This window comes from Pempheris klunzingeri, chromosome 24 (assembly GCF_042242105.1).
Source record: "Pempheris klunzingeri isolate RE-2024b chromosome 24, fPemKlu1.hap1, whole genome shotgun sequence".
In the NCBI taxonomy this organism is placed as follows: Eukaryota; Metazoa; Chordata; class Actinopteri; order Acropomatiformes; family Pempheridae; genus Pempheris; species Pempheris klunzingeri.
The window spans coordinates 6,677,845-6,747,286 of record NC_092035.1 but is presented as its reverse complement, the minus strand read 5'-3'; the positions used below and the strand labels follow the sequence as shown (position 1 = coordinate 6,747,286).

Below are 69,442 nucleotides of genomic sequence, written 5' to 3'. Positions count from 1 at the left end.
GAATAATGCTATTTTTATTCGTAGGATCTGAAATCAATCACCATGATGACTTTTGTCACACTTTCTCAAACACAGTGAGCAGAAACCCATTCTCTATCTGATCCTTATGGTCTATTCCCAAACTCAGTGAGGGTAAAAATGTCTTAGTCTTCCTGTGCAAGCCCTAGTTCATCAAACTGTGACATGAGAGCAGCTTCTTTATATGTGACTAAAGCTGTTATTACTAGTCTTATTTTATTTTTCTTAAAGCTGATGCATTATGATGCTGAATTGATGCCTGGCTCAAGACGCTGGTTATGTAGACATGCTTTCTGTTTCAACGATGGAGAGGATCTCAGGGTCTCGACCCGTTAGTTCATGAATGTGAGTTTTTACTGATGTTTTTCTTGCAGGTCTGTAAGCGCTCTGTAAGTAGTTAAGTGTCAAACTAAAACTCGGCACACGTCTTCACATGACTGCTTAAGTAACTTACAGGGTGGCTGCACATACACTCTGCAAATATTAAAGCCAGCATTCAGAAAATGGTTATCAACACCTCCACAGGTTAAATAGTCAAATGAGCCATTACTAATAGGAGAGTGGTCTACAGTGTTGTTGTTCATTGTTGACTGAAATTGAATCGAATTATAGATAATCTAAACCTGCCTCTTAAAAAGCCAAGCAAGTCTGGAGATTTCAGCATCAGCCTTGGAGCTGGTCGTTTGATAAAGTTCCCTCACTTCCTCCAGAGGCTTGTTGTTGTTTGATTTAAAACCATGTGATGGGATTTCAAGTCGTGGAACTGACTAATCTGTTGATCCTGCGTTCAAAGGATTTGGTCAAAAAAGGAAAACAATGAAGGCATAGAAAACCTGCTTGTAAAAAGATCCATCTCACTGTGATGCTCCTCGTGCACACTCCCACTGAGAGATAGCGGTCTGAGCAGGTCAAGCGTTTAAAGCCATAAACCAAAGAAAACCTCTTGTTAATGCCTGCGACTGTGCACGGGGAAATCACTAATGCGTTATGCTTTGAGACAAAGAGCTGACTGTGTCTGTGTCCAAACACTCTCAAAATCTGTCAAAGAATGCAGGCTATTGAACAGATGGTGGGTGGGAAACTCCTGCTATTTAAAGTACATGGGATATTCCACACCATGACAAAGAGACAGCCTGACTGCTTTATTTGGGGGGTTTGAAACCGAACTTGTTTTGCAGCCTGGGTCCTTGTCTTTTGTAGTTTGGGACAAAATTTATATTAAGTTAGTAAGGTGTGAAATTATGGTATTTACTGTGTTTTTTTTCTGCGTCTGGATGGATGATAGACTTTGTCAAATCACCTCATAATAAATGAACAGTCAAACGGTTTGGGGAAATGTGCCTTTTTGCTCTCTGGTCGAGAGTGAGATGAGAAGACTGTAACCGCTCATATCTGTGCATTTGATATGAAGCTACAGCCAGCAGCTGTTAAGCTTAGCTCAGCGCAAAAACTGAAAGCAAAGGAAAACATCTAGCCTGGCTGTGTCCAAAGCAACTTGATCTCACAGAAATGTGGTATGGCCATGACTTCTTAAAACCATATTCTGTAGTGGTGGCACATAATTTGTTAAAATGATATAATTTGTTAAAATTACGTGCCACCACAGAAACAGTGTCAATGGTTTAGTCAGAGGTTTGAGAGACTTATACATTTTTAACCCATAGAGGCCAGAGCAGCAATGTTTTCTACCTTTCAAAATCTTAATATTAAGGACTTTTGGCATGTTTTTATGGAAACCATGCAGCCAACAGAAGATAACTTGTACTTTAACTTACTTATTGACTTTACTTTGTACAGTAATCGGGTTTCATGTGTAAATGTCAACATTGGTGAAAGATTTCAAAATCCCATCTCAATTTATCTTCACAAATGGCTATAATGTTTTCATCAACATCCTCAAATGTTTATTTCATTATTCTTGTTAGGTACTCAATAGGTGAAGGCATCCAAGTGGATTGCTTACTGAAGGCACCAATGGAGGGTAAAAGTTCAGGACCATCATGCTCTGGCCTCAATCTGGTCGCACACCCACGGGCAAAAAGCAAAGTCTGGAAATACTTTGGCTTTGACACAGATGCTGATGGCTGCATATTGCATTGGAAACGTATATACTGTCGAGTGTGTATGAGTCAAATTGCTTACTCTGGAAACACCTCCAATTTGTCATACCACCTTGAAAAGAATCACCCTGTAGAGTTCAGTGAGTTTGTGAAGAGCAACACAGACCAGATGCGTGAGGCATTCGCCACAGCGTTCTCCAGGATAAAGACTGAGCCCTCGGGTATACATGTTCAGCAGCCATCCCAGGACACAAACTTAAGGCAGAGCTTAGACTATGAAAATAGGCGACACAGTGATCTGACTGCTGCAGTGATCAACTTCATCTGTGAGGGGTTGTACCCTGTATCTGTCGTTGAAGAACCAACTTTCAAGACCTTACTGAGTACTGTTAATCCTGGATACTCTCCACCAAGCAAAAGCGAACTGGCAGTTAAAATGCTTCCTCAGATGTATTGTCGTACCCGAGACATGGTCTTCAGTGAGCTTGCTGGGGTTGTGAACTGTGGCGTTACTACAGACCTTTGGCAAAGCCAAACCCAGAATAGAACATACATTTCACTCTCTATGCATTCAGTTAATTACAACAGTACAACTGGCTTCTCTATGACCAACAAGTGCCTTAAAACCTTTGAAGTGCAAGAGGATAACACAGCCGAGAACATCACCAGAGCCATGTATGAAACATTTGTTGAATGGGGGATAACTCACAAAGTCAGCGGTGCCACCACAAATGGTTCAGTCGACATTGTCAAAGCGTGCTCACTCCTTGAACTATCAGTGGGAATGCCTTGCTTAGGGCATACTTTCAATCGTGCAATGGATGAAGCTTTCCAGTTGCCACAAGTTGACAACTTTTTGGGATGTTGCCGCAAAATTGTCGATCATTTCAGAGAAACAGCAATGTATCTCCTGAGGGAAAAACAGAAGCAGCATGGCCTTGCTCAGTGTGCACTCGTCACAGACAGGGGTAGGTCTTGGTTGGCCACACTGGCAATGTTACAAAGACTGAAAGAGCAGCAGGTTGCTGTAACTGCAACACTTGGGGAGGGCTCCAGCAGTCATCATTTCACCTTTGATGACCCTGACTGGGCTTTGTTGGGGGGCTTGATTGAAGTCCTCCAGCCTTTTAAAGTTGTGGCTAACATGATAACATCTTGCAGGTACCCAACCATTAGCATGGTTAGACCTGTGCTACATATGCTGTTGAACTCCACCCTCAAAGTCAAGGAAAGGGACCTCAAAGAGATCAGCATGACTAAAGAGGTCATCTTAAAGGTCCTATCAAGCACTTATTCACAGAATTCACAAATATCACAAGAAATTTCATCATTCCTCAACATTGCTACCTTCCTGGATCCTCGATACAAGAAGTTGCCTTTCCTGTCCACTCAAGAACGCTCCAAAGTTGAGAATAACATCATTGAGGAGGCAAAAGCAATTCTTGAGAAGCAGATTGCGGAGCGACCATGCCTAGATGATTTTTCTTTGGTATCTGATGAGCCACCCAGTAAAAAGCAGACACCTCTAAGAGTCTCTTCAGCCAGCAGTGTAGCCCAAGACAACCCTTTGGCTGCCATATTTTGCCAGTCTGATGCAGACCAGAGTCAGGAGGAGCTGCAGGCACAGGTGGTAGAGGAGCTGAGCAATTACAAATCTCAGAGAGTCCTAGGACTGAATGAAGACCCTTTACTGTGGTGGTCGAGTCATGCACCCCTGTTCCCCACCCTCCCCAAGGTGCTCCAGAAGTACTGGTGTGTTCCTGCCATGAGTGTTCCCTGTCACAGGCTGTTCAGCTCCTCAGGGACTGTTCTGTGTGGGAAAAGGAACCGTATAGCTCCAGCTTTAGTAGATCAGCAGGTGTTTTTGTACGAGAACTCACGAAGCTACTATGAGCCCGAACCCTGTGATGATGATTTGGACAACGCTTGGGAAGGAAACTGTAGTCTGGGTCAACCCCTGGAATGATTGTGTGGAACTGCAAGTCCATTAGTCGGTCAAAGTTTATGCTCACTGAGGAAGTAATGCATTGCTAACACATCAAGGTAATGAATATGATTTACCTGCCAACATCATCACTGTGTGACTTAGGTGTTTTTAGACTGTTTCCAGTCTTAATGCTAGGCTAACCACAACCTGGCTCTATGCTTAATGCGCACAAATTAGATTGTAATTAGTCGTCTTATTTCAGTCACAGAAAGAAACAACTGTTTTAGCTTAATGATTTTCTCACATTTGTGTAGGATAAAAAAGTTGTAAAAAAAAGTAGTAAATAATTTTACAGAAACTGAAGTAAAAAGCAGAGCCAACCCTATTATTTTTTTACTGGATCAAACCAATCAGTCATCCAAAATGAAAGAGCTGTAGTGATTAAAGAGTAGTAATACTGTGTATAGTGAAACATCTGCTAAGATCTTTTCCACCTCCTGGTTTGTTTTTGTCAGGCTCTGTGATATGACTTCCTCCGTCTTGTTTAGGCTGTATTGTGTAAATGCCTGTTGTATACAGATAATGCAGCATTTGCTCTGCAGAACACTGACACAGTTGGTGTAAATTGTGATGTACAAGAACTCTATGAAAGTAAAGATATTGTTTCCAACATTTGCCTTAGTGCTTGATGTTCAAACGTTCTGTTTTTATTGTGACATTGATGCACATTTAGAAATACAATCGCAGTTACGCGCCTTTCACAGAGGGAAGAGATTCAGTACCATCAATAGATTCTAGTCTAACTGCCCTAATGTCGTCCACATAGTTGATCCTCCTGTCAGTCAGGTGACAGTCCACATTTGTTTGACTATTCTGTGGCTTTATGGCAGCAGGAAAGGTAACTCTGTAAGGTCAGGACCTGGACCAGCCCGACTCAGTGACCCGGCTGTGATGTAACTACTACTTTAACTGCTGCTACCTGTTGTTTACAGAGAAAAATCCAATCACATCGATGCTGATTCCAAAAAAGCTGGAAATGAAGGATTGCATGATGTTCTCATTGGTCCCCTCTCTCCTCCTGCACAGTCTTACCCAAGCAAAATGGAAGGGTGGCCATTGTGACTGGGGGTACCAGAGGAATGGGTTTTGAGACAGCAAGACACCTGGCAAGCCTGGGAATGCATGTTATCATAGGTAGGCTACTGTCCAATTTATGCACCTTTTAGCCAGATTATATATTTGTGTTTGTCTGTACTATGAATAAATGAAGCAAATGCTGACCAAAGAAGACACGACTGTGCACCTTAACAGTGTAAAATCCAGGTATTATCGAAAGACTCCTGAACAGCATACAGTAGAGAATGGCCCTTTGTTGCATAGAAAAATCCAGAATAAACTGAAATGACTGACTGAGCTAATGATCTCACATTGAATGACACCACAGGCCAGTGGGCACAGTAGGCAGAGGCCTTGTGATGACAGGTCTGATTTCAGAGTTTTGTTCAGGAGTCCAAACGATGACCAAAATGAAGCTTGGATTGGCTGTTTATTTCACGATAGAGGAATGATTAGGGCTGTAAACAGGAGAGACATGAGCTGTAGCCAGTCTTGTAGAGTCAGTGGGATTGAGTTGACTGAGTTGAAGTGGATATCTGCTGGACACCTGCCCACCAAGCTTCTCTGATCTCCATCACCTCCAGCTGGGAACGAGAGAGAAGAGGGCGCCACGGCTGCCAGGAGGATTCGTGAAGAAGGCGGCAAGGGGAAAGGTATGTCTGTCTGATCGGTCATATCGGACCGTTTAGCTAAAACAAAAGCTTTTCTAAGTTCTCTGGTTTAAACTATGAAGTGGTGCTCAAAGTAGAAACCAAAGAAACAACATCTGAAATGATCACTCCCGTCAGTAACAGTATGGCAATGTGCCTTTATTTTGTAATTGGCACTTGTGGCCTAAGAGATAATACCACAAAGTAGAAAAGCTCCAACACATCACTTTCTAATTTAATGGAAATTTACTACATTATCTAAATGTGAAGTTAATTTTCAATATATTTGACATTTTGTCCCACTGAAAACATTAGAGGTGAATGTGGTCTGTAGGCAGCAGAGCGGCCTGTCACTGTACTGTCATGTCCTGCTGGGTCCTCATGTATTCACATGGAAGCATCGAGGTGAAGCTTCTTTTCATACCGACTGCTGTAATCTAGAGAACAGACATTGGTGTAGAAAGTGACATGTTCTGTAAATACTCTGACAGTCACCAGTAGCTGTGGGAGCTGTCACTATAAATGTAGTGGAGTGTAAAGTGCAGCTCCTCCACACGACTCCCAGCCTTCAAGCTCAAATATGATATTTCCACCCCAATGCAGACGAGGGACGTGCCATAAAACAGAAATACTTCGTGAAGGTTCTTCTCTTCAGGGGGAGAATACCTGATACATCCCACAGAGAGCCCTCCTGAGGGGGGGCAACTAATTACACCAGTGGGTTAGTCAGCTCTAAGGAGGCATATTGATTCACTTCCTTTCATGGGCATTGTGAGGAATGTCAGTCCGTGTACCGCATGGAGAGCTGCACTGGGGGGCTTATTGGTGAAGGAGCTGTGTGAGCAGTGCTCAGTCTCAGGAACAACAGGCCTCTGAGGGCTTCCAGAGAACAGTCAGCTGTAATCAGAGGCCACACTCACTGCAAACTAACATTCTCCCTCAGTAGCCTTAAAGCTGCACTTATCAGTGTTTTTATCCTAACAATGGATAATAGAAACCTCCTACTATAGCAGCCCAAAGCCAGTCTGCCTCTACCGTGTCAACTTAGGATGAGTAACGAAAACGCCACACAGTCTCTTTCATTTTCCTGATCCTCACTTTTATCATTATTATTGTTAGAAATCGTGAAATGTGTGTGTCCGCGGTCAGTTAGTGAAGCTGTTGCTGCTCACTGATTGGGTGTGTTGTTGTATCATATTCAAATAATGTTATTTCAGTGCCTTTTTTTTAATCTGACAGGTTTTACATAACCTGAGTGAGAATTATTAATGTGATGGATGCTAATGCTAAGAGCTCAGACCTCCGCTGTAGTTTGGAATGATTGAAAAGCCACATGGTTACTTGTTTTTCTGCACCAGTACTTGTTTTAGTAATTAATATTGGTGTATTCTAATAATTGTAATATACATTACAGTATTTATTACATATATTTACAATTAGTTTTCTAATATGCATTAGGCTTGCATTATTTTCATAAACTTTGTGATCTATCCTCTGGCCAGCACAGGCCAATAATACCTGCATGACAGGCCTGAGGAGAGGTCCAAGCATGCCACTCTCCAAAAACAGCTAAACCTGAAGCAGACTGCAAAATAAATCCACTAAACAGTTTCATACTGCATGCTACTAGCTAAACGCAGTCTGCACAGACAGTTACTGTGATGTGTGAGTGAAGTGGGCTCTCTGTTCTCTTCTGTTCTGTCTGGCTCTCTGTTAACAGCTGAGTTTGTCTTCGTGGACCTGACGTCACTGAAATCAGTGCGACACTTTGCAGAGACCTTCAGAGACAGAGGTCTGCCCCTGCACGTCCTCATCAACAACGGTAGGCTGCTTTGATTTCCTCTGAAGCCGCCAAAAGCGGTAGCAGCATTACATTGTGAAAAGGCACGTTACAAACCTCTCTTGTCGCCAGCTGGAACCATGCTGGTTCCTGAGAGACAGACGGAGGACGGCTTCGAGTTCCACTTTGCTCTCAACTACCTCGGACACTTCCTGCTCACCAACCTGCTGCTGGACACGCTCAAGAGGTCAGGAAGACGGGGCTGCTGCTCCAGAATCGTCAACATGTCCTCGGCTACGCACTACGCAGGAATCATGGACATGGACGACTTAAACCGCAGGTAAGAGGAACAGTGAGCCTCCGCCCTCTGTTCGTCTCCAGCACTCTCAGCCAATCACATCACTGGGCTCATCACACTGAAACAGCTAAGCCAATCACAGCATAGAGTGAGGACAGCTCAAGAAGCTGGATTTATTAACACAGCCAGTGCAGGGGTGCTATACAGACTGATTTATGGTAAACATAGGAGCGGGGCCAGGCTGAAAGATGCCAGCAGCTGTAGGATGGCTGGCCGTCAATAACAGTGCTCAGAATGGGAAAGAAGACTCTCGTCAGTCTGCGTGTGTCTTGGCTCACAGAAGCGATGAAGAGGCGTAGAGAGGAGGCCACCTCAGGGATCACAGCAGGGAGATCTGATCCTTGGCATGGTCTCATCTCAGGAAAGGAGTGTGTGTGTGTGTGTGTGTGGAAACAAGGGACACAGGCTGCTTTAGATGGATGGAAGCTTGAAGTGAAGAGGAGGGTGAATATGAATATGCTGTTTTAAAACACTCGTTTTCATGGCAGCATGACTGAGTCTGCACTCCCCCACCCCCTCCCCTACCTCCAGGAAGCACTACAGTTCCCACGGTGCCTACGCCCAAAGCAAACTGGCTCTGGTCCTCTTCACCTACTACCTGCAGGAGCAGCTGACAGCCGGTGGCTTCCCGGTGACCGTGAACGCCGTGGACCCCGGCATGGTGGACACGGCGCTGTACGACAACCTGTGGACCCTCGCACAGGCGATGAAGAAGCCGGTGGCCAAGATACTGTTCCGGGTAAACATCCACACATCTGACCTTACATGAGCTGTTAACACAGACTGCATGTGTTTATGTCCACAGCGTGGGGACCCCTTACTGGTTACTGTCACAACCTTTTTTCCCCAAAACACCAGAACTAGATTAAGACGTCATGTTGAGCATGTGTCATTATGCATTAGGGAGTTTAACCAGGTGCCAGCATAACTAATAATATAATAATGATGTGACCGTTTTCTTTGGAATCTTCTCAAAACTAAATTGGAGAGAGAAAATAAAAAGTTGTATCTGTATCATCTAATAGTAGCTTCATTCAGACAAAGACAGTTTTGTGTGTGCAGGTCTGCTGCATTGACACGTGAGGAAATAATGCAGGTCCTGCTTTACAAGATGAAATGAGCTGTAAATGCTGAAGGCCTGATGAAGTGACATGAATATGAAGTCCAGCAGCGTCTTTTCTCTTCTGACTGTCCTCAAGGAGCAAAGACAGAGTTAGAAGTTTAGGAGCAGAGAGCAGAAGCACCACTGACCTGACACCTTCTGTTCATCCTTGTCCCTGTCAGACTCCTGCAGAGGGGGCGTCCATAAGCGTCTATGCTGCCGCTGCCTCTGAGATGGAGGGGGTGGGGGCCTGTTACCTGTACAACGGCGAAAAGAAGCAGTCCGCCGAGCCTTCCTACGACTCTGAGCTACAAGCCAAGCTGTGGAAGAAGAGCTGCGAGCTGGTGGGCCTTTAGGAGGCCTCACTGACCCTGCTGTGACCCCCCCAAGGCCGTCAGCTGACACATTTAAGCCCTCGATCTGTGTTGCAGGTCACAGTGCCCCGTCGACCAATAGAAACAGTGAACATCAGTGAACAACAGTTGAACAACCGTTGAACATCATCTCTGGAGTTGTCCATGTGCCAAACGCACCAGTTGGTTTCTCTTGTGTAGAATAATGCCAGAGTGCCTGTTTGAGCCCCCTGAGGTCTGTTTGTGTTCATGCTTGTGATAGAATGTGAGTGGACACAATCAGTGCTTTAATCAGAATGATTTAATGAAAATGTACTCTTACATGAATTTGAATCAATTAGCACTTAATGTAATATGAGGTCACAAGGACCCCCCCCCCCCCACCACCACACTCATGGCTGTGGCTTCAGTTGATTCCAAAATGTTTGCTAAAAGCAAAGTTGGAACATTTTACACATTTTAATGAGTTCTAATCATGATTATTTTATTTACTAATCGTTTCTTGATTGTGGCTTTTAAGGAAAAGACACCACGAAGAGAACAAAACCAGCCGCTTGTTAATGAAAATGTAGTGTATACATTATTGATTATAGATTGGACAGTGCGGATCACCATGGTAACTGACTTCTGCCGCCTTCTGTGTTGACTGCTCCATCTACCTTTCAGAAAGGAAAAAACATTCACACTCAATATGCTAATCATAATAAACAAAGTGCCTTCGAATGTCCGTTTTGATTCACGTGTATTATTTAGTTTCTTCTGTTATTGGAGCTTTTGCTTATTATCCAATCTAATGTGAAAGATGAGGAGAAGCCCTCTCCTGTACCCCATCATCAGCCGTAGCTCAAACACATGGGCGACGCTCTAACCTGACTACACGAGGAGCTGCTTCAAACACACAGGCCACTTTTTCCTCTGAACTGACTGCAGGGTGGAAAAGATACTAATACCACGGCGTCCACCACAGGAAACCATGGGCTACAGAAACATGATGACAAAGTGTTAAATCAGCAGAGTCGACACAGTAATGAGGCACAGAAACAGACATCTGACTGGGAATTTCCAAATTAAATGTTCTCAACTGGAGCCATTCAGAGATATTTGTGGAGAGCAGCTCATCACGTGCCTGTTGCTGAGTGGACCGATCCAGGAAGTGTCAGCTGCCCACTGCTTGGCCTTGACATTGTTCAGCAGCATCATCCTGAGACATACCCTAGACAAATCTGTGCTCTCCTGTCTGATCTGAGCGTGACCCCGCAGGTGTTTGACCCTCCCCAGACAGGAAACCAGGCTTTGGTGCACAGGGTAATGCTGGGAGACGTCATGTGAGGACACATCTCTCTCTTCCCTTCACAGTCACTGTCACTTTGCTCCATTTCTGTGGGTTTACTGATGACATCATTCACCTTTCTCACATTTCTCACCCCAGATAAGCTGTTTGTGGTCACATGAAGGCCGGCCTACAGGGAATCAGCCCCCCTGTGGGACAGTTTGGGATCCAGCACAGGGTGTCCTGACTCTGTCTGTGATCCAGCTCCTCTGATTCATAATGTCAGACAGGGGCCCTTCAGGACGATCCCACTGCTATGGCGCCATCTAGTGGCTGAAGTCCCAACTGTCAGTGAGGGGCCACATCAGCTCTGAGCACAGTATTCTTTCACATGTTCATGTCAGTGAGCCCACCCACACATGTGGGTTCCCAGGGGTTCAACCACAGATCCACCCCGTCCACACTGAACCTGCACCAAGTGAGCCCCTGACTTTAGAATCACGGGGGGGGGGTCAGCTGTCAACATACTTTTTGGCCAGATGTTCATGTCAGGAACAGCAGTTTGGCTGAAGAGTCCTTTCTGGAGCACTTGGAGCAGGAGGCAGGCTCCATGTCACTGGAAGTGCCCCACAGACCCCCCTAGAGAGGACTATGATAACTGTAGTAAGTTATAAAAATGGGATCTAACAGCGTATTATGTCTGTGGGAGCAGCTGTGATGACTTGCTTGCAACCTTTAGACTGAAACAGTTCAAGTATTGGTTTGTTTGCTCTGGACAAGAGATCTAAAATCTTAAAATCACCACAAACAAAGATGGGATGATGACCCATGACTTCCAGTGAATCTAAGGCAGGGGGGTCAAACTCAATCAAAGAAGGGGCCAAAATTTAAAGCCAAACAGGTTCAACATTTATTGAAGAGTCTAAAAGTGACTATTTTATTATAGTATATAATTTAATAATCTATATTTTATTCAGAAATATGAATTTAAACAGACAAACTTCAACAACTTTTCCTCAATAAAATAAATAGAATTTAAAATTCTTTTGTTCTTCTTTTGTTCTTCTCATGTTTGGTCCCTTAGTGCCTTTAATTACGGCCACATCAGCTCCACACACTAGACACACAGGTTCTCCTCCCATAGACAAACAGGTGGAGCTCTGCCCCCCCACCTGCTGAGAAAACCCCTGTTTTCAAAGTCCATTTATCTTAAGTGTCACTAGAAAAGCGCTGACGATGCATTGATCCGCTGATCGGTGTGTCAGCGGATCGATCACCTGCCGCACGGGTCCTGATTAGCGCGGCAGCTGTGCAGTGCATTGTGGGATTTGTCGTATGAGAGGTGGGAGTGCTGTTTGTAAACAGTCACATGAGTTTGGCCTGAAGGATGAGCGCTAAGCTAAACCCTGCAGGCATCCTGTAGTGCCTCCCTCTGGCCTGGATGTGGGTCCTTGCTCCTCCACCATGTGCTGGCCATGTCAGGGTGTTTGTGTATGACACTACAACATGCTGTAGCCACCTAAACCATCGGTCCACTGAGGTGAGTCTCTGTTACATGCAGTTCATGGTGACTTCTGACATCCACAATATGACTTGGCATCCCTCTGTGTTGTGATGGACGCCAGTGAGAACATGAGTGACATGTTCTAGTGAAGCCTCTGTCATGTCAGTGATGTCAGCGTTGGCCTGTATTTTATCTTCATCCACTGAGGGAGGTTACTCTGCCCAGAGCCATGTTCACAGACCTGTTTCAGTGATACTGATGCTGAGGAAGTATTTTTTACAATTTTGGCAAAAGTTCCGTAGCACAGACCTGACTGCACAAGAGTGTTTCTGGTAACCGTGGCACGAGCACCAGTTCACAACAGCGTTATCTCAAGACTCTTTCCATGAAGAGCAGGTCTAGACCAAACTCTTTAATAAGAGAGAGACCCAACGATTCAGGAACTCAACATTAAGGATTCAAGAATCCCCACATGAGCAGCATCAGGTATTAGATTTGGACACAGTGGCAGGAAGAACTCTTTCAGACTGTTTTGTGCATTCGTAGCAGTTCTAAGCGAGGCCCCTTTAACTTTCTAAAGTCCTCTCTTCCACTACAAAGTCAGATCTAAATGAGCATCATGCTGTTCTTATGGTTTTTGCATTTGCATTTCACTCTGCAGCTTTTTATGCAGACAGAAAACAAAAGACAGAATGAATCCCAGCAGGACAAGGCAGTAGCTCTATGAAGAAGTCAACAATATGAAGAGACACCTACAGTATAATAACCCCACTGCTGACACCAGCACTGGTCCTCTTTTTGGTTAAAACTTTGTATGTGCTGTCTTCCCTGTGGAGCCTGAATGCATCACCAGTGAGTGTCCCTGTGGATTCACATGGGGTGGACCCCCACCGACCACAGCAAGGGCCTTGTGCTGCCTCATATTTCAGAAAACTGATCTGATCCACAGACATATGACACATCAGCTCTGTGACTCTTGGGCTGTGTCTATGGACAGTATACATGCTGTATACATACAGGATATATATACAGCATATATCCTGTGTGTGTGTGTGTGTTTTGATTCAGCCCCAAAATGTTCATATCTGATAAAGAGACATTATGTTTTCTGTGAGCTGTATGAAAAGGCCGTCACTCCACTCTTTAAACCACCTTTCTCCAAAAGTACACTCCAGATGCTTCTTATCAGCTTTGAATTCCCCAGTATGGACAAGCAGGAATTCTTCCTCGTGCCTCCCGGTATTCAGTTCCTGGGTGTAGGATGCCAGCTAAGCACAATGTGGACGTCTCATTTGCTCCAAGTTTAGCAGTGCAGGAAATATGTTAAAGAGAACCTGTGGAAAACCAAACAAAAACCAGGTTCATGCATCTTTATATAAGAAAACCAGTGCCACACTCACAGACCTTCTGACAAACAAACAGGAGAGGGTCACTTGAGGGCTCCTGGGTCAACCACTTTAACCATCCACACAATAAACACGAGTCTCAATAGATTTTATATCTCTTTTGCATAACAATAAAAGTAATACTGTGTGTGCCCTACCGCAATTACTCATTATCCGCCATTTACTGTTAACTTTAATTATTATTATTTGCAACCATTTTTGAGTTATTTGCCATGTAATGTGTATGTGTCCCACAGACCATGAAGGCAGCACAGATTTAAAGTGTGTGTGAAAGGAGAGAGGAGACAGCAGGCTGGAGCGCCTGTGGTATTTAGAGCACACACAGGCAGCTGGGCATCACACCTCTCTGTAACCTGCTCCACACTGTTCGGTAAGACCGCTTTCTTTGGTTTGGTTTGTTTTTAGGAAGTGCTTAAGTAAGTGTTCCTAAGGTCCACGGAGCTCCGCTCAAATATTCAACAGTTTAATGTTCGTCCTCTAAGCTGTGAAAGCTAATGTCACAGCTCTGGTAGATGGCTGTGACAGATTTATACCTGCTACACTTGGGTTATTCCCAGCAAACAGTCACAAGTGGACCAGTTAGAAGAATATTTGTCTAAATGAGATACTAAAGTAATGAATCAATGATTGAATAAATCGTATTTTTCCTTGCTGAATGAAATCCATGTTTGAAAGCTTTGGTAAAACTTCATAAAGGGAAGCTCAGGTGCCAAATGTGGTTTTATCACTCATGTTTAGAAGGGAGTCCGACACATATTAAGGCTGTCATAGTTTCTACTCACCTATGTGTTTGTTACTAAAATGGACCACTGATGGATATCAGCATAAATCAGGATTCCTGATAAAAAATAAATGAAATAGTTGCAGCCTGCAGCAGGTTAACTGGATCCTGAAGGAGGCTTTTCTTTTTCAGCACCAAGAGGAGGACGGGGGACAAGATGTCTCCTCTGTGTATCTTGGTGGTGTCACTGTGTCTTCAGTGTGGGGGGGTCTGCAATGGTGAGTGTGTTTGTGTCATAAAATCGCTGCCTAGGAGACGAGGATCACTCACGCTAATACAAATAGTGTGTGTGGCTCGATGAAGCTCAGATGATTTGTCGGAATAAATAAAGTCAGTTTAAATTCAGATGAGTGTGAAAGCGGCACACATGCAGAAGCTGAGAGGAGGAACATTAATGCTAATCATCAGTGGACATTCTGCTGTAACACCTCCAGCTGTGATACTGCATTGGAGCGATATTAGGAAAAGTATGCATCAAGGTTATTGTGTCTTAGCATTTTTAATCACAGGACATATTTACCTTTGACCTGATAATCTATGATGGGATATGGCATATGATGTTATTCCAATAAAACAATATGGAAAGAGCATAGTTAACATTGGGACGAGCACAAAACTATTTAATAAAAACCAGAACTGTACAGAGGCCTGACTTTGTCTTTGTCTCCTACAACCTTTCTCTCTCCGGCTCCTCTGCGTTATTTTTCCTGTCTTGAACTGATTTCATGTTTTTATGCTCCACTTCCCCCTGCCCAGCCATTCATAGAGCGCAGACAGTGAACCTTCAGGTGGAGTTTGGAGAGTCCGTCATCTTGCCTTGCAACGGCTCAGCCTACCTGGGGGACGAAGGGAGTGTTCAGTGGGAGGCCATGGGGGTGGATGTTGCAATTCTGCAGGGAGAGGACCTAAGAGAGGGAGACAAATTTAAGGTTAGTGCTGTCTTTCTATAATTTACAGCGTGGAATCGGCAGTACTTTAATCAAGTTTGCTTTGGTTCAGTCCCAGTGCAGGTTCTGTACAGTATAACATACACATGACGAGGATATGACCTGCACCCTCACTTTTTAAATCCAAAGTCTGTGGATTTAGTCTGTCTGGGCACATCCATGTTCACCTGTATGAATGATGTGGTGTGGGAGCTCTCAGCCACGCTGCCACAGAGAAGCCTGCTGATTCCTCCGTGCCTACACTGTCAAGATTAACATTCTGAGAAGGAAACATTGAGGCTTGTGACTAATAGTCCCATAATTGCTTCCAGAGCCGAGTCCAGTTGCCCTCAGAAGAGAAGCTCAGAGAAGGAGACTGGTCTGTGGTCCTTCTGAACACGATCCTCAGCGACTCTGACATGTACGAGTGCATTTGGCGAGGAAGAAAAACCATATCAACAGTGTGGCTCACAGTCAAGGGTGAGTTGGAGAAAGAAAGAGGTGGAGTTACTGCCATGGCTGTGTAAGACTAAGTCCATGTAACAGCTTCATGTGTGCTCTGATTCTGTGTGGTACGCACCCGGTTTGTGGGTGTTGTTGGATGGATTGTCCTCCCTTATACCTTCCTGTCGGCTCCCTTTTCAACAAGCTATAGAAAATGTTTAGAAAAGGTCAGAGATCTGAATTGATTGGCAATAACAATATAACATTCAATCAACTAACTTATAACGTTCAAGGAACATACATGGAAGTTAAAGACAGTCTATTGAGTCTAGTGGGAGGAATGGCATTGCTTGCTTGCAATCAGTTGCCTGAAGCTAGGCACAGAAGATGTGCTTGCCAGACGAAGACACTGATCCAAATGCTCATTGGCTAAGCTGCTATACTATGAGCTTTTCACCACAGTCATTGTGCAGAACACAGATTACCGACTAGTGTAGCCGTGGAGTGGGCAGAAGCTCATTGGCAATGTTCCCCAAAGACCCACCTCTGTCCTCCGGCCGGCTACTCAATTAATGCAATATAGGTCACAACTCTCCAAACCGAGACAGACATGGCTCAGATAGTCCATATCTATCTCTGACATATTCTTATGACTACTAGAGAAAATAAGGCACGTTCTTTATCTGTGATTTAGGAGATGATAACAAGTTCTCTGGTGCAGTGTTAATGTGTGAACTTTAGCAGCAACAGCACACGACACTCCCTCCAGCAGGTAATGTTGCCTTAACAATGATGTTGACTATAAGGAAATAAGCCACATTAAAAATACATTTGTCCAGGGACAAGATCGCTCTCCAGCTACACTGTATTTCAGTTTATTGATTGATTGATCAATATAAAATGTATTTCAGAATAGAAAACATCATAGAATCATTAGTCAGTATAATTATGCTTTATTTTGGTTGATAGGGCTGTTCAGGTTCATCCTCTTTTTATTCATTTATTACATTCTAATTGATCTCGGTTTCCACCTCACATCTGCTCTTCTGTTGCCACTTTCCTGTTTTCTCCCCCCAGTGCCTCACATTGAGAGCTCCCTTGTGGTGCCTGCTGGTGACAAGGTGAAAATGGCCTGCTACCTTCAGATCTCCAGAGGTCAGTCCCCCAGCGAGCTGCAAGCCTGGTGGACCAGGAATGGCAGCACTATAGTGTCAACACAAAGCGAGGTACTGTAACTGCTGATGGCCGGTCGTGCATAATGTAGAGGCAGTCATATGAGGATAAGGACTGTCCTTCAGCCATCCATAACTAGGGATTTTCTTGTCCTGTTATTATCAGAAAAACATGTCACACCTTCATAAACAGAAAAAACAAGGATCATGTGGCCCATCTTAAGTTAATCACTTAACATTATTCATCTTTGTGATTTGGTCGCACCGTCTCCTCCGGCGTACAGAGCTGGTAGCACAGGCTGCTGCTGTGGAGTTTGCAGTAACACTTGCACTCTTGGGCTGTTTCGATCTCCTTAACATCGTCCTCATTTATGTAATTAAATGTCCCATTTACAAGCTTCGCCATCAGAGCAGACCAGACAGTCCGAATCAGAAGTGGCTCTCCTCTCTGTCATCAGCTGCTGGGGCAGTGAAATAATCTGAAATGAGCTCAGTCCACTTGTTGCCTGAGAATCCATTTTGTCCGAGCTGCTGTACTAATCCGCCTGTCTCTGTCTATTTTCATCCCTCAGAAGATTTGGTGATGTGTAACACAAGAAAACACACTCGCTGGTGTTCTGACAGCTGACAGTGTTTCATTTGGTTTATTCTAGTTATATACTTGATATTTTACATTCATTTAGGCATTATATCAAAACTCTGAGACTCTATGTAATCAGAACAATAAGAAAACTCTAAATAGCCCAAAACGGACTGTATAACAGAAGCAGCTGTCTGTAGGCGCTGGGGTCATTGTACATCACATACTTGGATACTGTTGGTTTGTTTTCTGTCATCAAAGTGTCTCCCATCAACATCTGGTCATCTCTTTGTGCTTTTCACAGACTCTCTCCCATACTGGATCTGATTCTGAGGATATGTCTCGGGTTCATGTATTAGCTGACACTAAAGAAGAATTTCATCTTTTTATAAGTCCAACAACGATGAGTGACAATGGACAGTACCGTTGTTTGTATAAAACTAGGTGAGGTCTGTGGACTGCTTTATCTCCGAAATTAATGAGCCCTTTACTATAATACTTCATAGATCAAGCAGCTGTCAGGATCTTAATAGACTTTATGGTTTCAATATACTTTGCATAAGTAACGAGCAGTTATCTCTGGCACTTTAAATACATTGACAAATATGGTTATGGTCACAAAGCACCGCAACAGGGAGGAATGTGTCAGGACAGGGTTAATGAGTGCCACATTACAGTGACAAGATGTGGTTCAGCTATACGGAGTGAAATAAAAACAGTACATATTTATAACTTGTACTACTCAAAAAGATTCAACAAGGAATTAGAAAGGATTCCAACTGTTGCACCCGATCCCTAGTGCCAGTTCAGCCCCCGTCCTGCACTCCTCCCACAGCTTTTTTTATTATGTGAAGTTCTAAAACAATATTGTTTTGTACAAAACCTCTGTCTCTAATACTTGACAATAAAAAGATATCAAGCTAATCCAAACAGGGCAAACACTTGTGTCTTTTTACACCTGTCCTGCTGCGTTATGAGCTCAGCTGGGTGTTATAATCAATCATAGACACATTTTTTTCATTATGTCAGTGCACAAAGACAATCATTGAAAATTCTAACCATTATTAATTCTGTTTTCAGGGATTCTGACGATCCCAGGCCTGGAATACCAGAGAGCATCACACTGACTGTGCTTAACACAAGCCCTACACTTATTGGTAATCTTTATTTTATTCTCCTTTACAGATTAGTTTTGCCTTTATTTGACAGTTACAGTGAAGATGCAGAGTGGAAACAGGAGTGGAGGTATGGCGTGCACCCCCAGCTGGAATGGAACCGGCGATGGTTACGGTTATGCGGCGTGTGCTGTAACCTCTCGGCTACCAAGGCACTTTGTAATCTTCAGTCTCACTCTTCTAATTGCAGCAGCACAGTATGTTTTTATCAGTAGACTGATGATGGCGGAATATTGTAGCATGGCCGACCCTTCAGTGGGAAATCTTTTTGAGCTGAAGTTTCACAGACAACAGCTTGACCTGACAGTTCCAAATCCATAACACACGGCTGTTCTTATACCACAGTGAATGCATCATGTCAGTGGACTCATGACCTCATTAGTTGGTGTTAATACTTGTTGTGTTTGGGGCATTTTTCATGTAGCTCTTCAGTCTGATGAGACAACCACAGCAACAGCGTACTGGGTCCCAAGAGTTTGGACAGAAGAGGCGGACGGATCCACTGAATTCCCATACGATCGTATTCCTGTTCTCCTGGAAGATTCCACGCAGCCAATACAAGGTGAGCCTTGTTTTTTCTGCGTTGTGTCATGTTTTGTTTTCTTCATTTGCTTTTGTTCTGTCTGTATGTGTGTCTCATGTTGTGGTGCTTTGAGCTTTCAGGGCCACCATACCTGCAACTTCACACAACATTTTGTGCTCATTGAATGATGTTTTTATAGTAATCACAGAGTCACAGCCAATGGAAACCTTCGTGGAGACGGTATCATCATTCCCAGATCAAGGTGAGCAGCTGTAGAGTTTACAGCAGGACAACTTTGAGAAAAAATGTCAACATTTCAGGCCTGGGTCCTCCTCACTCAACTCTATAGTTCTGGTTTCGACCAGATTGATATTGAAGATTGAAAATTAGTAACCTATCTGTATTGTCATTTTCATTGGCAAAGATTATACTGTGCTTTGATGTGTGCTCTCCACCCATCTACACTCCCTCCCCCATCCCTTTGTCAAGACACCCCAGAGACATCATCTGAGTCTCTCCCATGGATTCGGATTGGACTGATCGCTGGAGTCCTGCTGGTCACAGTGGTGGTCTTGTGCATTCTGGGAGCTCTACGGAAAATTTGAAGGATAAAGCAGGGACGGATGGATATGCATTCCCACTCCTGCCAAGTCAGAGCTATGGACTTGAAAGAATTTGAGTCGGCTTCTGAAAGAAGAGCTTCCTTGTTTGAAGAAAGGGGTTACTGTGGTTGGGCTCAGCACAGGTGATCTGGGGTTGAAACGAGACCGTGAGTTGTGAATGTGGACAATAAGTAACAAGTAAGTGCATGTTTGGGACCTCAGTATTCGGTCCAGATTTATCCAACGACTCTGTAGAGGACCTGTGGTATGAGGAAACTGTACTTGTATGAAGGCCACATGTAAAGCCTTGAGAGTGTTTGTTAGTGTGAAAATATTTGTCATGTGGTTGACAGAGGAGTCAAGGTCAGAAGAACGCCACATTACTGTATCTAGCTATTTGTTTGGTCCACTTGAAATAGCTGCTGAGGGATTTGGACAGGAAAACTGCACTGCTTTGTGGACTGGGTTCAGGAACTTCCAACTGCCTGGTGTGCCCTTTGTTTGGCAGTGACAATGTGGCCATGTTGCTTGTTATATGCAACCACAAATAAAAAAAAAATTGGGATTCAAGTAGGCCTATGACAATTTTTAAGAATCATAATTTTCAATATTTTCTCAGATAAAAGCTTCCACTCAAATAATAGCCAGAGAATTGAGGGGAAGCACCTGTATTACAATGGATGAACTCATGTGTTAAATTAAGCATAATATACATTTCTACAGCATTATTATTATCATCTTTTCAACATCGTCAACTCTACTCACCTGAACCACTGGAGGTATTTTAAAGTGATGTTGGTCAGGCATTAAGAATTTTACCACTGTATATTGTTGCTAAATTAGAAAAGAATCCGTGTATGTGTATGATTGATTGTACTGCTGAACTATTTGTTCGCGTCATGTCTCATGACTTGACTGTGTCAGTATGGTCCAGGGCTAAAAGACAGGAGCTGATCCCTCCTGGTTAGGAATGAGGAACAGGTGCATACAGCTTAGAATGAAATTCAATATAGAAATGACTCTGTGCCAAACTGTGCTGTATAAGGTGGTCATGTAAGCCATATAAACCTCAGCACCGAATCAGTTCCCTATGACCCCTACGTGAGTACTCGTGTTAAGGGCTGCAGATGTTTAAATGCCTGGGATTCCCCGCCAGTCAGGAATACAAATGAAGCCTCCTGGACTTAAACCTGTACAAAACTACAGAGAATTACATTTATTATTATGTTTCTATTATAAACTCTCCTTAACAAGGAGACCTGGTCAAGACAGAAGCATTAAAAAAGTGTGCTTGGCTTCAACTTGCCATCTAATCAATGTGGACTTAATGCCTTGTATAAAATCTAACCTTTTATGAACCTCTACATGTAGCCAGGACATTAGACAGTGTATGTATATTAATAGAATGTGTTATAGAATCCAACTACACAGCTTGATGTGCTTGAGAGAGGGATAGCTGAGATGGATAAAGGCGACAGTGCTGGACGGGTCCAGACCTCCTTAAATTACTGCCTATGTATATGCATAGAAATAACTGTATATATACATGCTGCTCTCTTATCTGTCTCCAGAATGTTCTATGACAAATAATGAACTTTGACAGCTTGATATTGCTGATGATATTCCCGTGTTCTAAAACTGTCTTGTAATTTTGTCTTGTCTACTCGTCAGACACCTTGAGAACTCTCACTGGGCCCAAACGGAGCACACAGACCCTCCTACTGCCTGCCCACAACAGAGAGGTGACACTGTTGGTAGAGGAGAGCTTTTACAGCTCCGCTCAGCTGCCGTGTAGAGAAGGTCTGTCTGAGGGCTGTTACTGGGAGGTGAAGAGGGGAGGAGGAGTTGACTTACAGAGGAATGAGAAGGAGAGGAGAGGAGAGGAGAGGGTAATGGCTCTACTCTAGGCTTGAGTTTGGGTTTGTTTCTTCATGTCACATCCTGTGGAGAGAAACACTTCAGACCAGAGAAAGTTGCTGGACAGGAATGCAGGTGCAGACAGATAAGTAAGTCTGTCATGTTGTCACGTAGGCTCATACTTCTCAGTTGCCTGCTTACGTTTTGATTGGAATGCCACTGTACTTTTCCTAAGACTGAGAACATGTGAACTAGCACTAATGTAAATATTCTAGACATCCATGTCTAGGATCCATGTCACTCGTCACCTTCTTGTCTATAGCGGCAGGTAAAACCTCCAGTGAGCACATGTGGATTTAAACTAATCCCTTTGTATAAACAGCACAAACGCTATCTTTGTTGGGAACCTGCAATGAAATGCCATAATGTAGTCGGACTTACTAGGGCCTGTCAGTTTGACAGTAGGGTCTGATGGCAGGACCTCCCTGTGGGGGAGATACAAGGTCTTTATTGATACTTTCAATATAAAAGAATATGGGACAGTGACATGGTGGCATTTAATGGTAAAATGAGGTGGCTGATGTTCCATCTGTGTTCTTGCAGTGACGCTATACATCCAGCAGAGGGAGTGCTGCTATTTGAAATGGACTGACCCTCACCATGAGTGTAAATGAGGAATGGTTGGGACGATGTGTGCATTATATGATCACAGCGCTGAAGATCACTACGATCCTGTAGTGTGAAGTCACTGCTTCAGGCTGCAGCCAACAGTAACATCACACATGGCACATGGAGGCAATGGTTCGCTGCCATAATGCTGTGTTCGCTGATTCCACCGCATCAGCCTCAGTGATCTTCAAAAACTGATTTTCCACACTGGTGTGGTGACTGTGGTGGAAAATCTGTTTTTAAAAGGCACTGTTGTGGGCCTGTGCTGCACACCCGGCACTAATGACTTTATTTCAGATCAAGAGCAGGACAACTACCATCTGATGTGATATTAACGTCTCAAAGATGATTCCTTAAGGCGTTGATGAGTCACAGACCTCTCCCCTGGTCCCACCCTCAGGACGACATCGTCTGTCATCAGTCTATCACTCGACCACTTTGGTCCAGACTGAAATATCTCCACAACTCTTTGGTGGACTGCCATGAAAAGTTGTACAGCCATGCATGGTGCCCAGAGGATGTATCCTAATGACTGGTGACATTCTGACTGTTTTGTTAGCGCCATCATAAGAACTAATGACATTCCCATCATCAGTTTCACTAAGACTGCTGGCCCATTGGGGTTTTCTGTGTTAGCATTGCATTAAAGGGACATTACACTATTTTTACTTGTCATTTAGAATAAGTGATCAGGCTGAATGCATTTGTTAAGCTGTGCATTGCCAGTATTCCCACCCAACCCAACCCCTACAGACCACTACTGGTCTTTCAGACCATACATGTATTGGATACATCACTTGAAAACAGATGAAAGAAGAATGTAGACGTAAAAGTGTCCATAGCATAGTTTCAGTAAGTTGAAATAAAAATGACACTTTATCACAAATATGCTGCAGATTTCTCCATTTCCTCTTTTCCCTACTTTTCGCCCTTGTTTCCCCTATAATCTTTGCTCCATCTCTCCTCCCCTTTTTCTCCACCTCCTCCCCCCTGCTCTCTCCTTCTCTTTCTTCTCAACGAGCAGCTTCCTTTCACACTGAAGAATGGAGGAGAGGAGTGAGGAGTCATTGGCTTTCTCTGTCAGGGTCTTCACTCTGCAGGAGGAGGTGAGGGTGGAGGAGGAGCACATGGAGACACATGATGAGGTAACAGTGGCGGCTGCAGGGTGCACACTTTTCTCAACTTTGGGTTCTGGGTTTTGACTTTAAAAGATGTGTTTCAACTAAAGAAACCTGGTTTAGTGTTTGTGCTTGAACTAACCCAGCTCGACTCTCGAAACGAATCTGTTCTGCTTTAGTTCCAGATTCAAACCTGTGCTGTGAATCTTTTTACACTTTAATCACCTGTGAGCCAAGTGCATGTCCCAGGTAGAAAGTTTTGTAGTGTGTAACATTCTGATGTCTGCTCTGTAACTGTTGAGAAAACTGCTGTGAACATGGATAAAGACCAACGTGCTCTACTTTCTATCTACTATCATATCCGCTAGATGCTGGATGGACCACAGATCATTCATGATTTATCCAAATCATTTTGATCGCCCATGAGGGTCATGTTAGGAATAGCTATGCCAATGAAATCATATTAGATGCGGTGGTTTTGGTTTGATCTGAACCTCTAGTGTGCGTGTGTGCGTGTGCGTGCATGTGTGTGTTGGGAAGAAGGTGAAGGTCCAGGAGGAGGTGAGCAGCCAGCAGCAGGTCAGTGTGTGCAGACAGAGAGCAGAGCAGGAGCTCACTCTGCTCCTCAGCACAGGACTGGAGACTCAGCAGCTCACTGTGCAGGATGGTGAGCACACACACACACACACACACACACACACACTTCTACAACGTCTGCATTCAAAATAGAATGTTATTATCAAATTAGACTAATAAAAGTATTAAAACAGCATTAACAATAGTATCACCAACAACATATTGATTATGCAGAGTGGCTCCTCTCACAGTCTTACTACTAGTACTGAATATCAAACTATTGGATTATTATTAATGTTAACTGGTCAAGATGGAGCTCATTTTAACTCTAACACTGCCGGGTTAATCAGCCCATTACACCGTGACCTATTTTATGATGTGATCATACATCTCTATCTTAGTATTCATTCATTTTTCAGTTGTGACGTTTTCTTTTACAATAAGGTAAAATATATCTGACAGAGCAGTAAAGTTATTTCAACCTGTTTCTAACACGACAGTTCAAAGACAAATGTTAGTCGATTCATCTCATTTGTATTGGAGACAGACTGAAATGAAGTATAAGAGAGTTTTTGGAGTGTCAAGACAAAAGAGGATTGGAGGGCAGCAAGTGACAATAAGTGAAATCTGTATCTGCAAAACGCAGCAGCTTACATGTCTGAAGTAAAATGTAAATAGTCCACTCAAGTTTTCTGATGGAGCCAATCAGTCCCTGCTGCAGCGTCTCACCAAATCAATCTTCTCCATAAAAACATTTGTTGCAGATGATCTGAATAATTTCAAACTTGCATTGTTCACATTCATGCTTGTTAGCAGTCTTCTTCTTCTCTGCCTTCTTCATGTGTTGGCTTCCTGTGCTGTGTCCGCATTGGTTTAAACCAATATGTTTCAGCCAACAGAGTATCAGTCTTCCAGTTAACTGTTTCCAAGGAGATGGACTGCTGCCAGGTCGGAGGTCAGTCCTTCTTGGTCAGCGCCAGCACGCTCAGTCTTCTCCTGCATTTCCAAACTCCTGCTGGTTTGTATTGGATATGCTCCAGCTCACACTGCCTACCATCCAGGGTTTGGTTAGTGTGTCAGGAGTTCAAACATCAACTCTGTGGTCTCCAGATATGACCGTCTTCCAGCAATTATTGAAGCGAAGGGGTGATGAGGAGACTAGCAAAGGAAACAAGGATGCAGAGAGAGGCCAAACATCTAGCGGGAGACATCCCACCATGGCTGAAAACAGGACTGGACCTGCCCCAGTACAGGGCTACCAGGTAAGACACTCGACAGCCCTGACTCTGCAGCTGTTAGAGATAAATAGATAAAGTCCAAATGCTTCCTTGTTGTGTGTGCAGTTCCACAGCTGTATCTCCCAGCAGCAGAGCCTGCTTCAGGACCACCTGAGGATCGCCACCTACCAGAGAGCCATTTTACTCAATGAGACTGACTTCAGGGACAAGGTGACAGCTCTTGTCCACAAGCTCATTCACCTTTTTATATTATAAATGATTCTTCATTAGGGATACAAACTTCATCCACTGAACACACTTTATGCTCATCCTTAATAACAGAGGTGTACACTAACAGTGGAAACCTGTCTTGTTGGATGATGCTTGTGTTTCCTCACCTGTAACAATGCTGCCATGGTACTTTATTACTCCAGTTACTACACTCTCATCATAACTGACAGACGTGATGGCCACAACTACAAAAATAAGATTTGAGCTATAACTTTGAACCTATCCTTTAAGGCTGTCATCATATGGACATTGCCTAGAAGTAAATGTATGGGGCTCACTGAGATAAATAGTCCAAGGAGCCATCACATGCCATGCAACTAGCAGGTGGATATGTGAAATAAAGGAAAAACAACATAGACTAGTGGGCTACAGTTCATGCCGTGTAACAGCAATGTCCCCACCAGGGACCCTTTGTTGCATGTCATCCTACCTCTCTGACATCAAGTTTCCTGTATGATTGTCACCTGTACTCTTAAAAAACTCAACTGTGAGCCTTTTGGGATTGTAGACATTAGAATACAGTCCAGGAGTGCAATGTAAATGTGAATCTAAAAAGCTTCTGGTCCTGTTTCCTTTTCTCTTCTGTCTGTGTAGGTGGTTCTGGATGTGTGCTGTGGTTCTGGGCTTCTCTCTTTCTTTGCAGTCCAGGCAGGAGCCTCCAGGGTATACGCTGTTGAGTCTGGCCCCATGGCCAAGTATACTGAGGTCAGCAGATTTGAAGCCTCCATCCCAGTCTTTGTCATAGTGTTATCAGCTTTAAGATGGTGTTAATGCTGTCAGCAGAAATGAAAGCATTGTTTCAGTCTCTGTAACTAACCTACAAGATTTGAATCTGCTGACTGTGAGCTCAGATGCAGAGGTTGGACAGTAACATTATGTGTGTGTTGGCCTTGACAGAGCCTAAAGAGAAACCGCAGCAACGCACCAGATAGCACACACACACACACATAGAGTACATACATCACTTGCAGAGCGTGGCATTCTGGGGAGTTAATGGGTTGCAGCAACATCTGGCCCAGTTCAGCAGGCAGAGAGATGCTGCTGCACACAGCCTGATCCCTGCCCTTTATTAAGTATTGAATATTAACATGGTGTCAGAGTTACCTGATCTAGCCTTTTTCCAAAACCAGTGTCCCCGTTATTCATGGTAATCCACAGAACATGCCGCCCATTTTCTATGGGAAATTCTTCCTGAGGAAGAACTGTGGGCAGTGCGCCCTGTGGATTATCGGGAGCAACCACAACATTGTTTCTGGAAAGACATTTAAGGTTGAATGGAATTTCTTAGTGCTGTGAGCACCACCAATTCTATTCATTCACCTCCAGTGTATCAGAGTGGAGGCAGAAACCAAAGAGACAGATATCTCCTAACCTGGACAAATGAGGAAATATGTTTTTTCAGATACTTTGGGGATACTGACCCTCTAACATCATTTCTCCAAAAGACATATAGATATGGGACTCACAGTTGGAGCACTTCTACAGCTTGAGAAGACATGGAATTCTCCCAGTTAAATCTGTAGGACCAAAGCTTAATAACTGCATTACAAAATATCTGGTTCTTTAAAGTCAAAGCTAAAAGCTTGTGGACAACTTTGGTGCAGAATGTATCTATGACTACCAATGAAAGAAAAACACCCAATCACCAAGCCAAGATTTCTGTTCTGTATTGTACTATTGTAGCCGTCTGCCATACTGCCACAGTATAAACCTATAGAACTGCTACATTATCTGGGAGACTGTGAACCAGTGGCTCCTTCCTCAAACAGCAGAAGAGGTGCATCCTCCTAAAGGAGCATCTCAACTCAAACATACTGTGGCTGTCCCTGAAACACACAGACATCACAAAGAGCATCTACCTGACAATTGTGTCTTGTCCAAGGACACTTCGACATGTTGACCGATAGGAGCTGGGGATCAAACCCCCGACCTTCTGATTGAGGGACAGCCTAGTCTACCACTGAGCCACAGCAACGACAGCTCAGGCTTTAAAAGAAATGAATCAATCTGGATTTAAGTGCTGGGATTTAAAATGCATTCACCGAAGCTGGAAACCTGAAACGTTGTCTGTCTTCCAAAATAATGTCTTTCTCCAGTAGTTGCTGAGTACTGTAGATGTGTTATCTAATGTAGCTCATGTTTTGTGTCTTCTGTGCAGATCCTGGTCCAGAGTAACAGTCTCTCTGAGCGGATCAGGGTCCTCGAGGGGGAGGTGGAGGAGGTCCACTGTCCGGACATGGTGGATGTCATTGTGTCTGAGCCCATGGGGTACATGCTGCTCAATGACCGACTCATGGAGAGCTTCTTGCATGCTAGAAAATGGCTCAAACCCAATGGTAGGAACAGAGAAACATCAGGGAATCAGAGGAGGACAAAACCTCTGAACCTGTTGATTTATTTTTTTAATAATGCAATAAAAAAATCAATAGTATGAGAGTATCAGTGAAAATTTAATACATAGAACTGATCATTATTTTTTATTTTCAGTTTCATGTGACAATTAAGTGATAATGGATACTTATTTATCCAAAATCTTATCTGAAATAGATTTTATAGGTTAATGTTGTTCTGGTGTTTATGTTCTTTCTTGGCGGCTGAAACATCAACATGATAAAGCAGACAGCATCCCTGTATGTCCGTCCATGTCCATTTGACTGTAATAAGGGCCTTTGGTTGAGTCTTACATTAGTTCCTAATCTTGAGGACGTAATGTATGAACGGTGAATGGTTTCCACCAATCTCAAAGCAAATTACATACGAAGTCAATGCAAAGATGCAAATAAATGTGAGATGACGCCAAATGGCAACGGGCGATGCAAAGGATGCATGTCGCACAAGTTTAGAATATTCACCTCCCTGTCTATGAAGCAAGTTAGCACACACACCAGCTCCAGTTAGCACAAGCAGCGCAAGCATTAGCTCTGGCTCTGGTCATCATTTATTAACATTTCAGCAATACATTTTACAAACGAGTTAGCAACCATGAAGAAATGGACTGATGTCTGATCAGCTGTGCTGCAGACAGTGGTGGAGTCAGAGTGCACTCTGCTGGACAAACTGTATGATTTCACCATTTGTAAATCCCCCAACCACCTTTTTCTGTACTGTAAGTTTTTGTATTGGCGCATATCAGGCAACATGACAATGATCAAATCGGCCGACCGATAAATCAGTGGGGCCCTAATTTGTTTAGACTTGAACACATTGTTTATTGCCATTATTAAATGGTAAATGGATTGTTCTTGTATAGCGCCCTTTTAGTCTTTTTACCACTCAAAGCACTTTAACACTACAGCCACATTCACCTATTCATACAGGAGAGATCTAACTGACACACTCACACTGCAGAGCACAGCCTCAGGTGCAATTTGGGGTTCAGTGTCATGTTAGTTTTGTGACGTAGGATGAGCTCGTTTAGATGTGGGCCATGTTAGTTTTGACATACGACTTACCTTTCTCCATGTTCATAGAGCTGTCTGTCTTATTCAGCCTTTCTAAAGTCTCTTCATCATCCTCTTCCTCTCCAGGACTGATGTTTCCCTCCTGTGGTGATATTCATCTGGCTCCCTTCAGTGACGAACAGCTCTACTTCGAACACTACGCACGAGCTAGTTTCTGGTCTCTCACACACACACACACACACACACACACCAGCATACATAGACATAAATCCATGCATGAGGACACAAACACACTGCCTCCCTTTCATTCCACTCTCACACAGACACACACGTGTTCCCAGTGCTTCACCTCAGTCAGCCATGTTTCCTGTGAGGTGTAAAACGCTCCGGTTCAGTCCAGTCCTGACTCACACACACCAACCAAGGCTTGACTGATATGATCTTTTGTAGGCTGATACATTTAGGTTGAAGCTGATATTTTATACTAAAAGTAAATTCAGGAAATTCAGTGTTTTCTCAGAATTGTATGATGGTTGTTGGTCAAAGATGGCAGACAGGACAGATCACAATCTTCTTTGATTCTGTTTAATAAAAGAAAGTTAAGAAGGTAACCATGAGAAATCATGGCTCAGCAACTCCATCAAAGGCAAAGTGGCTATAGTGAGACAGTGAACATGAACAAGGACAATCAATGACATAGACGAACAAAATGAGTCATGCATAAGCTAAGGTTAGGAATCGTTTCCTAATTTGTTCATTTGTGTAGATCCAGTGAATACAACCAAGCTATGTACATTTATTTCTGGAAATTCATGCAAACAATACAACCTCTGTTGTGCAGTTTGTCTGTGCATGCAAGCGTACCAGCATGTGTGTGTGCTGCCATGGTCTGTGCCCCTCACTGCTCCACCACTATGTGGAGGTCAGGCTCCGTCAGCCTTGAGGAATGTAGGGTTATTGTAAGCTGAAGCCGTTTCCGAGCAGTGACACTGTAGGAAAGACTTAATTAACTTCATTCCTACAGACGGGCTCGTCACAATTGTGCCAAATATGATTGAACGGAGCACAAAGTAACTTGGTGCTTCCCCCACAAATAAATCCAACCTGCGTGCAAGAGAGTCCACAAAGAGCACAACAAGAGTAAAGTACAAACAGTAAGAAAAGACTGTGTGTGGACTCTCTGCACACTGAACTCATGAACTATCAAATGTGTGAAGCAGCACACTGTAAATGACTTCAGTGTTCACCCGTCACTTTTCTCTCCTCAGGCAGCAGAGAAACTTCTACGGAGTTAACCTGAGTGCTCTTCACACTGCTGCAGTGGACGAGTTCTTCAGGCAGCCTATAGTGGTACGTGGAGCTGGAGCCCGGTCACTGTGTGTGAGGGCGTAACGGTACACACAAGTCACAGTGCTTTACTGAACAAACTACTGCTGTCAGTACAGCTGCAACTAGATGCAACCTGCTAATGCTAAAGTAGCATTTACTCACAAGTAAATCAAATGAAAGTGAATGGAGCCTCGCATCAGGACCGATCAGTCCCAGTAGCACCGAGGCGCTTTGTCTCTTCATGTCCACGCTGTAGCAGAGCGGGACATCAGTGACGTTCACATTCAGACGATGCTGTGTGAAATGAGTGAGCAGGTTGGAAGCAGCAGTATTCCTGATTGCAGCTGAACAATACTGCCAGAGAGCCTTCATCCAAACAGCTGTCAGTGTCTGTTGTCTGAAGTGAATTGAGAAAACAGACTTTACCAAACAGGACACTTTACAGGGGGACCTTCATGCCCTGGTTTATCTGCCTTCACCATAAGTAGGAGGCTGGGCTCTGTTACATTAGCACCAACAGGTCTGACATTACTCCACCACATGTGGCTGAACGAACAACATTTGGCCCTTTGCCACAGTTATATTTTGCTTGGAGGGAAACTCAGAGTTCTAAATGAAGTTCCACAGACCAAAAGCTTCACTTTTAGTGGTTAAAACAATGCTGCATTTGTTCAGAACCAAAAGACCCACACGTGTACCGTTACACCCCTACTGACAACAGATCAGTATGCTATGACCGATGCATGTTACACAGCACAGAATCTGATTTACTAGTGGAGAACTCCAAGTTTCTGAATGTTTCTGCTGATTCCAGAAAGATGAATACAAGTGGTCAGCAGCCATAGAACACTGCTGCCTGACAGGCATTACCCAGGGTAGAACAGCAGCCTGTAATGTTAGTTAGACAGTATAGTATATAGTGTCCTGCTATTCTCCAACATACATGGCTGTTAGCTTTATCTGCTCCATCTATTGCAGCATCAGTTCTCTAGGAAATGTGTTGTTATCAACAGATTTGGATTTCATGTTTTTTCCAGGACACCTTTGATGTACAGATCCTGATGGCCAGGTCTGTGAAACACTGCATCAACTTCAGGGAGCTAAAAGAAGAAGATTTACGCAGGTTACATTCATCATCAGCATTTATACGTAGTCTGACCATTTGATAAGTGGTTTACAACACCGTAATGTAGCTGTGAGCAGATATGAGGTAAAAGTGAGGCATATTTAATGAAGCACAGATGCTCATCCAATCAGCATTGTTTGGATGTCCATCCAATCTAGCCAATCCCAGCTGACTTTGGGCGGGGCGGGGTACACCCTGGACTGGTCACCAGCCAACCACAGGGCCGACACACAGACACAGACAACCACTCACACTCACACCGGTTAGAGTCACCTGCTAATGTGCATGTCTGTGGACTGTGGGAGGAAGCTGGAGAAAATACATGAACCAACACTTAGTGTCCTGCACTAGCGTAGTTTACTATAGGCCATTTCTAACATGCTCATACGTCTCAAGAATGATGAATCTGAAAGTGTGGAGTCACAACAGCTTTAACACAACAGGTTTAAGGATTTAGGTAGATTGTTCCTCAGTGCAGCAGCAAAGCAGACACGGAGAAGAGGAATGTATGAAATGATAAACAGTAAAGATGTGTATAGTGTGTAGGATACAAGATCAAAATCATCTGTCAAAATACTGTATGTGTGTGTGTGTGTGTGTGTCACCAGAATGGAGATTCCCTTTGTCTTCACCCTGCTACAGCCTGGTCTGGTCCATGGACTGGCCTTCTGGTTCGATGTGGCCTATTTGGGATCCCAGTAAGAAATACACACCTCTGACTTGCACCTACTTTCAAACGGTGCTTCACTTTGACGTATTTATGTCAAATAACAGGAGGCATTTCCATAGCAACAGATTGAATCAGTGTGAGAATAATGTAGTATCTGTAACCCCCCCCCCCACCCACCCACCCACCTACACCCCCACCTGTCTCTGCAGGTCAACAGTGTGGCTCTCCACAGCTCCCACTGAGCCTCCGACCCGCTGGTCTCAGGTCAGATGTTTGTTTCAGACGCCGCTCTTCGCTAAGCCCGGTCAAACACTCTCTGGGACCGTCCTGCTGCTCGCCAACAACAGGTACACCTATGCTTCCATCAGGCCTTTTCAAGCCCCCCCATGGGAGCTTGTTTTCACTCTGTTTACCTGTTTGACATTCTAGGCAGAGCTATGACATCCACATCACAGCCACAGTCGACCAATCCGGCTTCAAATCTGGAAACATCCTGGACCTCAAGAACCCTTTCTTCAGGTTACTCCTTTTCCTCCTGATACATCCAACAATCAAAGCAGATGTGACATGTCAGAAGCAGGAGATTCTACGTTACACTGGCAGCAGACATTCTGAGCCCTTTGTTCATCTTTAGATGTCAGAGGGGTGTTTCAGAACGCAGCATTAGCAGTTAAACCAGGCTTATTTCAGTCAAACGTGATTAGTTTTTAATACATTTTGGTTGATAAAGGAAGCTCAGATAAGTCAGACCTAGGTTACCGTGGAAACGAGTCCCTCCAGACTAACCTGGTCATAGTGGCCTGGGCCTGGCTTCACCTCAGACTGACCCAGTGCTGTGTCACTGGAGCTGTGGAGGCTGTTCTGTCTCATCTACAAACTAAGAGTTATCACAACGATTTCATCCTCTGGCTTTAAGATACTGGACCTGGCTGCTGTCCTATACTTGGTACCCTAAAGTTATTTAACTGTCATGATGCATCTTACACATCTTATGCATTCATTTTCAGCACATATGATACTAGGAATATTCACACATGATTACAAACTGAGCTACCAAAGGAATGCTGGAGAAATTCATCCCTGCGTGTGTGAAACTGTGACTCTGAACTGTGTGCAGGACATGTTGGTTCCACAGCTAGTGACCTCCAGACCGCTGGTGGCCTAGAGGTGCAGCAGCAGTGGCCTCTGTCCTCCAGGACGCAGGGTGAGGAGAACAGAGGTAACCCTTTATTTGTGGCACACTAAACAGAACTCAGATGCTCATTACTGAATGACCAAAACATGCACAGCTTCCACACTGCACACAGAAGGAAAGACATTCCTCATGCAGCCACAAGAGGGTAGCAAAGACCTGCTAATACCATCCCAGCTGACTTTGGGTGAGAGGTGGGGCAGGGGGCTGACACACACACAGCCTACAGGCAGTTTACAGTCAATTAACTATGACTGTGGGAGGAGAACACCCATGTAAGCAGGAGAAGAACAAGAAAACTCCACACAGAACAGCCCCAGGTTCAAACTGCAAACTAGCTGCTGGCAACTTTGAACCTGGAACCTTCTTGCTGTGAGACTCCAGTGGTAAACACTGCACCAGCATGCTGCCCTGCTAATACTGTACTAATACTGTGCAGTACTGTAGAAGTTTCATCTGAAATAATAACCCAGAAGAATACTGGACTGTAAAACATTCTCAGGTGTCCCGAAAAACTAAATATATCCATGATGTGGAAAATATGTACTCTTGTGTCATTTTAAATAGGTCATGAATATAATTCCAAAGAAGTCAATGGCGGCCAGAACCAAACAGCTGGCCAGTGACAGCTGGTCACCTGTTTCTTTATGCTGTGTGTCTGTAAATTGTGCTACCCAGTTTTTAAAACTGAGGTTAAACAAAGCGCTTGTAAAAATGATCACCCCTTTGTTTTGGTTGAACTGATTTAAAACACACATCCATTTTAAAGCAGCGTCTGTCTATTCATCCCATTTTATTTGACCATGTACACCTTTAATGTGATCTTTTATGTATCTCTTTATATATGCATCTCTCACTGATCATTCTGTGTGACTATTTTGCACAAATAAAACTAATAAATGCAGTTAGAATTTTCTTGGTATCCAGTGTACTGTCAGCGTATTATTATTATTATGTATTATTACATGAATTTAACAGTAACATCTTTACCATTTCTCTCCATCTCCAAGGGCGCCTCATAAGGATTCCCCAGATGTCACACCTCCAGAACTTTGATTTTTTTCTGTTCTTATTTTCCTGTTTTGCCAATAAACATTGGTGCTGAATGTAAAAACAGATAAGACTCCCTTTAGTATAAACTCCATACAGATTCTGTATCTGTGTATTCAGTATTTATACTCATACACAGAAATGACATTGGGACAGCATGGACCAGGAAACTGTCCTTTCTGTACCCACACTTTAATTTGCTGTAATAAAATATTCCTCTGACCAACTGTATTCGTGGGATCATTTTCTGTTGACCGCACACAGTGTGTCCCACACATGGTATCAGAGCCGCATGGTCATATGTGAAGTTTTATTTCCCTGAATGACATCACAGTGGTTAAGCTAAGACAAAAATGATGTCTAGATTTGTGTCAGTTCAGACTCATTTTGTTGTAGGGCTTCTAAGGTGTGCATGTGCATTTGGACTGTTTTTCTCCAATTGATCTTCCTGAATTGGCTTCAATGATCTCCTCATCCAAACTGTCAACATGCCTCCTAGACCCCATTCCTATTGGGCTACTTAAATGTTGAATTGAATTGAATTGAATTAGAGAAATTAATTCACTTTTTCACGATATTCAAATTTTTTGAGATGCACCTGTAATATCTGATGCTGCTCATGTGGGGATTCTTGGATCTTTAATGTTGAATTCCTGAATCTTTGGGTCTCTGAATTAGGAATTAAGCGCTATATAAATAAAGATTGATTGATTGATTGATTGATTTTGATTGATTGATGTATAGTAATTATGCTTTTAATTTGAAAAGAGTCCACCGGAAGTGTTGTGGTAGCGGTGGCTAGCAGAACATGGCAGCCCATGTAGGCTAAAGCCTGTGCTACAGCTCTCTGTAAGACATTTCATGTGTGGTTCGGGTCTTTAAAAGGCTTGTGTGGACTGAAGCAGAATGCTGGCTACAGGAGCAGTAAGTAGCCCGACTCTTTAGCTAACTTTCAGGAGCTAGCCTACATGTCCACAGGTTAGCCCGGCTATGCTAGCTTAAGATGCTCTTTTAGCTCCAAAGCTGAGGAGACGTTACACTATAAAATCACCGTGGTGTGTACAGATGAGGTAATTAGCAGTCACCAACTATACTGTGGTAATATTAAGGTGACTTCCTGAAATGTGGCTATAACGTTAGCTGCCTCAGAAAAATGTAGTCAGATTGCAGTTTGTAAATCTGTCAATGTGTCACATCCTCACTGGTTTCCATTGACGGTGTTCAAATTAAGATGACCAGCAATGCCTTCCTGGCCGCTCGTTAATCCGGCATGCATCTAACACGCTTTACATCTGTCATTCATCCACAATCATCACATTGGGTTTGCACTGCCCCCCCCACCTCATCAGTCTGAGGCTGTCTATGGCTGTCCATGGCTGTCCCCAGCTGATCTGAGCCAGGTTTCAAACATGCTGCACTGGTGCTACCTTTTCTACATTGCTTTCAGGCTGTAACCACAGCCCTGGCACAGGTTGACAGAGAGAAGATCTACCAGTGGATCAATGAGCTGTCCAGTCCGGAGACCAGGGAGAATGCCTTGCTGGAGCTCAGCAAGAAGAGGGAGTCCGTGCCTGACCTGGCTCCCATGTTGTGGCACTCGTGTGGCACCATAGCCGCCCTGCTGCAGGTAAGATCAGGCCATTTTCCACAGGTGTCACAAAAGAAGCACAAGAATTTACTTACCTGCGTTTTCATCTCCATGTCATTGCTAGGAAATTGTCAACATCTACCCATCAATCAACCCCCCCACACTGACAGCTCACCAGTCCAACAGAGTATGCAATGCCCTTGCACTCCTCCAGTGTGTGGCCTCCCATCCAGAGACAAGGTAAGTGGACTGCACGTCTTTCTGTGCAGCACAGACTACAGTACGTGGTAAATATGACAGTGTGGCTTTAGGATCATGTCTCAGGGTAGAACCTGAAAATGGTCCAAACGTATGCAGCACTGAAGTCTGCCACTCACCTAAAACAAATATGACCTGATAACTTTTGTCATTCACAGGTCAGCCTTCCTGGCTGCACACATCCCACTGTTCCTCTACCCGTTCCTACATACAGTGAGCAAAACACGGCCGTTTGAGTACCTCCGCCTCACCAGCTTAGGAGTCATAGGTAACACTGTTTATTCCAGAATTCCATTCTTCCCTCAGTTTGTAGAAATGAAATTCAATAGGTCTGTCCTTTTCGTAGCTTGAAATAGTTTAGTCTCTTGTGTCGACCATGTCCAGGTGCTTTGGTGAAAACAGATGAGCAGGAAGTGATCAACTTCCTTCTGACCACAGAGATCATTCCCCTGTGCCTTCGCATCATGGAGTCTGGCAGCGAGCTCTCTAAAACGGTACTGATCTCACCAACACAGTGATGGCTGGTGGCCCTGTGACATCCACACACACAGCATACCGCCTGTTCCTCTTCCTGTCGCATGTTATTACTGTATGAAGTGATGAAAAGCCAAGTCAGTAACGACCAGCTTTCAACACTTTAGGTTGCGACCTTCATACTGCAGAAGATTCTGCTGGATGACACGGGGCTGGCATACATCTGTCAGACATATGAGCGTTTCTCCCACGTTGCCATGATCCTTGTGAGTTGCTCGTCATCATTTAAATGTAATGTACATTTCTGAACAGCTTTACAGTCTCTGCCTCTGTCTCAGGGCAAAATGGTCCTCCAGCTGTCCAAAGAGCCGTCAGCCCGCCTCCTGAAGCATGTGGTGCGCTGTTACTTGCGCCTGTCTGACAACTCCAGGTACTCTGCTTGACTGGCAGCTCCCTCACTTGCTTGTTAGCTTTGTTGCACCTCTTGTGGGGGGGGGCAATTTACAATGTGGTCTGTTTTTCTTTTTAAAGAGAATTGACCACAGACACAGAAAGCAGGACATAAGCAGACAACAAAATGAGAACATATAGAAAAGAGAGCTGCAGATATGTGTCTAACACAGACGATCATACAGGACACCTGATAGATATGGAACATCTATCTCGTGTGTACTATCAGTCCAGTATCCAGCTCTTAGTGAGTCATGTTCACTGAGGTACAGTGGGGCCCACAGCACCCTGAGATCAGGGAGGACAGGCTGGCTCATCCTGGCCTGCTGGTCCTGCTGATGGTCACATAAAACATGTTGGTGCCGACGTGTGTGTGTGGGGGGGGGGGTGTCTGGTTCAGCAGTGCGTCCATATATGAGCCGTGTGTGTTTGCTGTTGTGCAGAGCCAGAGAAGCTCTGCGGCAGTGCCTCCCCGACCAGCTCAAAGACACCACCTTCGCCCAGGTCCTGAAGGATGACACCACCACCAAGCGCTGGCTGGCCCAGCTGGTGAAGAACTTGCAGGAGAGTCAGGTCACCGACCCCCGGGGCATCCCTCTCCCCCCACAGTGACTCCCCCACTCCACACCGACCCTGAGGATCACCAGCAAAGAACTGCCTAACAGACGAGCCCTCAGCCATGGACACAGATGGCGCTGTTTTTATGAAAGGCTGCTGCCTGATGATTTCAGATGTGCAAACCTCCCGTGGATCCACGGCTCAAAGACATTCACATTTGTTGCCTCGCCATGTGTTCTGCAGCTAATTTACACAATAAATTGTTGCTCAACAAATAACGGCTTCAGCATATTCATTGTGCTGCAGTGACACTGCCAGACACGCTGTCATAACTACATATGAGCTAATAAAGTGACGCCGTTTATCACCTGGAGACGTGAGATCCTCAGCACAGACCAAACTCTTTAATTAGAGAGAGACCCAATGATTCAGGATTTCAACATTAAGGATTCAAGAATCGCCACATGAGCAGCATCAGATATTATATTAGGACACAGTGGCAGGAAGAAGTCCCCTTTAACGGGAGTAACAGACATGAACGAGACATGAAGCATCAGGATGGAGAGGAAGAGGAGGAGAGAGGAGCCCAGTGCATCATGGGAGTCCCCCGGCAGTCTGAGCCTATAGCAGCATAACTAGGGGCTGGTCCAAGGCCTGAGCCAGTCCTAAACTATAGGCTTTATCACTAAGGAAGATTTTTAGTCTACTCTTAAATGTAGAGAGGGTGTCTGCCCCCCCGAACCCAAACTGGAAGGAGGTTCCACAGGAGAGGAGCCTGATAGCTGAAAGCTCTGGCTCCATCACTACTTTAGAGGACTTTAGGAACCACCAGTAGGCCTGTGTTCTGGGAGCACAGTGCTCTAGTGGGGTAGTACGGTACGATGAGTTCTTAAAGATATGATGGAGCCTGAACATTAAGAACCTTGTAGGTGAGGAGAAGGATTTTAAACTCTTTTCTAGACAAATTCCTTTTATGTGTAAACCTACTTGGCACTAAACCTAATTCTGACTTCAGGCCTGCTGGGCACTGTAGTCTTTTCTTGCCTTAGAGGAGGTCATTGTGAGGGAGCCCCTCCATTTTAGTCTTGGCCCAGTCGCTGTAATCTGAGCTGGGAAGCTGAGCTGAGGCTGTGGATTATTAATGACTCAGAACCTGAGCAGGGAACACAGATGAAGCCCACAGAGTGAATATTAATATTCCAAACATCCAAACTTGTGTGTGTGGGCTCTCAGGTGCATAAACGATGTCTGGAAGCTCGGAGCTAAAAGCAGTTTGCTCATTCGGTGCTGACTCTCTCCCTGCTGTGCTGTCCTCGTGGCCCACAGCTAAACTGGCCTGATCAAAGTTTGATGAGCAGGGCTTAGTAACGTTAGATGGGACAGAAAACACACGGCCCTCTGTGGTGGAGCTCTGCTGGTCCTCCACCTGGCATGATGGGATGGAGGTGGTCTAGGGCCAACTCTAGGGAACCAGACTGATTGGAATCCTCTGCCAGCGAGCATCTTGTACAACAGCTAACAGGCTGTCAGACTCACATGTAATGTGACCAACATGACAGCCATACTGGGTCCTGGAATTAGATGCTGTTAGTGAGTTTTCTTATATAAGCCTGTAACACATTTAGTCATTCAGTTAGAAGGTCGCACTGAGTTGGAAAAGCACACAATAAGGTATTGTTTTCAGCAAATATGGGAAATCACAGGGAATTTGCCAGCAATATAATAATGTATTTATTATTTAGATCAGATTTACACTTGTGAGTTCTGTGTCTCACTACGATATCATCCTACAGGTACTTTGTTGACTTGAATCACACAGTTAGCGTGATCAAACTGAGACATTCGATCCAAACATGCACTCTGACATGCACCCACTCCCAACATCGGTGTGTTCACATGGTTTAACCTGCACTACTCTCCTTATCCAAGACGCGTAATGAAGCTACGACTCTCAGACGAGTTTAAGACACGCTAAATAGGGCCAAACAGGTGATCAAGCTAAAGAGGGGGTAGGGGATGGAGGAGGGAGGAGGGAGGAGGGAGGGGGGAGGAGGGAGGAGGGAGGTCATATGAGCGTCACAGTGAGTTGACTCTGGCTGCAGACTAGTGTGGCATGCAGAGGAGCAGCAGCAGCTCCTGGACCACATGAGCTGTGAGCTCTGCCGCTGCAGCAGCACCCCTGGGACTCAGCGATGATCCTGCAACAGGTCAGACTGCCTCCTCTTCTTTTGGCTTATTTTACTTGACTTTTTAAGGGCAGAACAGGAACCTCCATATACCTGATGTTTGACAGCAGCGAAAGAAGGAATCATGGGAATATTGAGCACATCATCACCTGCTGAGACAACATGATTATTCTGCTGAGGGCACACAGACACATTACTACACAACACACTGTCAGCGTTGCTGCCTGGGTTTCTGTTCACGGCGGATAAATGTCTGTGTAGCTGTACCACATGTGACACAGCAGCTGGACTGATGTCCATTTAACCCTCATTGACTATTTCAATTCAAAGCCCCCCCGACTTTCTGATCAGTTTTATGTGTCCTTTGTGTTCTTTTTCTGTTGTTTAATCAATTTGAAACTATTCACTACTTTATACTTCTGTACTCTACACTGCTTAATCTATTTCAGGTATTTGGTGTGTTTTATTCTAGTGTATTTACTGCAGTGTATTCATTCTGTTGCTTTATTTCTTCATTCTGTCACTGGAGTAAATGACTTAAGTTAAGTTAGTGACCCACTAGAGGCTCATCCAATCATAACAGCACTGCTGCATGCTGAGAAAAGGCTGTTTTGCTAAAATGCTATTGTTGTAAATTAAAATTCTGTTTATAAAAGTGAACTTGAAATAACTGACAAGTGTTTTAAGCACCAGGACCAAGTTAGCTCAGCTCATGAGAGAAAGGAATGCAGAGACCATGACAGGGATTTTGAGGGATTAGTTGGCTTAGTGGACTCGACACAGAGACAGAACAAAAAGTGCAGCACAGCACAGAATGCAGCGAAAACATAACAGAGCAGCAAAAGAGCATACGGATGAGCTTAGTGAGCGGCCTGGTGACGCCGTAAACAGCTCAGGGATGGAGGCTGAATAATCAGGCTGCTAGTGTCTGTGGAGCAGATATTTAATGCAGCGCCGCCCAGAGAGACAGCTCCTCTTGTTAAAGGAGTCATTCTGCACAAGCAGCCCAAAACCATTTTACAGAGCTCCTAGTTCCTGCCCCTCACCGCTGAACAGAACAGCATGAAGACCCCTAGACTTTAAGACTTTTTAGTTATGGCAGCAAAAGACAAGAAGGTTGTGAGATTCTTATACAAATAACTAATCATTTGTTCTGCTGATCACCATCATGTCTGCATGTCTTGGCTTGGAGCTGTAAAGTCACACGAATGACTAAAATCCTCGAGTGAAAGCTTAGTGAAGCGCCCTGTTCTGCTCTTTTCTTAGATGGCAGCAGTGTGAGACAACAACGCATGGCTTCCACAGGGAGTGGCCTCCGTAAGTCTGGTTTTGCCTCCTGACGTGGGATTATGGTTCACTTCTCTAGATACTGAAGAGAGGACATCACATATGACATCTCCACTAGTCCACTGACTCGCTCCAATAGCTGCCTGGTTTGTCTGTGTTAGTGTCAGAGCGATGTCTGTCTGATTCCGTCCTGTTTGTTGCAGTCTCGTCACTGTTGGCCTCCTCTAAACACAGACATGTTCCACATTCGTGTCAGAGGATTTTCAACAAAGCCAGGCAAAATATGATTCACAGCATCACTGAATTTTACTAATTGTAGTATCTTACTAATCTAAGAGCCCGAGAGTAGAGAAGACATCTTATTTTCATATTACACACATTCCATTAAAATTTCATTATAGATGTTTTGGGCTGCAAGAGTGTGATATTATCATTTCATGAAATTCAAATTTAGGTTTTTCCTTAACATGACAACATTAAAAACCCAGTTTTCCATTGTTAATAATGACTTGTCATGTTCTAATTGGCAGACAATGTGCAGCCTAACTTGTAAAACATTACAAATGGGATGTTCTCATTAGAATTAAAACCAAAGAGCAAAGGTATGATCTAATCAGAGTATATTTTGTCAATAAAACCTGTAGACTTCTCTTTTCAGGCATCCAGGGGGATGACAACCTCCAGTCTATGTTGGTGGGGACAATAATGAGGAAGATCAAGTCCCGTACTTGGAAGAAACAGCGCTACTTCAAACTTCAGGACGATTGCATGACCATCTGGTACAAGTCCAAGAAGGCTGGGAACACCCACTCTACCTGTAAGAGCACATGACTGACAGAACTGTAATACCTGTCATAGTATATTCACTGACGTCACTCAACTGGTACGAAGCATACAACTGTTTTCCGCATCATCAGTTACTCTAGAGAAAACAGAGGGGGCAAAGATTCAGTTATCTTCTTTATGTTACAAGTTTCTCACCAGAATTTTTTGCATTCTGACCATTTTTCTTTTCATAGAAGCTGATAATCACGGCCCTCTTTAGAAGATGTAACTGAAATGTGTTGTTTATCTTATGATGGTTACCACCCAGGGATTATACAGCAGCTCACCGTTTGTCCTTTTAGCTGTTTGATTAATCACTGATCATCACTGGTTGGTTTTTGCAATATATGATGCATGTTGCTCAGTTTTTCATCCTGTGTTGGTCTTTGTGCCCAGTTTCAGTGAGTGATGTGGAGGCGATACGAGAAGGCCACCAGTCTGAGGTGCTGCTCAGCATCGCTGATGAATTCCCAGCTGAGCGATGCTTCACACTGGTCTTCCGCGGTCGCAGGGGCAACCTGGACCTGGTGGCAGAGTCAGCCGAGGAAGCACAGTCCTGGATCAGAGGCATGAGGAAGCTGATTGAGAACCTGGAGAACATGGGGGAGCGAGAGAAACTTGACCAGTATCTTTGGCTCACTGTTTTCAGTAAGATGCCATCAATGAGAGTGGTTATTAGAGTGTCAGCAGCTTTGCAGCAAAGCTGATCGTTTTTCTCTGAAATGTGCCAGTTTGAGAAATGAGTAAATATACAGTCCTTTACTATAACTCAGTTCTCAATGAGTGTCAATTTCAAAACTCAGTCGAGTCTTTCATCCACTACTGAATGAGATATTTTCCTTAAGTGGTGTTCCCAGATGGATTGGTGACTGGTTCAAGAAAGCAGACAAGAACAATGATGGCAGGATGAACTTCAAGGAAGTGCGAGATTTACTGAAGATGATGAATGTGGACATGAATGAGCACCACGCTCATCGTCTCTTCACAGTGAGAAATGATGGTCATTCTTGTGATTTAAGCATTCAACCTAGAGTGTTTGGTTTCCACGGCCATTTTCCTGTGCCCAGCCTGAGGCTGCTGTGAGACCTCTTGGGTTTTGATGCATCTATCTGTTGAGTAACAGCGTGCTCCCTTTCTCCTCTATCAGATGGCTGATAAGTCCCAGTCGGGTACATTGGAGGATGATGAGTTTGTCCTCTTCTACAAGATGTTGACCCAGCGGGAGGATGTGTTGAGGGTTTTCCAGGAGTACTCGGGTGATGGTCAGAAGTTAACCCAGACTGACTTGGAGGACTTCCTGAAGGAGGAGCAGCTAGAGACGGATGGCATTCAGCAGCGTGCCAAGCGGCTCATTGAGCAGTATGAGCCCTCTGACACAGGTACATGGACAGTGAAGAATACACTGTATTTGGGTGTTTGTCTGATTCTATGAGACCATAGGAAAATGGAATCCCTCTGTACTGGACAATGGTACCCTTAAAGGTTGGATTTCAGCACTTTGGAAGAAGGCTCTGACACTATCCCACTTACTTTCCAGCCAAGCTGCTGAATGCCATGACATTTGATGGCTTCTTGATGTACCTCGGCTCAGCTGAGGGCGCCATCTTCAACCCACAGCGGCGGGAAGTCTTCCAGGACATGAGCCAGCCGCTGTGCCATTACTTCATCTCTTCCTCCCACAACACCTACCTGATGGAGGACCAGCTCAGAGGACAGAGCAGTGTGGAGGGATACATCAGGTAATGATGCTGGGTTAACTGTCTAAGTGTAGACAGGTTTGCTCACATGGCTCTAATGGAAATGTTTGTGTGATGTTCCAATGACTGAAGTGACTCCCCACTTGCAGCAAACTGTGGCACAGCAAAATTCATTAGCAAATCCCTGAGAAATAAGTGGTGCAGATTAATTGTGGGGCTAGTTGGTGGTAGGTTTAGCATGTTTTACAGTGGCAGAGCAGAGTTATATAAACTTGGATGGTAAGACAAAGTTAATATGAGAGCTTATTCCATTTTGAGTTTGTAGGTTTTTGGTGTCTAAACGGTGTTGACTCGATCAATTACATGTTTAGTTCACCTGGCCTGAGCTCTCCATGGAGGCACTGCACAATTCACTCTGCCTCTTTGAGCAAGTCCACTGATAGTTGTTGAAGCTGGTGAGACGATCAAACATTAATTTTAAAACTTTGTTAGTGGTGTAGGTACCACAGGCAGTTGCCTAATGTACCAATTAGTGGGAAACACGCAGACATGATACACACACTTGTAGAGTCGACATGTCTTACACTATCCTATCTTTTATGTCTATTGCATACAAACCCCCATAAAGGCCTTGACACACCAGTAATACAAATAAACGGCAAATCATGACGCCCCTGACTAACACAATTTTACAAATAAGGTTAAGGTTCTACACTCCACAGAACAGAGAGAGAGGCGTAAACAAGGCTATTTAAACCTGTGCTTCCCTAAAGCACTCAGTAAATCATCTGAATGTGCACAATGCTTAAAAACAGGAAAGCCGTTACATTTCTAAAGCAGAGAGGAGAGTCTGAGCAGCTGCTGTCACAGACAGAGGATCAGTCACTAGTACAGCTGTAAAGCAACAAAGAAATGATAACCCTGAATGTGATTGTTCTGATGTGTATATGTCAGAGGCAAAAATTGACCTTGGTCCCAAAAAATAAATGTTCCATTTCGTACAGTGAAATTCCACCACTGATGTAAAAGCTTTCACTGGATACAGGTTCAAAAAATATTATTAACGTGTGAATTAATCACATGAAAGAACATGTCTGGTATGTAAAGGCTTTTAATCTGTTATCTAATCTGAAAAGAAAAACACTGAGAGCTAAAGTTTCCCTCAGACACCAACACTATCACTTAACCATTCCTCTTGTTATATTCAAAGTAATTTAGAGGATGATTAGATCCAAATCCATGTCCAAGCCATTTTTTAGATTTCAGGGCTTCCCTTAGCGGAAACCCCTTGCCTAATGTGCTCTTCAACCTCTCAGGGGTAATGAGATTCCCTAACACGATGCCCTGAATTAATCTGCCACCACTTAAAATGTATTAATAAAACAAAGTGGTATTCCTGACGTCAAATTCTTGTTAAGTCCCCCTTTAAGCCCTTTTGACTCTGAATAAAAAAAAAGTGAATGAACAAATTTAGGAAAGAATTGAATTTGTCTTTGCTGCTCAGGGCTCTGACTCGTGGCTGCCGGTGTGTGGAAGTGGACTGCTGGGATGGTGCCAACGGAGAGCCCATCGTCTATCATGGACACACTTTCACCTCCAAGATACTCTTCAAGGATGTGGTCAGTGCCGTGGGCAACTATGCCTTCAAGGTAGCACCATCTGTCTGCTCATTTCACTCAAGTCGCTGCAAACTTTATGTTTGATTACTTTTATACTTAAAAAAACACCCTACACATTAACTAGCTTGAAACTAGAACATTAGGGGACACCGCCTGACTCCAGCCTCAGATTGGTCTGCTCAAGTCTTTTCTAATCAATCCCTGCTGCAGCAAAACATTGAGCCACGAGCTTTGATACACAGAATTGTTTTGTGGTGTTCCTTCTAAGTACAGTGGCTCTCTCGTGTACCTGTCCCTCATGTTAATGAAGTGTTTGACTTCTCTGTGAAGTCAGCTGCTTTTGGAAAGACACTTTTTTTATGTTGTACAGGTCACAACTGATTGGAAAGTTGATCACGCAGGTCCCAATGTGGCTTTTCTTCTCTATTCTTGAATCCTTAATGTTGAATTCCTGAATCGTTGGGTCTCTCTCTTAATGAAAGAGTTTGGTCTAGACCTGCTCTTTATGGAGAGCCTCTTGAGATAACACTGCTATGAACTGGCGCTCTATAAATAAAGATTAATTGTAATCCCCTCATGTTGGCATTGCAATTGTTTTTACTTTCATTGTCCAGTAAAGCTGTATCAACAAATCAGTCAGCATCTCATTGCAAATTAATAAGAGGGAGTACAACTGCGCAATGATATCCCTATGACCCTGTGAGGTGAAGTAGCCAGGGAGCTGCCAGCCTCATGCCAAAGTGAACAGTTGCCAGGTTCACGTGCATGTCAGAGCCTGCTGTGTATGAGCATCTGTCTGCAACTGAATATTGTGGCCCCATGACCCCTTGTCCATCCATCTGCTGGTCTTTCAGCCAGCCAGGCACAACCCACAGGTATATGGCAGCAGGCGTATTAGCTTTCCCCTATGATAATGCTCTCTAGTGTTAAATTACGAACTCCCTCCCTCCTCCCTCCCTCCTCCCTCCCCCATCCAGGTATCGGAATATCCAGTCATCCTGTCCATCGAGAACCACTGCAGCATTGAGCAACAGAGAGTCATGGCCCAACACCTCAACCATATCCTTGGTGACAAGCTGTTGAAAAGCACACTGGATGGAAAGGCCCCCATTGGGTTGCCGTCCCCTGAGGTGAGCTATGCAGTCTGTGTCCTAACCCTTCCCCACTCAGGCCACTCGTTGGCTTTAAAGGAAAACCAGGCTTAGGTTCCACACGTTACTGAAAGCCTTCTCCCTAATGGACACAAATCCACATAGAGACCTGCTTCAGTCCAAACAGACCACAGCACTGGTCACACAGAAGAAGTGCAGTCCTCTCATTCATTCCAGTGAGCCCGCTGGTGCAGGACTGTGGCAGAAACATGCAGCTCCCTCCGACTGAACATGACGTTCCTGCAACATAATGAAATGCCATCCTGCACCTTGCAAGGTGCTTAAATGTCAAGCCCCCTGCACACCCATGGGACATCTATCTATTCTGCCTGATGTACCATGTGAGCCAGTGATTGATTTATTGATTGACTGATTCCTCACTCTCTGCCACAGAACTGTTTGCACACAAAGGCCCATTTACTGCTGCTCTCAGGGTTACTTTGGAACTGATCTGAATTGAATTGGACCTGATCATTTCGTTTATAAATCAGATTTTGTGAGTTACATCATAGCATGCTATATTTAACGATTGCTGTCCTGTTGTCAGCATGTTAACATAGTAGCCGACGTATGATACAAGAGTATTAGTAGTGGTTACTAATTAAATGAAATCCTCCTGACCTCAAGCACAACTTACTTAATAAAAGATCACCAAAGTGATTAACCGTATCTAAAATTCTGTTTTGCCACAAATATAGATTGTCTACAGTAGACCTCTCTTTTATATAGAAACAGGTTACAGTAGTGTTCCAGATCTCATCACCGTGTTCATGTTAACAGCTTGATTTCAACAGATTCTTTCATCGTCTCATTGTTTATACTCAAATGTCTACATGGATATTTGTGTGGTGCTGAATTAACAGACACGTTAAGTGACTTGTGCTGTAATATGTGTAAATGAACAGTTTAAAGTTCCTTTGTTCTGACACCCTGTGCTTTTTTTGACCGTCTTGTCAGGATCTTAAGGGGAAGATTCTGCTGAAAGCGAAGAAGATTGGCGGTCTGGAAGAAAGTTTCAACGGGATGGCGGAAGACTCTCTGACCGGAGAGGTCAGCGACGAAGACGAAGTTGCTGAAATCGACGAAGATAACCTCCACCGCGAGAGTGTCCGTCACAGGATTAAGGTAGGTCAGGTTGCACAGTGGCACACCTTTCTGGCCTCAGCCTCAGGCAGCCTATTATACACAGTCTGATGAGTCAGCCTGATATAGAATCAGGATCCACGCGCTGACTCGTTTTTAGGCTGATGATGCAGCACTGAGGAACATCAGGAAGTGGATTTCACTGTATGAAACACTTAATAGACTAAGCTGCCTAACCCAAAATAAACTCCTTTTGATTAAATGCATGTTGTTAATCACAGTTGGTAGTGGCAGTAGATGGTTTATTAGTAGAGAGATGTAATGATTCCAGTAGAGGAGCAGTGAGAATGAATACACATAAAGAGCAGAGCGGTTCATGGGCCCGTTTTAATCAGTACAGCTGTCCACAGCAGCACTGTAATGGTCTGTCTTTTATCATCAGTAAGTCAACAGTGGAGGGATTTTTAAAGTATTGGCATGTTACTGTTCAGGCCACCTGCGTTTTTAATTGCGTGTAACTGCAATCTGACACCCTTCACAGTCGCTGCATATGTGACCATGTTTCTATGAATTGTGGCCACTGAGTTGGTTTGTAATACCTGCAGGTTGCTTCTGGCAGGGCTACAGATCAGAGGTGTGTGTGTCTCAGCTGTGTGTGTGTGTGTGTGTGTGTGTGTCTCAGCTGTGAATGTCTCAGCTGTGTGTGTGTGTGTGTGTGTGTCTCCGCTGTATGTGTGTGTGTCTCAGCTGTGTGTGTGTGTGTGTGTGTGTGTGTGTCTCCGCTGTATGTGTGTGTGTCTCAGCTGTGTGTGTGTGTGTGTGTGTGTCTCCGCTGTATGTGTGTGTGTCTCAGCTGTGTGTCAGTCCTGAATGCTGCAGAAGTGCAGCTGAGATCTCAGTGAGTTCACAGGTGGGTGTGGTGTCACCCCCCCCACACTTTATGCCCCATAAATCAATCTAACATTCAACCTTCATTAGAAGTTCTAACAACCACAACTAACGCTGCCCGTGTTCCACGGTCCACAAACAGACGACCATGCCGGTAGGTCGCGGTCCAGTCAGTAAGAAACAGTGTTTAAGGAGAAGCTGCGTTAACCCTTTCCTGTCCTTCCCACGATGCTTCGGCACATTGAATAAATTTGACACCGTCCACCTGTTTACTTACACTCACTTATCTCACGTGATGTGTTCCAGTGCACTGTACACACCGATTTGGTGTCACATGTGCTGTGAGCATTTTTGCAAGATGGTCTCTTGTTTGTGACTGGTTTTGTGAATCTACCAGCTTTTGCTTCTATACACAATCATTTTTATGAAAATGTGATGATGAGGGCGGTGGCAGTCCTGCAGAGACACCACAGCAGATAGATCAAATATGCAAATATGGCTCTTTAATATCTATAGAGTTGCTGTGCGGTCATGTATATGTACTTTATGTATGCCGCACATGTCATACACAGAGTCCTGTGTAATGAGTTTTCAACTCTGGCAGCTGCATGAGCACATGATTCATGATCATGATAATTAATCATGATTGTATCATTTCACAGTATCTATGTTCCTTCTCTGTAAATGTGTAGATGTAAATGGTTTAATGTGATTCTTTCTTTTATTTAAGCACACTTAGAGATGCATCCATCTGCTGTGACTGCATACAGTATGCATGTAACTTTATTTTACAGCACAGTTGGCACTAAGCTAAAAGAGGTGTGTGTTTGTTCTCCCAGTTTGACTGAAGCTTTTGTAGTGAGCCACTCAGAGACGTCCAGAAATCTTGTCACCTTTTTAGCCAGCGGAAAAGGATTGCATAAACTTCTGTCATCCCTCATGAAAAATAGAGCGGATTGAAGGGCAGGGAGCAGACACTGGGTGTTAGATGAGGTGATCTGTTTACACTGTGATAGCAGAGACAGACACAGAGACAGGCCGGGACAGGGCACAGAGAGAGGACGAGACTTCAGCACTGTGCTACCACCTGACACTGGTGTCTTCTACCACAGTAATAAACTGAAGTCCTTCTCAAACTTAAAAACACAGAACATTTCTCTCGTGTGGAACTGAACTCTAAAGACGTACACATGAATTCTATCAAGTCAGACCAGACCAGCCATGCCAAACCATGCCAGGCCAATCTAGGCTAAGCCTGACAAGCTGAAGGTAGTACAGTCTCCTCTAAAATGGGATACTTGATACTTTGAAAAGCACTAATTGCAGTGAGTAATCAAGTCTGTTGGTAAATAGTGGAGTGTAGAATCTCTAAGCAGGGCTAGACCTGGACATCAAGTTCCAAATAGTTCATTTCCAAATATGTATTAGTAAGTGTATTAGTAAGAGATGGCTCTCCTCTTTTATTCAGCTTAATGTCTCCACTTGCTACTCTATCATCATTTGTGGGGCCTTGTTTTGGACAAATGCTGCTCGTCTGCCTTCGTCTGGAAATTGAAAGAGCTCTCAGTGGCAGGAACGAGCCATGTATAACCAGGCACAACATTATCAGGCCACATGACAGATAATGCAGCTGGTATGCTTGATGGAATAGCTGATCACTTTGTGTTTTATTTGTCCCTGATTTATTGATACTGTATGTTTTTAAGTCACTGGCGAGTGACAGAAACTTTTCTACAATGTCAAAATGCATCATTTCAAGTAAAAGTTGCATCAGGAGCCTTAATTAGCTTAAACTTCATTTTTAAACGAAATTAATGTGATTTGACAAAGATGTTTTAACACTGCCAACGCAGGGCTGTCCAGCATAAACGCTGAACCTGGATCAGCTTTTAACTGCAATTCAGAACAATGTTAACCAACAACATGCCCCACTAGACATTCAAATGCACGCAAGCACACATTCCACACATGGATGACTTTATAAGATGAATGCTGTATCTCTACTGTTACCTCGAGTTAGTCAAGTTAAAACATTTTCCGCCATGATAACTTTCCAGAGCTGTGTTTTGGTGGCTCAGTCTTTAAAGCTGACATATTATGCAAAATGGACTTTTAATGTCTCTTCACCATAAATATGTTTCCACTGTGTGTCTAAAGACCCTCCTTTTCTCCTGCTCCCTCTTTCAGTGCATGTGTGTGAAACCGCTCTTTAGATGTCGCCCTGCATGTGATAATAAGAGCAGGGATCTGTTGATCATGTGATCTCCCGCCCACTGAAAACTTGAATTCACCTTGTTTTCCGCCATTGTTGCTTCATCACTAAAGCTAGCTTCTTGATAAAGATATGTTGGAGGTACAATCAAAGCATGCAAACTGGCTGCAAAAACCAACACTTCTTCAGTCTTCATGTGCTCTGTCCATCTGAGGAGGTGAAGACCCAGCAGATTTACTTCATTTTGGATGGAGATATGACAGAACTGTACCCACAACAACTGGAAAAGTGAAATGTGTGTGTGTGCAGCGTTATTTTATTGGGAACTGCTTTCTATCGAGGGCCGTTAATGGCTCGGTTAAATGCTCTGCTAATGTGACTCCCCTTCAGAAACAGCGGCAGAGCAGAGGCAGTGCTGCAATGGAGTCTTCAGAGAGCAGTATGCAGTATGCACAATATGAGAAAATACTGTGTGTTTTACATCACCAATGCAGCACCCTGCATTCCACCCAGGGGTGTCTGCCGTCTGAATCCTGGCTTATGGAAATTATTATGGAATGTATGTCATTTGGTGACAGCCATATATTACATTACAGGCTGTTAGGCCTTAGAGGATAATGCTGAATGCTGAATGTGTATCTGTGTCCAGTGCAGCAAACTAAGTGTGTAAAGGAATCATTGAACACTTAGAGTCATGTATATTGATAAGCATCTGAGAAGAATGAAATGCCACACTGGGACTCCTGTCAACACGGTCGTCAGAGGTGAGGCCAGCATCAAGTTTGGCAGTGATGTGAGCTCGGCGGTGCCTCTGCTGATGGTTTAGGTGTCTGGAGAGATGGCTGTATTGCTGTCTGCTAGACAGGGAAAGGTGTATGTGTGGAGGGTGGAGGGTGAGACACTCTGAAGCCTGCGCAGACCAGCCAGATCAGCTTTCATGTGGAAGCAGGCAGGCGTTCATTCGGAGGTGCTCTGCAGGTTTCACTGTCATCATGGTGTTTGGACCTGCCACTCCTCTGATCTGTACAGTCATGGAAGCTACTCTGGCAGCACTCCTGCTTTTGCTTGGCATTGTGGTCCAGTATCACTTACACAATGCAAAAAGAGGTTGTCTCAAGGTCTCAATGTGCCCGGTTCTTCCACCCATGACAGGATTCCTTTGCATCACAAGGGTTTACCCTATCACGTGGTCGTGACTGAAGTAACAGTCAGCTAACCTGAGCACAGAGCTAGTTCACAGGTCGACCTCTCTGAGTATCAGACATCAATGTGTTAATGGTGCAAATGAGTTTAAAACGTTTAAATGGCATTCTCACTCCTCTGAACACTGAACTCCAGCAGACTGGTGCCAATGTTGTGTGCCACATCTAAAACAGCATACCACTTTTGACTCTCGAATACCATGTTAAACTGGTAGCCTATGCCATAACATTTTACACTGTAGACAGTTGTCAGTTGTGACAAACACCCCTGTTGTTAACCTAGCTGTGGCCTTGGATAAAGTTCTCCAAATTAACAAGCAAAAGCAGCCAACCCCAGTAAACCTAAACTCCTATATTTGGCTAAAAGTATAGTTAAACCGATCAAGGATCAAGAATAAAAACAGGATAAAAACACAAGTTACTGTGGCACGTCTCAGTAAGAATTGAAATTTACCGGTGGGGTGAGTTAAGTATCAGTGGAAAACATTTGTTGGGCTCCACTAGAAATGTTGAGGACTACATGTTCCTCTGTCTTTCAGTGTGTGAAAGAACAGTCTCCTCCAGCTTAGATTCCTCCCGAATGAATGATGTGTGAATGGGTGAATGAGGACGTGATGTAAAAGCGCTTTTGAGTAGTCGAAGTGACTAGAAAGGTGCTGTACAAATACAGAGCGTTTACATGAATGTCCTTTATCGTCTTCTTTCTATAGAGGTCAAGGCAGCGTCTGTCCAAGGAGCTGTCAGATTGTGTTGTTTACTGCAAAAGCGTCCACTTCAGTAGCTTCAAACACTCCCGCATCCACTCCAAGTTCTATGAGGTGGCCTCTTTCACAGAGTCCAAGGCCCGCAAACACCTGAGAGAGGCTGGTAAGTCCGTTGCTATCATTCCTCTCTGCTTCAGACATGTATGGCTGATGATTGATGCTGTAAATATCAGGTTCAATAGGTTGATATATTTTGTGTCAAAATGACTACATTTCAGTGTGTTGATGATAGGCATATGATGTATGAAGGGCTTCAGTCACACCCTATTATAGATGTTAAATCCACTTCTGATATGATCTCCTTTTCAGGGGCCGAGTTTGTGCACCATAACTCGCGGCATCTGACCAGGGTTTATCCCAGTGGCTTCCGAACTGACTCCTCCAATTTCAATCCTCAGGAAATGTGGAATGCTGGGTGCCAAATTGGTGATTGAACTCAAGCAGGCATTTAGAGCTACTTTCTTTGATGCTGTTCTGTTGTGTTGCTTTCATTAGTAATGGTACATTGGGCTACAGATAAAGATCAACTTAAATCAAGACATAATGGGACAAAATAGGCACATTTGTTGTTTAATATTGGCTTTTACAGCAAACAGCAGCAGCTCCCAGACTGTTCCAGAGAGGGTTTGAATAACATAAGACAGACAAAGAGACACCAGACCTCACTGCAGCACCAGCTAGCACTTCTGAAAGCATAGACACATAGTAGGCCAGCTTTTAATATCATGGTTAAAGAGTGGACCCCACTGAAAGCCTAAAGCAACATAACATCAAATGAACCTGAAGTCACTTCACTTCCAGTCTCTTTGGGGCTACCTGGCGAGTTTTTATCTCAAAGTGGCAGCAAAGGTAGTAGAGGAGCCTTCGAGTAGAGGATGAACATGAATGAGTTCAAAAAAATGTCTGGCAGAAACTCAGAATCAGAATCAACTTTATTTGGCCAAGTTTGTACAAGCAAACAAGGAATTTGACTCCGGTGAACTTGTCTCTCTATGTACAGTAAAAAAGTAAGAAATAAACTACAACAATAAGAATAAGAACAAGAACAATATAAGTACTCATAACAACAGTATGTACAGTGGAGGTAGGTGTGGTGCATTTATGCAAATTCAAAGCAGTGATGAATGATGGCAGCGCTGATTTGACAGATGTTGCCAGTCAGACCCCTTCTCATTCAGTTGGGCTGTGTCCAGTATCACACGCCATTTACTGCATGAGGAACTACATTTATTTCATTCCTTTTACTGATGATGTCTACATAGTGCCTTTCAAAATCCCCACAAGTGTGAAAAAAGCAGTGCCCCTCTAGTTTTACTCACAATCCCACAACTCGTCTGTTAAAGATGATGATGACTCATCAGTCAGGCAGCAGAACTCAATGCTACATGGCCACGAAGCTATATGAACTATACAACCGTACAGTACCGCCTATACTTCCTCAGCTTAGCAATTAATCATAAGTATCTTTAACTTCAGTAGCATAGCATAGCCTCTAACTTACACACTGCCAACACTGAATGATATCAAGTTGTAGCTCCAACATGGTTTAAATGCACTTCTTGCAAGTGTGAACAAAAGCATCTGCCAAATGATTGTAATGCAGATCTTAGAGTCTCTTATCCCTTCGGTATTGTTTGGTATATAAATCAGAAAACACCTGAGAAGTTGTGTTTTATAGGTTTTGCTGTTGAAGTAAAATCTAAATTCAGGGTGCTGCTTTCATGACAAGTGCCTGAATACAGTGTGTTGTGATTCTAAATTCGTGTGAATCTTTAAAAAAGTGAATCTTTTTCTTTTTATTCAGTTGCGTTGAATTTCCAGACTGCTGGGGAGGGAATGGATCTGAATGACGGGCTGTTCAGTCAGAACGGCAGCTCTGGCTACATCTTAAAGCCCAGTTTCATGAGAGAGGACGAGAAAAGTTTTGACCCTGAGACGCCCCAAAAGCGGGACGACTACCAACCTGTTGTCCTCACCATACAGGTACAAACCCCAAAGAAAGTAAGAAAGCATGTATCCCTGCAGGCTAGTGGCCATTTCAGTCATCGTTCTATTGAGGACCCTGTACTTGTGTATTTAAGGTGATCAGTGGTCAGCAGCTGCCCAAAGTCAACATCAAAGAGGATTCTATCGTGGATCCTCTGGTCAGAGTGGAGATCCATGGTGTTCCTATGGACCAGGCCAAGCAGGAGACCAGATACATTGAGAACAATGGTGCAGGAGAGGCTGTGGGCCCATACACCCCTGACAAATACATACAGGAGGAATGAATGAATGGGTAACTGTGGCTTCTGTGTATTCTGCAGGGTTCAACCCGGTGTGGTATGACACTCTGCGCTTCATCATCCACACTCCGGAGCTGGCCATGGTGCACTTTGTGGTGGAAGACTATGACAAGACGTCTAAAAATGACTTTGTGGGCCAGTATACTCTCCCTCTCAGCTGCATGCAGCAAGGTAAGAGTGACAGAGCAGACTAGTTTATCAGCTGCATCCTGTTTTCATCTATTGAAGATGAAATCAGTCAGGAGACCATGTCCTGTCTTTGTGTTGTGTTCTCAGGTTATCGTCATATTCACCTTCTGTCCAAAGATGGAACCAGTATTCCTCCCTCATCCTTATTCGTACACATCAGGGTCGCAGACCTGGAATAAACGTTCCTAACACACCAGAGGTAGATGAAGAACACCCTCAGCACACAGAGTACAGTCCTTTCTTCCTAGAAATACTCCTCATTCCTAAGATGGTTTTTGGTATTCCTCTTATTTGATGTGAGTACATACTACGCCAAATGTTTAGTGGTTCTTAGGAGCAGATATGCATGTTTTTCTTTTGTTCCCTGTAGCGTGTGTCATTTGGTCCTGTGACTGACTTTGCTGCTCATGTTTGGTGTTCTGTGTCTGTAGCACAAACATTTGTTTCTGCTCAAATATTGTGTCGTAGAGGAGAATGTGCCACCAATATGTTTAGATCAGGATGTATATTTTCTGTCAGTATTTTCCTTTAACACACAGCACTTCATGGACTCTCAGTCCTCAGCTTTCACTTTGGTCAATGTGCAAAGCTTGAAATGTGATTCTCCTCCAGCTGCACAGACAGAAGAAATAATCAAATGTAAGGGGGGGGGTGCAGTGTTTGTACAGACAACAACTGAAGGACTCGTTTTGAAAAGTCAACCAAGAGATCCAGTTGAATTTGTATTCTATATTCTGAATGAATGATGAATGTTCTGAATGTTGGTGAAGTCAAGTTTAAAAAGAAAACGAAATGAAGCTCCAGTTTTACTATTTCAGATTCTAAGATGTTACATAAGGAAACAAGCAAGTAAGATTTAATCAATTCATCCTTCTCAAACAATGTGGAGTCGTGACGTTTCCTGACTGCTGACGAGGGCTGCAACTAACTCGTATTTTCATTATCGCCTCATCTAACTATTTATTAGTTCATTTCTTTATTTCATTTGGCTGACAGAAATATCAGACAGTGATGAAAAACTGTACGGCACAACACATATTAACATATTAAAACACACAAAGCACCATAAATATAAAAGGTTATGAACATGGACAGGGTTCACTTCAGATGTCAAACAAAATGTTTAAGCTTAGTTGGGATTACAATATGCAAAATAACACACACACACACACAAAGTACCCTAAATGTACCTTTAACATTTCTTTGCCAAGTTGTTCCTGGTGTTCACCACAGTCCAAGCAGAGTGAAGCTTTATTGTACCTGAGGGGTGATTCATACATGCTGCTCCCACAGATCAGTCAAAGGGGTCTGGACTTGTTTCTTCTGTCCTCACGTGTCTCAGGAAGTGACATTGAACTGAATTTGATATGTGTTGTCCTACCACAGTTTGTCATAGAACTTTTTAAGTCAGATTTTATTTCATGAGATGTTTTAAATTCCTCGTGCAGATAAAATACAAATGTACATTTACCAAATTCAAGCTCCGATACTTTCTAAACATCTGAACCAAGACAGCACGAATTCATTCAGGGAAGCTGTGCTTCATTTCAACAACACGTCTTCACTTTGACTGACAAACGTTTACATGGAAATTCCCATCAGAAGCACAGATGTGTGCTGCTCACCGAGCAGCTGGAGGCTGAGGGTGAAGGCATGATGACGCCTCCCAGTCACACCACAGCTGCTTCTTGTGCATGTCCTTCATCTCTAAGAGGCACAAGTGCTTGTACTGGACCTAAAGCTAGGCTAAAGAGTGACAGGCTGAAATCAGAGTACTCATGTAGTCTTGTGTCATCTGGTGTTATTTTTGTGGTATGTACATTCTACCCATTTGTGTAAATGTGTTTTGATAAGTCTATTTTTGTATACATGCAAACATTCATATGTACTGTACATTATAGCTCATAGTAGTGTTTAAATGACTATTTGCTTGTTTTTTTTTTTTTATTGTAGACCTCATATTCATTTGCCACATTTACCTGCAAATAAATATGATTTTCAACGGTGTTATCCTTCATTATCCTTCAAGGTAGTGCGCCTTTTATTGAGCTGTTATAATCCAAACCTCCAGCCACAGAGGATAGGGATGATACATCAAACAAAAGAAATGCCACAGGCCCATGAATTATTCAGGGATTATAGTCCTTCCAGTCATGCTGACATCCAGCCATTACATTTAATTGGCATCAAATTAAATGACATTTGCTCACACAACTATGTGATTGATGATCTTACACTTCTCTTGCATAGAACTTAAATTTTCTTCTCTTCATAAATCAACTGAATGCCATCATGGCAGCTTGGAGACAAAACTCAGAAATCTGTTTCAACAATGTTTATTTAGGATAAATTCATGTGCATAAGAGCCTCCGTTTTTTTAGACCTGCTTATCTGATGGTTATAACCTTCCTGCCTCCTAAAGGCAGCAAATGTAGCGGAACATCGGGCCTGGTTTCATCAATATTATCAAACTATTGTAATGTTTGGGAAGCATTTGTTAATGTGGAACTAATGTTCTGCCCTGTGCGCCACCGGACCACTTTATCGGAACACGCTGGCAATGTCAATAGTGTCAATTTCCCCTGACTATAAACGTATACTTCCGGTACGGATTTCAAATTAAAGGACTTATCAGGCTAAACTGTGCAGATGTTAAAGGGAATGTCATATTGTCATATAACTGTTAGCATTAGCTAGCCATAGGAGTAATCTACATAAAAAGTGAGTCAGTGTATTAAAGCCAAGACAAAACATTAACATTAGCCAGAAGTGCTGAAGACTAAATGTGACATTTAAACCTGAAGGCGACACAGACTCACTTCCGGTGGTGGTGCCGTGGGCTTGACGGATGTGACGCTGAGGAACACATGTCGGACTGAGCCGAGCTGGAAGTCTTGAACATGGTTGGAAAGATCAGACATGTCCGGCAGAAGATCCACCAGGAGGCCGTGAAGCTCCACAGGCCGAGCAGCCCCACCCAGCCCCCCCGCTCCCTGAGCGCTGTTACGCCGGAGGAGCCTCCTGGCCCGGGACCACACACAGCAAGTCCTCCGCTCCTGGGGGGGATCCGGAGAGACGATGAGAAACAGGTCAGTCAGAGCTGAACCGTGAACCATGAGCACAGTAGCAGCTACAGGTCACAGCAGTGGGGGCCGGGGGAGACGCCCTGTATCATGGATGAGGGGGTCACAGCAGTGGGGGCCGGGGGAGACGCCCTGTATCATGACTGTGTGTTGTTCTGTGGTGAACCCTGACAGGCGCAGAGCTCCGTCCCCTCTGGGGTCTTTGCTGGCACCCACATCAGTCCGGAGGTCCTGGTACAGACACTGACGTTTGAGCCGCCTCCAGATGTGCCCACACCTGCCAAGAAAGGTAAGAGTTCCTCCCTCCCTCCCTCCCTCCCCCGCTACAGTGCTGTGGCTTTACAGCCTTTCCCCTGAAGCCGAGGGGAGGACGGGCTGTGGGACCGGACCCCCTCCCCTCCACATGGTAGATGGTCTGTATCTGTGTAGCTCCTTTCTACTCACTTCTACATCCTCATTCACACACTGAAGCTGCTTCAGGAGCTAGTGGGGGTTCAGAGTGTTGCCCAACAACACTTCGACATGCTGACCCATAGGAGCCGGGGATCTCTACGTGGGGGGTGCAGTCCTGAAAGGACCTGAACAGCATCACTGCAGTGTGTTTATGTCTGTCCTCTGTGAGGTGTGCAGTGGCACTCTGCTGCATGCATGCAGCACAGACTGGGGCCTCTACCTACAGACTGGGGCCTCTGCCCGCAGACTGGGGCCTCTACCTGCAGACTGGGGCCTCTACCTACAGACTGGGGCCTCTACCCGCAGACTGGGGCCTCTACCCGCAGACTGGGGCCTCTACCTACAGACTGGGGCCTCTACCTGCAGACTGGGGCCTCTACCTGCAGACTGGGGCCTCTACCTACAGACTGGGGCCTCTACCCGCAGACTGGGGCCTCTACCCGCAGACTGGGGCCTCTACCTACAGACTGGGGCCTCTGCCCACAGACTGGGGCCTCTACCCGCAGACTGGGGCCTCTACCTACAGACTGGGACCTGTGCCCACAGACCGGGGCCTGGGAGCCAGGAGAGTCCATGAGTTATACACATGGTTTCGCTCATGTCCTGATAGTCTGCTAGCAGCTGAGCGTGGATCTCTGTCAGCCAGAGTAATTATCCAAAAGATGCAGTTCTGCTTGTGGAGCAGGGCCGTGATCTCATTGGTCAACTGTACCTCCTTCTCCAGCCTTTCTGTAGATGGGTGGAGAACACTGAGGGATAGTTAGCGAGGTGTGATAAGACCACTCATAGAGCGTTAACCTGTGCTGTAAACGTTGTGACCAGAAGAAGTGCCTGTATTGGTGGTCTGAAGAGGTGACCCATCAGGTCCATACCACATGCTAACGGTGAACAGTACCTATTACTAAATGTCAGGAATGTTTTGTTTTGTTCTTCCACAAGGAAAAGCTCATGCTGGTGTGAAATGATGCAGTGTGTGTGCTGATGAGTGTGCACTCACTCATGGGGCCACAGTGAAGCGTCTTGTAGCGTTACCTCCTGTGGCCACTAGATGGTGTATAAGACCTGTGTTGGTCCTGGTGGGGCCACGGCAGCCAGCAGGCTGCAGGAAAGGTTACTTAAGGATCAAGAAGTGTGGTGCTGATGGAGGCTGCTGGAACGTCTCCTCCCAGCGCTGGAGGAGCAGTGTAACGAGGCTGGCAGAGAAGTGAGGAGAGCTGTGGAGGAAGAACAGTCGAGCTGGAGAAAAGGATGGAGGCCAGTGGTAGCGTCTCTCTGTGACTGCGGCTGTGTCTCATGATGTGGGCTTCGTTGCTAAGCACACTGTGCTGCCTGAAGCCTCACCAGAAAACTATATATAGATCAGAGTGGCATAAATTTAGCTCATGCATCAAATCAAGGTTCAGCTGCATCAGTGTTTCCTTGCCTCATGTGGAAGACCCTCAGGATGGTGCCGTCCCAGTCTAAAGACACTCGTACTGTAACATCTCTCCGATAAGTTAAACAACAATCCTGTTCTCCTGCTAGTTTCAAATGGAACAATTCCATTTTCGTACAAGCCGGTCTTCTCCTTAAAAGACTAGACCAATGTATAAACCACCTCCTGAGAATGAAGTCAAGCTTACATTACTGCTGTTCTCCAAAGCAGGTTGGAGTGTGTTTGAATGTGTTTGTCTCTGTCCGACAGCCACTGTTTTCTGTTGTAAGTCAAGAGTTTGGGGAGCTCCATCATCTTCATCTCCACTTCATCTGCTGATTAGTCCTGTCGTCTCTAAAATCAGTCGTCTCATTTCAGAGGCTCCTCTAAGAGTCCTCTTTGTCTCTGAGGCGAAGTGATGTCTGCTCTGCAGCCGATCTCTGCGATCTCAATCAGTGACCTGGACTTTAAAGGGCAAAATGAGATTTTTCAGATTTTTTTTGATTTGTCAGGTAATATTGAAACGTTTTGTGATGGAGATGAAATCACATGGCAGAGAGATGCTGACTCCGTCGGTCCGGTCCTACACAGGCGACTGTAGCAGGTGCATTAGAGGGGCAGCCATGTGGAGCACACTGACTCATTGAGAGGCAGGAGTAAGAAGAGAGCTTAAGCCCAGTTTGGTTCATTGTGAGGCCTCTCCATCATTATATATTATACACACCATTTGTAATTGTAATGTAATGTCATTTTCCAGGATTTGGAGCTGTGACTGGGGCAGAGTGGTCCAGACCCTTCATATGACTCATGGACAGTCTGTCTGGTGATAATGGTGATACCCTGACCTGTGAAGCACCTTTCAGAGCATGGTCACAGACAGACTGCAGGCTCCAACATCCTCTGTGCTAACATATTAGCCGCTTAGAGCTGAACTAGTCAGAGAAGCTGAGCCCAGGTGGTTGTTAAGAGTTCCTTTCATATTGCTTTGGAATTGATTCAAAAACTGTCAAAACTTTTACTGTGCGGGTCAAACTCCTAAGACGCTAAATCCTACATTACCCATAATGCCACGCAACAGTGTGTTTTCATCAGACCCCCTCTGCCTCTTAAATGTGCCACTTCTTTCAAAGCCCACAGCTCCATCACTGTAGTAGACTGCTCTGTGAAGAGAGCTGCATTAGTGGTGCCGATATGATGTGGACACCTAAAGAACGGCCTGCTGTAGGTTTCTTACTGCCCTCCATCTCCCCAGGCCTGTTCTATACTCCCGCCCCCCAGATCCAGGCTGGAGGTGGATGAAGGTGAACGGTGTGGGTGGAGGTGGGCTGGGACTGTGAGGGGTAGCCTCCACCCAGCCGTAATCACAGCTATCCATTTCATCTAACAGCGGGAAGATGATGCCCCCACCGGGAGCAGAGTGGTGGTAAAGCATCCTGCCTGCCCCCCGCCCCTCCACAAACACAATAGACACCCCCACCCACACATGAGAGATTAGATTTCTCCACTTCTACCCACATTTGTAGTCAGCAGCAGATGCCTATCTTTGCCTGTTCTCTGAGTGCAAACAGCAGCAGAAACACTTGTGTTTGAGCGCTGCGGTGGCAGATAAAGGCCTGCAGGGCATTCTGGGAGAAACTGTGCCTGTGTCTGAACGGTGCCCACTGACACACCAGCAGATGGGAGGTGTACACAGCACACTGACTCACTAAACACTAACTAACTAACCCAACTGTGGTAGGATTCGGAGCTAATATTTGCCCAAACATTGCTTGATTCGATTCTGTTTTCAACCGCGGATGTTTTTTGTAGTTCTGGGTTGTTTTACCATTTACCTCACCAGCTGTTGACTCTGCGTGACCCGTGGTCATTGTTCATGGCTGTCTATAAGCACCTCTGCTCACATTGAACTAATCTGGTGACTCACAGATCTGGAAACAAACGGGCGCTAATCCCTGATTGGTGCACAGAAGTATGTGACATCACCTTTTTTCAGCGGAGCCCCGCCCACTTCAAGCCAGCAGGGAGAGCACAGACACAAAGTCACGTCAAATAAAGCAAACTGCTCCAACCCCGTCAGTGTGCAGTGTGTAGTGTTGTCACGCTCCTGTGTGACCGGTGTGATGGTCACAGGCTGATGGGTAATGTTGTCTTAAATGATGGGGTGATGCCTCAAAGTACAAAAACAATCCGAGGCTGGAAAAAAGAATTAATCTTTCATCTGCTTTGATAAGGCTGTCTGGAGTTGTGGAGCCTTGAAGCTGTGGGCCGTGCTCATCCTGTCCAGACATGCTGGTAGTCATGGCAGTAGTGCACTTTACTTGCTTTGTCCTTACTGCGTTGTGGTTACACTGTAAATTACAAGATGAGCTATACTTAAAATGCCATCATGAAGAGTCTGAAATCATTTTTTAAACTTTTGCTTAACATCCAGTGTTGATGGACACTTGTTCCACAGTTCAGTGTGCTTTGGGAATAATGCAGCTACTGACTGGATGAAGGATGAAGTATTAGTATTAGTACAAGCAACGGCAGCTTTTCTCTAGTGGAATTCAACAAAGATTACATTCTTTTTCTGTCATCAGCAACACAACGAGTAGTGTATCACATCTACTTCATGTCTAATGATCAAATGTGTTCAGTGTGATGCACTGTGGTGCCACTGTGGGCATCAAGCATATCGATCATCAAACATAATCAAGGCAGAGCCACAGATAGCCCTTAAAATGAAAGATGAAGCCACAGGTGATTTTCCTGTTAGGTGCATGAGACAGACAGAGCCCCCCCCCTCCGGCTAAGTTAAAGGCTGCAGAACATAGCTGATGGCTGACAGTATGGCAGCTGCTGCTCCCGTCCTCGTGCCTGAAGTTGGGCTAAAAGGGATCAATAGACCAGCTCACTGTGCTGCTGCTGCTGGGACGGGCAGCACTCATCACACCCTGCTGTGCTCATTGAAATGACATGTGTCCTGTGACCTCTGAACTCCACAGAGCTGGAGCTGACGCCGATCAATGGATAGGAAGTAGGCCATGCACCACTTACATCATTAGTCTACATGGCCAGTAAACCAAAACATGTGTTGGCGGGCGGACACCATGTGACATCATGCTGATGTGAGTTTTTAGTTTTTAACTTTACGTGTCACATTCTATCGACGTAGATGTATGATAATCACACACACTGCATCAAGTCCACCATATCACCATGAAACTCCTTTACTATTGCAGCGGCTGTGGATCAGTGGTAGAGTGGGTCGTCCCTCAATCAGAAGGTCGGGGGTTCGATCACCAGCTCTTACGAGTCAGCATGTCGAAGTGTCCTTGGGCAAGACACCAACCTGCTCCTGAAGCAGCTTCAGTGTGTGAAAGAACAGTCTCCTCCAGCTTAGATTCCTCCTGAATGAATGAGGATGTGATGTAAAAGCGCTTTGAGTAGTTGAAATGACCAGAAAGGTGCCGTACAAATACAGAGCATTTACCATTTACCATATTCATCCAGGGAGGGGCCCATTGATCCACACAGGTCATCACACAGTCAGTGTGTAGTGCGACGCACCCCCTGAACAGATGAGATCACCTGCAGCAGCATCACCTCTGTGTCTGTGAGCAGGTAACGAAGGGTCCTAACAGGGTACACTGGAGTCCTCCTGGTTTCATTTGGACTTCACACAGACTCAACACTCCCTGCATGTTCACCTGCTGTCTGAAATCAGCGTGGAGGACGTCTCCACAGCTCTGTCTCTAGCTCGATCACCTCCTCCGGCCCCTCTGTGGCCCTCTGTGGCCCTGTGTTGGTCTGTGTGAGGCTGCCATCACTAAGGGCCCCCAGCAGCTCACAGGGCCAAAGCGTTCCCTGTTTCTCCTTCTGTGAGGAGAAAAAGGCACACGGGCAGGAAAGAGGAAGTGTCCATTCTGAGAGAATCCTGTCATGGCTGTTAACAGGCGATAGTGGAAAGGTACAATCAGCCATGTTGTTTTTCGTGTGCTTCCCCCCTCCCTCCGTCTTTTCCCCTCAGAGCTCTCTTTACAGCAGTGGTTTTCCATCACCGTCACTTCCTGCTGTTCTGAAGAGCAGAGAGGATGAATATTTAGTCGAGCCCCCCCCCTCCATGCCAGCGTACAGTTGTGTCTGGAGGTCTGGAGCACAACAGACACACACTCTGTCTCCGTTTATCTGTCCTGACCACCTCCAAGGTGGCTTCGCCGATAACCCCCCCCCCTTTCCCCCCTCCAGCTGGGAGCTTCTGAGGGGAAGCAGATTGGTCTTTTCCTTTTACAACTCACTCAGTGTTTGCACTTTTAATCTTTTCCATTTTGAAATGGAGCTTTTTATTTTTGTACCCTCTCCCAAGTATTGCCATGATGAATGTTTTACTTACAAAAACCAGGGGTGACGGATGGCACGCTGCCTCCTTCAGGAAAGAGGGACAGGTCTAACAGACAAATATGAAGAATCTAAAAGCTATAGGTGGAAATAAGGCGAGAGACAAAGCTGCAGAATCAGTGAACCTGTTTGTCTTCCCCCTCAGTCACTCTCAGTCTTCTTGTTTAATTCAAACGTAGCAGCTGCACATTCAGATCCAGCAGCTTTAAACAGACTCCAGGTCAGTCAGGTCTGACTCTGTCCCCCAGTGAAGGACGCGTGGACATCACTCTAGTCTCTGGACCGATCAAAGCCAAATGAATTTCATTGATTAATGTTATCTGTGATAATCACCAACAGATTGATCAGTGTTCTGATTGGTGGAGCTGCAGTAGCACCAGTAGAAACAAACTCAGCAGCCAATCCCTTTCTCCTTCCCACCCTCCCTCCCTCCCTCTGCAGTCAACTCATTCCCTCACCCCACTGATGTGTCTTTACCACATTTCTGCATTTGCCTCTTCATGTTCAATTAGCAGACGTCTCCCTCTGCTGAGTGGAGCCCAGCCTGGTTTGATGTGTGCTGTCACATAACTGTGTGTGTGTGTGTGTGTGTGTTCGTTCACAGGCCCAGACGAGAAGAAAGTGAAGTCAAAGAAAGAGAAGATGAAGGAGAGGAGGGAGCGATGGCTCAACAGTGAGTTTATCACAGTGCTGTAGGCCTGCAGGAGCAGCCTACTGTTAACACCACACTGTCCCCTAACAGCAAACACCAGTGATAAAAGAGCACTGATGGATGTCCCCTTTATCAGCCCATTTATTTATCAGGTGATTCATGTCAGTTTTAGAGAGGATCAGTGAGCCCGTACACTGAGAACTGCTCTGACCTGCTTTATGAAGGGCTGGTCTTGATTGTCACTGTTGGAGGTTCTCTAGCTGTCATTGAAACGTCACTACAGCAGTAACGGTGACAATCAATCAATCTTTATTCATATAGCGCCAATTTATAACAGTGTTATCTCAAGACTAACACAGTAGCAGTAGGGGGGGGGGAGGTTCTGTTCTGAGGTGATGAGATCCCCTACAGAGAAGCTTTGATGATGACCACAGATGAACGGCCGACCAGTGAGTCACTGAGCTTTGGGCTCTTTGTGCTGAGGGTCCATCCTTGGCTCTCTGTAGTCAGAACTCCTCTCCCCAACACAACCAACATCATCACTGCCGCCATCATGTCCCATAATTGCGATCAGGCCTGTAACTGTACTCTTGTGCTGAGCCAATCAATTCCTGGGTAACACAACACGTATCCTGTCCAGGCATATAATTAGGTGCTAATGGCTGTGGGCTCAGTCTACTGAAACCCAAGAGAGGCTCCATGGCTGACAGTTTTCAGGAATTAGAAGACGGTTGGAATGTAATCTGAGCTTTTTTTCAGGTCACGGACGCAAGAGGGACAGCAGAGTTAATCAAAGCGATAATTGCAGTAGCTGAGACCTGGAGCTTGGGATTGTAAATAGTTTGCACAGTAGACAGTGTGTGTGTACCAGTGTACCAGTGGAAGAGAGGGCCCAGCCTCCGGATCAGGACTAGTACCTGTGATGACTTTGGCCATCCACTGGGCCTCATTCATGAAGCCACACACACACACACACACACACACACACACACACACACACACACACACACACACACACACACACACACACACACACACACACACACACACACACACCTGTGGTCTGGACAAACACGAAGAAGACAAATCAGTGGTTTCTAATTTCCAGGCTGTTGGTTGGACAGAACCAATGAGAGCTGTTCTCAGAGAGGAGTCATGTGTTTGGACTGTGATCAGAGGGACGGTGTGTCCTGGTCATGGACCCTCTGACCCTCACTAACTCGCTCTCTCTCACTCTCTGTTTTGTGTATTCCTCCTCCTCCTCCTCTTCCTCCTCTCAGAGATCAGCTCCATCAAACAGGCCAAGGAGCAGCAGGCGGCTGAGGCCCGTAGACAGGCCACACCTGTGGTGGGAGACATGAGGCCGCTGGCCGACGCCCTGCCGGAGCTCTCTCAGCTCATCGCCCCGGCCGCCACGGCCCCCACTGCTCGCCGCAAGAGCAGGAAAAACAAAGTGTAAGTGTCGCCAAGGTCACCGCACTGACAGGCGCCTGGTGGTGCATAATTATCACATTGTCACATTCCCTGAGACGAGCGGCCGTGGTCGGTGAGCAGCGACTCACTGACCATGTGGTCACTGCTGGAACACTCTCATTGTTACACCCTAATTTCACATCCCTAATTTCATTGTACCGCAATGACAATAAAGACTTGTTTACCTGCAGACAAATAGTCAGCAAGGCCATGGTGTGCTGCTGATGCCCACTGTTCTCCCACAATGCACTGTACAGCAGAGATGGAGACTAGTGGAAAAAGCAGAATGTGATGAGAGCTGGAGGTGAAGGAGCTCCAGCAGCACAGCAGAAAAGGCCTCCTTCACTCTGATTGGCTGCAGGTGGAGTGATGTTGCTTGGTTCAGGTTCAGCATCACTTCCTCTGAATAATGGCTAGCTATGGTGAGGTTTTACAAAAAATCTGAGGCTTCATGAACAGCGTGGCTGATGAACCATGGACTCCTGTTACCACAGCGACGCTTCAGGTGTTCATGATACATTGTAAAAGCAGAAAGCCTGGAGTGTCTCCAGCTGTGTGCAGTCTGCTGAGGGTGCTGATGTTATGTTGTGGTGGTACATGTCCCTGTGCTCTGTCCCATCAGGCCCGTGAAGAGACCAGAGCCGACAGACTTCAGTCAGATGAAACAGTCGCAGAAACGCAAACTCTTGTAAGCAGCTTTCCATTTTCTGTCCTCTTTGCTCCACCTTCCGTCTCAGTCAGCAGTAACGTGTGCTCTGTCCTCGCCTCGGTCACAGGGACGCAGAGAGCCAGCACTTCGCTGCCGCCGTGAAGACCCTCTCTGCCAAAATGAACCCTCTGGCTGATATCGGTGAGCAGCTGAGGAAGAGGATGAGGCAGGAAGAAGAACAAAGTCCCAGCTGACAGCAGCAGCACCTCTGTGTCCCAGTGGACACACCTGACCCCCCCGGCCCCTGGCTGAAGGATGCTGCTGACACAGACGTGTTGACTGTCACAGACATGACGTCCTCTCACTGTAATTACCCACAATCCTCTCCACTAATAAAGGACTGTTTACAGTTGGCCTTTCTGTCCACTCTGTCGCATCTCTAACTCCTGTTTGTGTCAACCCCTACAAAGCGTTCCCACCCGTCTACTTCCTGAGTGTTTGTCTGTGTAGAGGGCTGTGCTGTCAGGGCGGGGGTGTGAGGTAAAACACAGCGTGGCAGCGAGTCGCCATCAGCACATCAGCATGTTGTGGAAGTTAGTGCTCGTCACGTTTCCCCTCGTCCCAAAGAGCTCGCTCTGTCTCTGACATGAAGTCAGGAAGTGAACATGTCCAACTCATTTGTCGTAATATTAGATGCTTTTTTTGGCTCACACTTCTGACTCATAATCATGTTGTACACTAGGATTTCTCACCATGTTCACTTTTATCTGATTCTTTTAACAGCATCTTAAATCTGCATCTGCTTTAGTGAAGCGCCACTGAAAAGTAACACTGCCGTTTCTTACTGGACGTAAAAGGAGTCATCCTGTGATAAAGTACTACATCAATACAAGTGAAAGTCCGACATTGAAAATGTAACTAAACTGTAAGTGTTGTGAGGACATGAAGTGTCAGACAGAAGAAGAGTTTGCAGCTGGATGCCGTCCTGCAGCCTGAAAGAAGATCTGGCTGTGAGAGAAGCAGCAGAGCCTCTCCTCCTCCTCAGGCCCTGGCTATGATTAGCTGAGAGGTAAGAAAAACCCAATCAATAGCCGCTCCAGTGCTGCTGCAGCCCATTAGGACTCATTAATAATGGATGGTTTGGAAGAGCACAGCGCTCATGGGTAGCATCCTTCCTCAGATCCGGACATGTGTCGTAGGCGTGGACGGCTCCTCCGTCGACTGGGCCGTTACATGACTGAGGCTGTGAAGTCCGGCCGGACTCCAGAGAGGACCTGATGAAGACCTGGTCCATGGTCTAATGCACTGTGTGTGTTAGACCATGAACCAGCTCTGGGGTAATGACAGCTGACAGAGACCCTGGGATGGTCAGCCTGTGCTCATCGTTTCACCTGCATCTTTGCATTTTTCTCTCCATTCTCTTAAGATCTTATTTTGGAGAATTCTGGTTGCTGTTTGTTTTGTCTCTCTCTCTCTCCCTCTCTCTGTCTCTCTCTCTCTTTGTCCAACCTTTTCAAATGGCTGTGTTGATCCAAACAACAAGCAAACACACTTTGTCATCATCATTAAACTTTATTCAGCTTTGCATCACTGTTTACAGAGCTGACAAAGACTGGAGTGGCCCAGGAGCACGTGGACACACAGCTAGCACCAAATGAACTGGTGTAATATAATGGTAAATGGTCTGTATTTCACCTTTCTAGTCATTTGACCAACTTTTACATCACATCCTCATTCACTCAGGAGGTGTAGGAGGAACTATTTATCAATGTTCCTCCACTCGTTTTCTCTTTTTCACTGTTTGGTCTTGGGGCAGCGTGGTGGTGCAGTGGTTAGCACTGTTGCCTCACAGCAAGAAGGTTCCAGGTTTGAATCCCAGTTTGTATGCAAAGAAACTTGTAATTTAAGCATCTAACAAGTGAAGTAGAGTCAAAAGTACAATATTTTCTTGTAATGGATCAGAAGTATGATGAAGCAAAATGTACAGTGACTATGTACGGTATGTGTGAGGCTGGGTGTAATCATTATACACCCCAATAATGCAGTAATTTCAACTATTTTATGCCCTCGTGGATAAAATCTGGCACTGATCAACATTCATTTCCAGTGCAACAAAGAACCGTATTGTAATATTTGTAATATTTTAAAGCTGAGCAGTGAAGTGATGCTGGGATGAGCGAGGTCACACTTCCAGCTGTCTCTCAGAAATGTACAATTTTGACAAAACTAGAATCCGGTCTTGCCGCGGCCGCCAGTATCCATGTTTTGGCCCTTTGACCTGTGTGAGTTACTTAGATGAACCAAACGCTGCTCCTTATGACTCTCATCATGTTGGGCCCTCACGTTTCTTGTCCTTTCAACGAAGGGCTCCCTCTCTGG

General features: G+C 44.8%; 6 protein-coding genes across 7 annotated transcripts in view; all 6 read left to right on the top strand.

Moving 5' to 3' along the window:
- The window catches only part of dhrsx (dehydrogenase/reductase (SDR family) X-linked), a 10,578-nt gene extending 525 nt beyond the window's left edge, over positions 1-10,053 (top strand). Inside the window, exons 2-7 of one of the 2 annotated variants that reach the window (XM_070855508.1) lie at positions 5,092-5,199; positions 5,706-5,774; positions 7,492-7,593; positions 7,684-7,891; positions 8,441-8,648; positions 9,194-10,053. In XM_070855508.1, coding sequence (XP_070711609.1) covers positions 5,092-5,199; positions 5,706-5,774; positions 7,492-7,593; positions 7,684-7,891; positions 8,441-8,648; positions 9,194-9,367 — 869 coding nt within the window. In that variant the 3' untranslated portion in view covers positions 9,368-10,053. Of the gene's footprint in view, positions 1-1,943; positions 4,253-5,091; positions 5,200-5,705; positions 5,775-7,491; positions 7,594-7,683; positions 7,892-8,440; positions 8,649-9,193 lie in introns of those variants that run through there. The other variant, XM_070855507.1, reaches the window with a different exon arrangement.
- A 3,789-nt stretch (positions 10,054-13,842) lies between these two features.
- Positions 13,843-20,320, top strand: LOC139223829 (uncharacterized). Its single transcript, XM_070855833.1, has 10 exons — positions 13,843-13,914; positions 14,458-14,543; positions 15,082-15,254; positions 15,584-15,731; positions 16,773-16,921; positions 17,752-17,891; positions 18,528-18,604; positions 19,047-19,184; positions 19,345-19,407; positions 19,635-20,320. Exons 2-10 carry the CDS (start codon positions 14,483-14,485, stop codon positions 19,748-19,750), a joined length of 1,065 nt encoding a protein of 354 aa, XP_070711934.1. The 5' UTR covers positions 13,843-13,914; positions 14,458-14,482; the 3' UTR covers positions 19,751-20,320.
- A 2,996-nt stretch (positions 20,321-23,316) lies between these two features.
- On the top strand, positions 23,317-34,465 carry LOC139223947 (histone-arginine methyltransferase CARM1-like). The gene is made up of 15 exons (XM_070855950.1): positions 23,317-23,418; positions 23,932-24,058; positions 24,860-24,985; positions 25,078-25,229; positions 25,311-25,415; positions 26,070-26,180; positions 27,634-27,811; positions 29,003-29,093; positions 30,145-30,226; positions 31,243-31,328; positions 31,940-32,029; positions 32,211-32,348; positions 32,431-32,520; positions 33,119-33,220; positions 34,204-34,465. Exons 1-14 carry the CDS (start codon positions 23,317-23,319, stop codon positions 33,138-33,140), a joined length of 1,500 nt encoding a protein of 499 aa, XP_070712051.1. The 3' UTR covers positions 33,141-33,220; positions 34,204-34,465.
- A 564-nt stretch (positions 34,466-35,029) lies between these two features.
- cnot9 (CCR4-NOT transcription complex subunit 9) lies at positions 35,030-37,843 on the top strand. Its single transcript, XM_070855352.1, has 8 exons — positions 35,030-35,167; positions 35,691-35,870; positions 35,956-36,071; positions 36,248-36,357; positions 36,474-36,583; positions 36,731-36,829; positions 36,902-36,993; positions 37,457-37,843. The coding sequence occupies exons 1-8, from the start codon at positions 35,150-35,152 to the stop codon at positions 37,623-37,625; spliced, it is 894 nt and encodes a 297-aa protein (XP_070711453.1). The 5' UTR covers positions 35,030-35,149; the 3' UTR covers positions 37,626-37,843.
- A 1,858-nt stretch (positions 37,844-39,701) lies between these two features.
- On the top strand, positions 39,702-55,138 carry plcd4a (phospholipase C, delta 4a). Its single transcript, XM_070855479.1, has 16 exons — positions 39,702-39,778; positions 41,024-41,074; positions 41,703-41,861; positions 42,266-42,494; positions 42,727-42,856; positions 43,017-43,248; positions 43,407-43,608; positions 45,071-45,215; positions 46,163-46,315; positions 47,294-47,461; positions 52,432-52,588; positions 52,795-52,911; positions 54,290-54,468; positions 54,567-54,699; positions 54,792-54,941; positions 55,047-55,138. Exons 2-16 carry the CDS (start codon positions 41,050-41,052, stop codon positions 55,136-55,138), a joined length of 2,271 nt encoding a protein of 756 aa, XP_070711580.1. The 5' UTR covers positions 39,702-39,778; positions 41,024-41,049.
- A 2,667-nt stretch (positions 55,139-57,805) lies between these two features.
- slx9 (SLX9 ribosome biogenesis factor) lies at positions 57,806-67,477 on the top strand. Its single transcript, XM_070855735.1, has 6 exons — positions 57,806-58,048; positions 58,217-58,331; positions 64,894-64,962; positions 66,222-66,396; positions 67,037-67,102; positions 67,191-67,477. Exons 1-6 carry the CDS (start codon positions 57,860-57,862, stop codon positions 67,315-67,317), a joined length of 741 nt encoding a protein of 246 aa, XP_070711836.1. The 5' UTR covers positions 57,806-57,859; the 3' UTR covers positions 67,318-67,477.
- Positions 67,478-69,442: the final 1,965 nt, after the last annotated feature.

What these genes read in the sequence shown, in the direction of transcription:
- LOC139223829 (XM_070855833.1), top strand. Translation starts at nt 14,483, where the DNA reads ATGTCTCCTCTGTGTATCTTGGTGGTGTCACTGTGTCTTCAGTGTGGG. An exon ending in TAGTGTCAACACAAAGCGAG is followed by an intron (nt 16,922 to 17,751) that starts GTACTGTAACTG and finishes TGCTTTTCACAG; the next exon opens with ACTCTCTCCCATACTGGATC. An exon ending in CGTTGTTTGTATAAAACTAG is followed by an intron (nt 17,892 to 18,527) that starts GTGAGGTCTGTG and finishes TTCTGTTTTCAG; the next exon opens with GGATTCTGACGATCCCAGGC.
- LOC139223947 (XM_070855950.1), top strand. Translation starts at nt 23,317, where the DNA reads ATGGAGGAGAGGAGTGAGGAGTCATTGGCTTTCTCTGTCAGGGTCTTC. An exon ending in CCATGGCCAAGTATACTGAG is followed by an intron (nt 26,181 to 27,633) that starts GTCAGCAGATTT and finishes TCTTCTGTGCAG; the next exon opens with ATCCTGGTCCAGAGTAACAG. An exon ending in AAAATGGCTCAAACCCAATG is followed by an intron (nt 27,812 to 29,002) that starts GTAGGAACAGAG and finishes CTTCCTCTCCAG; the next exon opens with GACTGATGTTTCCCTCCTGT.
- cnot9 (XM_070855352.1), top strand. An exon ending in CACCAGCTTAGGAGTCATAG is followed by an intron (nt 36,358 to 36,473) that starts GTAACACTGTTT and finishes GACCATGTCCAG; the next exon opens with GTGCTTTGGTGAAAACAGAT. An exon ending in CGCCTGTCTGACAACTCCAG is followed by an intron (nt 36,994 to 37,456) that starts GTACTCTGCTTG and finishes GCTGTTGTGCAG; the next exon opens with AGCCAGAGAAGCTCTGCGGC.
- plcd4a (XM_070855479.1), top strand. Translation starts at nt 41,050, where the DNA reads ATGGCTTCCACAGGGAGTGGCCTCC. An exon ending in AGTGTGGAGGGATACATCAG is followed by an intron (nt 43,609 to 45,070) that starts GTAATGATGCTG and finishes TTTGCTGCTCAG; the next exon opens with GGCTCTGACTCGTGGCTGCC. An exon ending in GAATGCTGGGTGCCAAATTG is followed by an intron (nt 52,912 to 54,289) that starts GTGATTGAACTC and finishes CTTTTTATTCAG; the next exon opens with TTGCGTTGAATTTCCAGACT.
- slx9 (XM_070855735.1), top strand. Translation starts at nt 57,860, where the DNA reads ATGGTTGGAAAGATCAGACATGTCCGGCAGAAGATCCACCAGGAGGCC. An exon ending in GCCCACACCTGCCAAGAAAG is followed by an intron (nt 58,332 to 64,893) that starts GTAAGAGTTCCT and finishes GTTCGTTCACAG; the next exon opens with GCCCAGACGAGAAGAAAGTG. An exon ending in TCGCAGAAACGCAAACTCTT is followed by an intron (nt 67,103 to 67,190) that starts GTAAGCAGCTTT and finishes CCTCGGTCACAG; the next exon opens with GGACGCAGAGAGCCAGCACT.